Source organism: Castor canadensis, chromosome 6 (assembly GCF_047511655.1).
Source record: "Castor canadensis chromosome 6, mCasCan1.hap1v2, whole genome shotgun sequence".
Taxonomy (NCBI): domain Eukaryota; kingdom Metazoa; phylum Chordata; class Mammalia; order Rodentia; family Castoridae; genus Castor; species Castor canadensis.
Window position 1 is genome coordinate 34,935,273 of NC_133391.1, and position 72,089 is coordinate 35,007,361.

At 42.4% G+C, this 72,089-nt stretch overlaps 1 protein-coding gene across 1 annotated transcript; it reads right to left on the reverse strand.

Moving 5' to 3' along the window:
* Positions 1–21,424: 21,424 nt before the first annotated feature.
* A2ml1 (alpha-2-macroglobulin like 1) lies at positions 21,425–57,094 on the reverse strand. Its single transcript, XM_074076106.1, has 36 exons — positions 56,935–57,094; positions 56,086–56,269; positions 55,581–55,743; positions 55,010–55,062; positions 52,348–52,368; positions 51,414–51,573; positions 50,598–50,682; positions 49,912–50,038; positions 49,366–49,480; positions 48,819–48,928; positions 47,580–47,747; positions 45,835–46,062; positions 45,331–45,391; positions 44,982–45,127; positions 44,419–44,568; positions 43,585–43,779; positions 42,398–42,491; positions 41,894–42,017; positions 41,147–41,375; positions 40,826–40,952; positions 39,100–39,221; positions 38,498–38,549; positions 38,081–38,164; positions 35,902–36,078; positions 35,651–35,732; positions 34,588–34,744; positions 31,924–31,998; positions 31,583–31,745; positions 29,474–29,688; positions 26,177–26,392; positions 25,852–25,979; positions 25,632–25,722; positions 24,550–24,618; positions 22,895–22,997; positions 22,355–22,396; positions 21,425–21,802 (listed from the first exon to the last, which is right to left on the reverse strand). The coding sequence occupies exons 1-35, from the start codon at positions 56,997–56,999 to the stop codon at positions 22,356–22,358; spliced, it is 4,380 nt and encodes a 1,459-aa protein (XP_073932207.1). The 5' UTR covers positions 57,000–57,094; the 3' UTR covers positions 21,425–21,802; position 22,355.
* Positions 57,095–72,089: the final 14,995 nt, after the last annotated feature.

Consider the following 72,089-nt stretch of genomic DNA (forward strand, 5'->3'; position numbering starts at 1 on the left):
TGCTACCCTACTTAGCCTAGGGGTGGCTGGGGCAGGGACCGGCATAGCCTCCCTGGCTACTCAACATAAAGGGATGTCTTCGCTGCGCGCAGCCATAGACGAAGATATAGAGAGAATAGAAACCTCCATTAGCCACCTAGAAAAATCCCTCACTTCCCTGTCTGAGGTAGTACTTCAAAACCGACGAGGTCTGGACTTGTTGTTCCTCCAAAAAGGGGGACTATGTGTTGCTCTAGGGGAAGAATGTTGTTTTTACGCTGACCATACCGGAGTTGTTCGTGACTCCATGTCTAAACTCCGAAAGAGCCTGGAACAAAGAAAACGAGAAAAAGAGGCAGGGGAAAGCTGGTTCGAGTCTTGGTTTAACCAGTCCCCATGGTTGGCTACCCTTTTATCTGCACTGGCAGGGCCAATAATAATCATCCTACTGCTTGTTACCATAGGACCCTGGATTCTAAACCGACTTATGACTTTTGTCAAAAGTCGAATTAATACTATCCAACTTCTGGTCCTCCGCCAACAATATCAGGCTCTTCATCCTCTCGAGGATGATTCCTCAATTTAGGCCATAAGAAAGGGGGGAATGAAAGGAATATGAGGTCTCAGCGGGCCCCAACCCCCTTGTTGGAGAAACCAGTACCAAACATCCCATGTAGATAAGATAAGCAATGAGGCAGGGCTCAGTTAGGGCATATAGAATGTGAGGAATGCAAGATGTGAGATACGAGCAAGATGTGAGATACGAGCAAGATGTGAGGTACGAGCAAGATGTGAAGTACGTGCAGGATGTGCTCTGCCTGCTTGTCTAATGTTGATAACAAAAATATGCACGCCACTGCAGTCTATATAAGATTTCCCCCTAAGAGGCTCAGGGTCTTGCTTTCCTAACCGGTCCTGCGTGTCCGTGTGGGAGCTCGACCCTGGCTAGCCAGTCCAATAAACTCTGCTTTGTTGATTGCATTCACGCCTGGCTCTCTGTCTCTCGGGGGAATAGGATTCCGGTTCCTAACAGTTTCTATGCTTGGAAACTTAGCAAAATAATTAGGAGTTGCTGGACAACATGACTTCGAATCTAATGTGGATTCAAAAAGGAGTTCCTAAACCAGGCACCAGTGGCTCACACCTAGCTATTTGGGAGGCTGAGATTGATAGCATCACAGTTTGAGGCAGTCTGGGCAAATAGTTCACAAGATCCCATCTCTAAAATAACCACAGCAACCCAGATATCAATGGCTCATGTCTAGAATCCTAGCCACTTGGGAGACAGAGATCACGGGGATCACAGTTCCAAGCCAGCCCTGGGCAAATAGTTCTCAAGACCCTATCTCAAAAATACCCAACACAAAAAAGGGTTAGCAAAGAGGCTCAGGTGGTAGAGCGTCTGCCTAGCAAGCACGAGGTTCTGAGTTCAAACCTCAGTACCATCAAAAAATAGATAATAAAAAAAACAGACCAAAATGGACTGGAGGTGTGGCTCAAGTGGCAGAGTGTTTTGTAGGCATGAAGCCCTGAGTTCAAACTCCAATTTCACCAAAAAGAAAAAAAAATGAGTTCCACATATAAAAACACCCATGGTAAGATCAAGAGGTTTTGATCTCTCACCTGCTTCATGTCAAGCAGCAGGTGCTTCTTCTTTTTTCTGTTTCTCCCTACTTTATCCTGTTTTGCTAAATAAATCCTTGCTAAACTTCTACTTATTAGTTTACTCTTTTGTGAAACCCATTGAAATTCTTTGTTGTGGATCTCAAATTCCAGTGCCTTTGATGCATGGATGACACGCGCAGGAATTTCAGATGCTCAGGGTTCTTGAGCCTGCTCTGAGAATGAAAGCACAGGCAGACTCCAACAGCAGAGGTCGGAAAGATTTTATTTGCAGAGAATTTAGTTGGAGAAAAGAGAAGAGAAAGACTGCATATTGGAGAATGCAGGGGTCCCGGAAACCGGTGATTCCGTGGGCCAGGGTGGGGAGTAGGGTTTTATAGCCTATTTGCATTGCCTGATGGCAGAGATGCCTTTCAGATGCAAACAGGCATTTCCTAGGGAGGAGAAGTGTCTCCCTGACCACTTATCGCCTTTTGGGACCTCCTGCAGTCCATCCTTCAGTCCTTCACCTTCATTAGGAAAATCCTCCTTAGCCTTTTTTCTTCTGGGGCAACAGCTTGACTGTGACTGGAATATCCTCCTTCAGGTTCACTCACTCTTGTGAGTTCTTCACAAGAGTTCTTCAGGTTCACAACTCTTGGTAAGAGAATCCATTTCCTTACTGGCTGTTGACAGAGGCTCACCATGAGAGCCTCTCCATCAGGCTGCTGGAGTGTTCTTATAAGATGACAGAAACCATATGCCTATCATTTCCTGATCTCAGAGATCACATGCTATCACTTCTGCCACATTATATTCATAAAAAAGTGACTTACTAGGACAATCCACATTCAAGAGGAGAGGAATTAAGGACCACTTTTTGAAAAGACTACCCAAGAATTTTCTGATACATTTTAAATCATCACACCATATATCTAGTGCCTAAAAGCAGGAGAAAAGCCTGGCATCCTTGCCTTTATTTTTGTGTCTATCTTTGCTCTAAACCATTCACTTTGCAGTCACTTTGCAGCCACTTTGGAATCCAGGAAGAATAGGACTTATCTATAACATCTTTACAAGAGATAGAGAAAACTGTCCCAAGAAAAGGTATGGCAACTCCACCACAAGACAGACCATCTGTCAGACAATAATGACTCGCTTATACTGAGCACATTGCTCCCCTCAAGTGATGACAGGGATAACAGCTTCTCCAGAACTCTTCCCCAAAAGAGGACTAAAATAATTATGCCCTAATTCTTTCATCCCCTGCCCCTAATTCTTTGTCTATTGAAACCTAAAAGTCATGTCTGCAGCCCAGAAGATGGGCCGAAGTGCTTTCTTCCCATGGCACCATGTAATAAACCTCCTTTCTGTGTTCTTAACCGCTATTCATGTCAGGTCAAGCTGGATTTGGGCATAGACCTAAAACTCTGGTTTCAAGAGGACCTGTTTTTGTTTGTTTGTTTGTTTTGCAGTACTGGAGTTTGAATTTAGGGTGTCACACTTGTTAGGCAGGTGCTCTACCACTTGCCTCTCCACTAGCCCTTTTTTTGTTGGGTATTTTTTAGATAGGATCTCTCAAACTATTTGCCCAGGCTGACTTTGAACCATGGTCCTCTTGATCTCTGCTTGATCTCAAGCTACTGTCTTGAATAGCTATGATTACAAGTGTGAGCCACCAGCACGCAGCTGGATGGACTAGTTTTTAATGGCATTTTCTACTCTCAACCCATGCCTGCACAGTACAGCCACCACTGAGCTGCTCAGCGATGCTGGTGCCTCACTCAACAGGCATTCCATGCTGCTCTAGTAAATAGAATGTTTCCTGGGTCCTCCCATTGAACACTATGGGGCGACCACTTTTTTTTTGCATACTGGGGTTTGAACTCAGGGCCTACACCTTCAACCACTCCACCAGCCATTTTTGTGATGGTTTTTCTGAGACAGTGTCTCATGAACATTTCCCCAGGTTGGCATCAAAACACCATCCTGCCACGGGCTGGTGGCTCGCACCTGTAATCCTAGCTACTCAGGAGGCAGAGATCAGCAGGATTGTGGTTCGAAGCCAGCCCGGCAAATAGTTCCCCAGATCCTATCTCAAAAAAACCATTCATAAAAAAGGGCTGGTGGAGTGGGTTAAGGTATAGGCTCCGAGTTCAAACCCCAGTATCAAAAAAAAAAAAAAAAAAAGCCATCCTCCTGATCTCTGTGTCTTGTGTAGTTAGAATTACAAGAGTGAACCACTAACCCGAGGCTGTGACTACTTTTTGAAGACATTTGACCCCTTCCTCAACTGTCTATAATAGCAAGTTTGTCATTTCTGTTTCTTTTAGTGTAAATATCACCTCCTTCAAACTTCCTAAGGGCCATCCCGATGGCATTTTCAGGGTCATCTCCTATGACCCTTTTATAGGTATAAAATCCTGCATCTTAGGAAAATGGTCCCATATTGAGAAACTCTCCCTTATTCAACTATATGTACTGGGTCCCTTGATTTGGCATCTCAGATTCTATTTCACATACATTCTCTTGGCTCTGATGGGTATATGGTAGCTATGTACTACAGCTTCTTCTGGAAATAGGCTCAGCACTTTCCCAGTCCTAGACTTGTCCTAGATATTGGCATAGTGGCCAATGGAGAAATAGAGGGCATGTTCTTAGGGGACCACATATTCCCTTGCAAGGTAGAAGACTCTGTCCATGTTCAAGCAAGGGAGAAATGCTAGCATTTAACAGGGAGGAGCAGAGCACTTTTCAGTCCTGGATATTCATAAGAAGTTGAATATTTAAAATCTTTAGGAGGTGGGGCCTAGTAGGAGGAAGTTAGGTCACTGGGGGCATGTCCTTGAAGGAATATTGGGACCATGGCCTCTTTCTGCTCCTCTTTTTGCTTCCTGGCTCCCACAAGAAGAGCAACTTGGCTCCACCATGCACTCCCTACCATGATGTCTGCCTTACCATAGGCTCCAAAACAACACAGCCAACCAACCAATTCTGATTCCATGAGCCAAAGCAAACCTTTCCTGCCTTAAGTTGATTTTCTTGTCACAGAACTGGAATGCTGGCTAGCAGCATGCAACTGCTTACTAATCACATTCAGGATATAATTATCTTTCTCCAAAGCACCTATTACCCCTCATCAAAAGCCATCCAGGGCTGGGGATATAGTGAAGTGCTAAAGTGCTTGCCTTATCCTTATTCTGTCTCCTCTGTACTTCTCAGATGCTTAACAGAATATGCAACTTCCTCATTTACTTCCACAGATATCTAAGTCAGCTCAGTACTGGTGGAAATTTTCAACTGTTGCATTGCTAACAATTCTTGGGCTACCAATAGTCCACCCACCTGAAGTGATGAAGTCCATTTCAGCATCTGGTCAGTTGATAATTTAGAACCAAAAGCACAATTAGGTCTTCTTTCTTGAACCATGTATGACACACTGTTATAGATCAGGTTGTTCAGGAAGCAGACTGTGAGATCTAAAGTTGTGTAAAGCGAATTTATTTCCCAGATCAATACCTATTGGAGAATGAAGAAACCAGGTTTAGGCAGTAGGAGAAGTTGGGTTGCAATTTAGGCACGACAAATCTTGTGAGGAACCCCAGAGGTGAGATGTTTGTGCAGAGTCTGGAATTCAGGCAAGGAGGTAGAGCCTTCCCCCTTCTCCCTCTATTAGCCAGTTATTGCTTATGAGCTGATCCTGGCAAGTGGAGGACCATACCTGCGGCAATAGTCCAGAGGGAAGACTACTGCAAGGCATCAACACGTGCCCAGCATCTAAAGGAATAAGGGCTTCTGTTATGAGAAGTGGTAGTTCTTGGTGGTATGACACAGAGTCCACTATGTTGTCATTATTCAAGGACTACTAGATCATTTACTTAGATAATCTAAAGGAATGTAAGGAAAAATCAGGACAAGAAGTAAAATTAGCAAAATTAATGGATTTAAAGTCCAAATACAAAACAACTATAAGGTTAAATATAAATACTAATACCATTTACTGTAACCTCAAAATGATCAAATACCTAGGAATAAATTTAATATAAGATGAGAAACACTACAGCATTAAAAACTACAAAACGTTGAGGGAAATTAAGGATGGCTTTAATACTTAAGGGATGCAGCATGTTCATAAATTGGACAACTTAGATTTATAAAGATGTCAATCATCTTCAAATCTGTAGCTCTGAAGCAATCAAACCCATCAGTTTTCTTTGAAGAAATTAAACTGACTCAAACTCAAATGGAAATTCAAACTGTGAGAAGAATCACAAAACTGAAGGATTATGCCATTGGATATCAAGAACTATAATAAAATTACACTCTGTGTGTGTGTGTGTGTGTGTGTGTGTGTATTATTGTTGCAAGGATAGGCAAACCAAACAAAGAAATGAAACAGAATCTAGCCAGGTGCCAGTGGTGGCTCACGCCTATAATCATAGCTACTCAGGAGGCAGAGATCACGAGGATTGCAGTTCAAAGCCAGCCTGGGCAAATAGTTCGCAAGACCCTATCTCGAAAATACCCATCATGAAAAGGTCTGGTGAAGTAGCTCGAAGTGAAGACCCTGAGTTCAAGTTGCAGTACTGCAAAAAACAAAACAACAAACAAACAGAATCCATAAATAAATTCTCATATGCTTGCCTTAGTTATTATAAAAAGCAACACACTGTATTGCATTAGAGAGAGGATGGTTTTTTGGTATATCATGCTCAGTCAAGTCGATAGCTACATAGGAAAACAATGTATCATGACCCCTACCTCACACCATATGCAAAAGGCCACTTTCTTTTTATTTATTTATTTATTTATTTACTTTTGGTAGTGTTGGGAATTGAACTCAGGGCCTCGCAATTACTAGGCAGGTGCTCTACCACTTGAGTACTCCACCAGCCCCCCCCAAAAAATTTTAGATGCATTATATATCAAAATATGAAAATTAAAACAAAAAAAGCATTTAGATAAAAATGTAAGGAAAATATTTTTGTGAACCTGAGGCAGATAAAATTCTCTTAAATAGAAGGCACTACTTGAACTACATTAAAACTAAGAACTTTTGTTCACTAAAAGACACCATTAAAAGAGTGAGAAGTCAGCCCATAGACTCAGGGAAGAAGACATTTGCAATACATATATCTGACAGAGGTCTCTAGACTATATAAAGAATTCCAAAAGAAAGTCAGCCCACACAAAAGACTTACACAGATGCTTTAGGAAAGAGGATATACACCCACAATAAGGTACTTCACACCCACTAGGATGATTATAATCAAAAAGTCAGTCGGGCACAGACAGCTCACAGCTGTAATCCTACCTGCTTAGGAGGCAGAGATCAAGAGGATCGCATCTGAAGCCAGTCCCAGGCAAACAGTTTGCAAAATCCTATCTTGAAAAACCCCATCACACACAAAAAAAACAAACAACGACTGGTGGAGTGATGTGACTTGAGTGGTAAAAGCACCTGCCTAGCAAGTGTAAGACCCTGAGTTCAAACTCCAGTACTGCCAAAAGCCAAATCTGCCTCATGCCCACATCTAACTGCATAGTGCTGCCCAAATAAAATTGTGCTTTCTGTTAGTGATGAAGAAGAGAATAACTAACGGAGGGGCATTAAAAGCACTAGCGTAAGGTACAAGCTTTCAAAAAGGACCTTACATCTTGTGGGGGAGATGTGAGGGTTGACAGAAAATGTGAACTCGGGCTGGTAAGTCCTCAGTAGGAAGTACGAGGTGCTGACAGAAGCAGAGAACTCTTGGGGAAGACTTGGTAGAGTAGAAAATACAGCTTTTTTTTTTTTTAATATAAATTTAAATGCATTTGCATATTATTAAATAAAAACAAACACGTACATATTTTACACTAGTTACGGAACAGAAATGAACAGAACTGAAACCCGAGTGCTCTAAATACTGCCACCTGGACTGTAACTATGGCTTACATATGCACAGAAAACAAAATCCCTGAGAAGCCATTTGACTTTTTTTCTTGTCTTCAAGTAGCTCTCTCCTTGGAGGATCACAATTCTGAGGTTCAGGTGGTGAAATATTTGCTCCATGCTCTCTCCCAACCTTCCCCCACCCCTCAGCACCTCACTTTCAGTCCCCTGAAAGCACCCTGAACTTGCTTCACTCCAGGCCACAGAACGTGCTTGGGCATGGGGAGAGCTTGCTAGGTCTTGATGATGGACCAGGTGAGTTCCCATGCTCTAATTTCTCCATAGAAATTCCATGGCCATGAAATTCACTGGTTTCTGTGCTTTTCACCAACGTTCTTCTTGGAATAGGGGCTGATCACCTTCAGCGTAGGTGGGTAAACCAAGGCCATGTTCACTCTCTCACTGCCTTTCTTGGGGTAGATGATCTCTGCCACTCCTTCTGGCCTATGCTGGCTCAGCAGCTCCCCTGGGAAAGTGTGTGGATTGGGCGACCCTCTCTTAAGGCACTTAGAACAGAAGATGTGCACAATGTAGTGCAGTCCAGGCCATTCCTGAAACAGGACATTCTGTTCTTCCACCAAGAGAATGAGAAAATACCGCTTTGCAGACCATGCCTTGGAGGACTTGTGGGAAGAGCTGGAAAGGCTTTTTAAGCATAATAAAAAAGCATGTATCAAAGTTATCAGAGAGCAGGGTGGGAACTGGGAACTAAATGTTGTTTAGTGTTCCTGGAAAGGTCAATGTGAGGCTGACAGGGTGAAGGTAGGGCTAAAGAGACAGGAAGAACAGATCAGGAAAGTCTCATGTGTCATGGTAAGGAAGTAGAACTTATTCCTGGGAAAGGAACAACATAGTCAGATTTGGATTTTGAATAGATATTTCTATCAGCACATCACCTGAAACAACTAGATACTCAGATGAGTTAGCTGAATGAATGGGGACGACCATTTGTATCAAGAATATACAGTATATAATAATAGAAGAAGTGGAACATAAATAAGGAGAACAGAGAAGGGCTTTTGCACAGTATGGGTGAAATATGATAAGAATTTGAGTCAGGGCTACAGAAGAACAATAAAATGTTTTCCATGCTCCTAACGTGCCTATTGTGTATTTTGCTTATTAAGGTAGGGCTCCTTCCTGGTACTGCTTCACTTCTTCAATTCCCTTTCCTATGAAATCCTTGAAGAAGAGTGGGACCTAAGGGGGATGGAGGAAAAGGGAAAGTCTTAAAGTGACCACTGATAAGTAATGAAATGTTTGTGGGATCCTGGGTTCTGCCCTTCTCTCCCTCCTTCTCCATTTAGCAATTTTTATTCAGTACTGGGGATGGAACCAGGGCCTCACCCATGCTAGGCAAGCACTTTGCACTAAGCTACACCCCAGTTTATCCTTTGTCATTTTAATATAGACACTTCCTTTCCCTCTCTGCTCTTGCCTGTGTTCCCAGCTAATCCCACCCACACCCTAGGCTGTACCAACTCAGCACAGCTAACTCTCAGTCTTTATCTCCTACCCAGGTTCATTCTTTAGTTGTTCACATGAGCTTTAACTTTCCAGTGGTGCAGCCTCTCCACCTACAAACCTCACAAATCCTCAAGCTGAGTATACTATACAGAATATGCTGTTTTCTATCTCTCCACATGAATGGATAACACTGTCTACATAGTTGAAGAAAATCAGGACATGCCACTCCAAAATACATGCTACTTGGGCACAGGATTTATTGAACTGAAGACAATTAAGAAATAATTAAGTGGGAACTGTCTGTTCTCCCACTTTCTGCCTAAAAGCAGGGCAAAATTTACCTTTGAGAAGGAAGCTCTACTTCTCTCTTCTCCCATAACTGGAGGAGGAGAACACCCCATATCACAGGAGGCAGAAAGTCAGCACTAACCTGCAGCTGCATAAATAAACCTTCTCCAAATAACTTTATTCTCCATTTATGTTTTCCATATATTTACCTTCTGATAATTTATTACACCCAGAAGTCCTAAGCCCTTTTGCTTTGTCTTGTGCTTTCTCCATAACTTATTGCCTCATGATAAAAAGGTATATAAACCTCCCAGTCCCAGGAGTTTCTTTTGGTTTTCACTTCTTTCTCGTGAAGCTTCCACAAGCATGCAAAACAGACCTTTTCTGTGCTGGAGATGAGGCTTAGTGGTAGATCACTTGCCTAGTATGCATAAAGCGAGGGCTTCATTCCCAGCACCCAACAAACAAACAAATACTTCTTTTCTCCCATTCATCTGTCTTCTGTCAGTTTAAGTCACAGGCCTTAGTTACTAACCCTAACAGGGTGAGGAAAAGTTTGTTCTCTTCTACATAGGCCACAGACTGGAATTCTGGCAGTCTTCCCAGTATCTTCCCTGACTCTATTTTCTCACATCCAATTACTCACTGACAATGGTGAGCCACCTGGAAACTGGCCAGTTTAGAAATCCCCAATCCTTTTTTCCCCCCAAATCCCCAATCTTTTGTCCTCAAGAGAAATAGCTAACAGCAAAGAACTACCTTTCTCTTACATAGTACTTAAAAAGACCCACCTCCATGGTTTTTTTGGCAGAGCTCTGTTGAAACCTCAGGTCCTCCTCCTTTTCTTTGAAATATTATTCATTAATGAACATGTTCTCGATGGCAATAGCCCAAATAAAATCATCTCCTTAAATGTCCAGTGCACTTTGTCTTTTTTATCACTAAGGTTTTGCTATGGTTTGGATATAAAGTGCTCCCCAAAAGCTCATGTGTTGAAAGCTAGTGGCACTATTTTGGGAGGTGCTGGAAACTTTAGAAGGTGGGTCCTAGGCTGAAGAAAATAGGTCACTGCCCCCAGTGTCCTTGGGTTCTGGTACCTTTCTCTCTCTCTCTTTCTCTCTCTGTTTGTGTGTGTTAGGAAAAACAGCACTCACAAAGAAAGCTCACGAGAAAAGTCTCATGTCCATAGAGCAAAGTTTAATGGCGGGCCCAAACTGCCAGGCTGGCGGGGGAAAAGATGGCACAGCAGCGATTCTGGGCCGGGTGTGGCTTTTATAGAAGGGGGAGGTTAAGGAAGTTAGCACATGTGTAGTAGTCTCTGGTAGAGGTGGGGCTGTCTAGAGGCGTAGAAATTTGTTTAAGGGTGGGGCTGTCCTTGGAAGTTTCTCAAGTGAGGCCTGAGGATAAAATGGCCACCAACTTATAAATAGCAACATTATTGTTCTATCATTCCCCCATTTTTTCTTTAATCATGATGAGGGTAGGGGCTGAGGATTGGGAATTGGGGTGAAGCATCAGTCTCTTAGCTGCTGCCTGTTGGCTAGGGGTTCTGTGTAGGGCAAAATCCTTAGGCTCCTGTGGCATCCTGGATGGGGCCTTCACAGTAGCTTTTCCAGGTGGTTTTGGAGAGGTTGATATCCCTGGAGGTACAACTGGTTAAATTTTTGATTAGCAGTAGCAGACATGTAGTACCATACAAAGGAGGAGCTTAAGAATAGGAGAGCAAGAAACATAGGCATTAGGATGGGCATTGGCCAGGAGAACCACTGTGAAATGTTGTTCCCTAGACAATTTCAAGGGAATTCCCTTCTCCATTTTTTTTTAACTGTTCCTTGAGAGGTGTCACCACTGGGGGAACCCATTGAGCTTGACAGCAGTGAGTGTCGTGAGAATGACCAGATGAGGGCTGGTCCACTGAAGTCCCAATGGAGAGGGTAGAAGATCCTTTTAGGAGAACAAGATCCCCTGGCTTAACAGAAATTGTTATATGGTGGGGCAGGATCTGGTCTGTATGTTTTCTGAGAAGTTCCCTAGGAAGGTTAAGTTAAGGCAGGTAGTCAGCCAGAGGAGCAGGGTCTGTTGGAGGCAAGTTTTCTAAGAGAAATGGGTGGCCATACATTATTTAAGACCCAAATAGGAATATTAGGAGGACCAAGGAGCATAAAAAGGTGTCTGTTAAGGGACTGCATACCTAGGGATCTAAATTCTGCAAAATCCTGTAACTCCCAAGAAAGCTCTAAGCTGCCTTATGGTATGGGGGGAGGGAAACAGAAGATTGGGTTGATTCACTCATGACTCAGGGAGTGAGTCTGTCCCTTTAAGGCCCCATCTAGGTAGGTGACCTGTGGGAGGCTGGGGATGTCAGGATTTAGGTTAAATGTAATACTTTTGGATAAAAGAGAGCTCTAGCTCATTTTGTATATAACTTTGTAAATGTTTGTACCATATTTAGATAAAGTATAGACACAACACTGTTACAAGGTGGTCATTTAAGACACATAAGCAAATATGTAAATGAACTCTGATTTAGTATACTTAAAGCTTAACAAGATCAGCAGAAAACACAAATAATTTCTTTGATAAAATCTTTCTCTGTAATGGTTTTTTGTAGATGTTACTCAGAGCAGAACAATATTAAGATAACCTTGTTATTTTATAGACATAGAGGATTTGATTTTAGTTTGAGATGACCCTAAAAATCTTTTAGGCAACTCTTAGATTATACTCAACTTTAACTTTATTACACACCAAAGCTTTTTATTATACACTTTTAAAACTTACTTAGACCTTTATAAAACATTCTAAACCCTTTTATGGTTTGTCCTTATCCCTCCTATTTGAAACAATCTTTAGGACAAACCCTTCTTTACAAAATCCTTTCTCATCCAAAAACATTCCTTTTTTCTTTAACTTCTCAAAAAATACATTCACTACCTATCTATATCCTTTCCAGTTGTTTACTTTGTAAATTGTATTTTAAAATTAACTTTTATAAGAATTTAAAATTTATTATAGGGGCTGGGGCAACTAATTAGTAGCCCTTGGTGTTTTAAGGAATTTATGATAGGCATAAGACCTTATGTTCCTCAGAGGGGCTTGAGGGGATATTGTTTTGGTAATGGAAACTATGAGGGATTTTTGAGTTTTATTTGAATAGGGAGGGCCATCCAGGCTCACCCTACACTCATCTCATCAGTCCACATTGTGGAATCTATTTGTTTCTGAAGGAGGGGGCAGCAGAGATAGCTGCAGGTGGGGAGGAGAATTTGAGTTTTTAGTTGAGATAGTAAATCCTGTCCCAGCAGGGACATTGAAGTTTTAGGTACTATGAGGAAAGAGTGACAGAAGAGGAGGTCTCCCAAAGAGCAGGCCAGAGGCCGGGTAAAATAGCACTCTAGGGGCTGGCCAGATTTGCCCCGAATGATAACTTTTGTCATTGGACCAGGGACCTGGAGAAAAAGGTAAAACAGAGAAACAGACTCCACTGTCTAGGAGGAAAATGAACTTTTTTTTTGTCATAATGTTTACCATGAGGCTTTTCAACATCGATGCCAAGAAGTGGAGCATGGACAGGAGGCTGGGACCCATCAATCCATAGGAGGTGGCACCTCACCTTCCATCTGGAGATGAGGGCACTTAAACCTCCAGTGGTTACCTTTGCTGAGAGGGCAGGGTCCTGGTTGGGGGCAGGGCTGACTCCCGGGCTGTCCCACCTTAAGCATTCTCTGCAGAAGTGCCCCTCCTGTCCACCATGTTAGCAAACTCGAGATGTAGGCCCCAGTTGGGTGGGAGCAGCAACGATGTCTTACCTTTCTCTCTGTTAGTAATGTCCTGGTTATAGTGTACAGACATAGCTAGTTGTATTAGTTGATCCAATGACTTTTCTCCTTAAGCCACAGACTGAGTTTTTTATGACTGTTAGAAATTTATCTTTGAGGAGAACCTCTCTCACCTGTGACTCTGGGTCCACTGTGGTATGCTTTCTGATAGCATCCTTAAGATGCTGCAGAAAGATAAGGGGATTTTCTTTAGGATATGGCTGTAAAGTAAAGTTGTTATTTTACATTGACACCTGACACTCTGGAGAACAGGTCTCTGAACCATTCTGGGCTTCAGTTTCCTCACTTGAGGAATGAGGGATTTGGTCTAGGTTAAACTACTTTCTTCCACTATGAGATGGCTGAAGTGACATTAATGCCACTTATCCTCCTCACCATTTTTTTTTTTTTTTGATTTAGCAATGCTGGGGAATTGAACCCAGGGCTTTGCACATGCTGGGCAGACATTCTCCCACTGAGCTGCTTCCTCAGCCCCAAATATCTTTTTTTGTCTTTGGCTGTACTGGATTTGAACTCAGGGCTTTATGTCTGCAAACTGGCGCTCTAGTGCTTGAGCCATATCACCAGTCCCTTTTGGTGTGGATCTGGCAAGGAGACTGCCTGTGCCCCTGTAGGTAGGCACATTTATTCCCTCATTTCCAGGTGCCACTAGTATTGGGGCTCATTGTAAATGTTAACCATTTCCAACCTGAGTGGCCTGGGCCAGAACCCATTGCATTTCTAATGAGGAAAGAGTCTGGTCTAGTAGAAGCATAATATCCTTTCATGCCTTTCAAAGGTTTGGATTACAGAGATAAAGGCTTGAATGTATTTGTCTGGACATCAGTACAGCTGTTTAGATGTTTTTTAATTTCCCTTAGAGCTGATAGCTGGAAGGGGACATAGACTCACCCTCTTCCTACCATTACCTGTTGAAGGGGGAAGCACTCATTAGGAGGTTCTGAGTATTGGGGTGTCTTAGAAGGTAGAAATTTGTATAGGGGATCTCAGTTCACTTTTTTTTACTTTTATAGAAAAGGTCTAATTGGATTATGGTATTGTAATTTAAGAAACCTTGTGAAGGCCACTTCTCTTGGTCACCCAAGGCATATTGAGGCCAGGCCTCAGTACAAAGCTTTTAACATCTACAAGCCAGAAGACTGGAGGGTGCAGATCCCATCTAGAAAGAACAAAGCATTAGGATCCTGTCTTTTAGCTAACAGCAGGCAGCCTCTTTAATAAAGTCTACTTTTTAACAAAGGAATAAGTTGCCTGTAAAGTTAGAGAAGGGCATTCAGAGGGCATCCTGGGCCAATAACAGTACCATATGGGACAATTAGTGCTAATATTTGGAGGGAAAAATTTATGTTGAGGCCAAAAGTATAGAAAGTTTTAAATGAGAAGTTTAGAGACCACAGTAATGTGCTATTTCTGGGACTATAACCTTGAGCTAACAATTGGCTTACAAGGGCTGGGTCTGGTGCCCCGAGGTGTGAGGTGAGGCTAGGAGCAGGGCTTGTGTAAGGCACCACTCCCTCCACATACACCTGGAACAAGAGAGCCTGTCTAGACCTGATCCTGTGGCTTATTGCCCCTCCCCCCTCCTGTGTACTCTATGCGCGTTTATTCTAGGGGAAGTGGCTGGGGGCTGCAGCCACCACTATGTGCAGCTGGCAGCCTAGGATGTCTGCTGGGTTGGCCTATGGATTCTCTTAGCTATGGCAGGCGTTTCCACTGTGCACGAGCACCTATTTGCTTTCCCTCCTCCCCTTGTGGGGCAGAGTTAGGGTGTTAGCGTGGTAGCTGTAGATTTTTTGTAAAGCTGCTAATTTAAAGTTACCTTAGACTGAGAGGCCTGGCAAACTAGTTGGGGATAACTTAAGTCATAAGGTACTGTGCTACATGTTTTTCATGGGAGGCAGGGTCCCAGTAAGCCCAGGGAGGGGAAGGCAGACAGAGACAAAGGACATGTGGTGAGACCATGGAGGAAGCAGAAAAGGTGTCCTGACATCTTAGGTAAGGGAGAAGGCAGAGCCTGGAGGCAGGACACAGGCTTAAGGGATTATCCATCACTTGTGCCTCTAGGTCACTCCCATTGACTGGTACTGGAACACTTTCAGCAACATGAAACCTCCATTCTCTGGTCACATTGGTTTGGTAATAGGGTGGAAGGAGGGGCGGGGGCGACGGTTGAACAATGGAAGCTCGTCTCTTATAAGTCGGAGGTTCATTAGCAGAGTCGAAAGAAGGGAAAGTTTCAGAGTCAGGAGGGGGTTCGGAAGAGGATTTGGTTGATTAACAAACTGGTTTAGAGACTAATAAAATCTGCGCAGGGGAACAGGAAGTACAGAGGGAGGGTTTAGTGCAGAAATAGGAAAAAGATTGGGCATAGGGTATTTCCTTCCATTTACCAGCACACCCACAGAAATTGTATAAATCCCTTAAAATATTGGGATTGAAAGTACCATTAAGTGACCATTTGGAGGCATTGTCTAATGGATATTGGGGCCAGGCCTGATTACAGAGAAAAATGAGCTTTTGTGGCTTAAGATCAGGTGTTAGGCAGAGGGGCCCAAGATTGGCCAGAAGACATCCCAATGGGGAGTCTGAGGGAATTTGGGACGGTCCAACCCCCATGGTGAGGCCTGACCTGAGGAAAGATATGGCAGATGTCCCCAAAATATCAGGTCCTCAGGAGAGAGAGAGTAGATGTGGAGCACCCAGAAGGAATGTCTTCACCACGGGGGTCCACAGTCCCTAGTGGGGAACCTGGTTCCCAGGGATGGGAGTGAGCCGAGACCTAGTGCTAGGATTTCGAGGACATGAGAGAGATCACAGCTCTGCATGTGAGGAGGACTCACCAAGAGAGAGGACCTTGAGGGAAGATTGGTTGGTGGTGGATGGCAATTGGAAGCACGCTGGGGTGGAGGAAATTTCCTGTGAGCTAATGAGGGAGCGGCATTTTCTAGGATCGGGGATCCCAGTAAAGCAGCTCAGATCCCAGAGGAAGGGAATGGAAGTTGAGAGAAAGAGTGGGATGGGGTGGGGGAGGCCGGGAGAGCAAGGTCAGTGCTGGGAGTGCACCCCGATCCGAGTCACGGCACCAAATGTTAGGAAAAACGCTGCTCATAAAGAAAGCTCACAAGAAAAGTCTCACATCCATAGAGCAAAGTTTAATGGCAGGCCCAAACTGCCAGGCTGGCCAGGGAAAAGATGCGCAGCAGCGATTCTGGGCCAGGTGTGGCTTTTATAGAAGGGGGAGGTTAAGGAAGTTAGTGCATGTGTAGTAGTCTCTGGTAGGGGTGGGGCTGTCTTAGAGCATGGGAATTTGCTTAAGGGTGGGGCTGTACTTGGAAGTTTCTCAAGTGAGGCCTGAGGATAAAATGGCCACCAATTTATAAATGGAGACATTGTTGTTCTATCAGTGTGTGTGTGCATGCACATGTGTGTATGTGTTTCCTGTTCAGCATAACATGAGCAACCCCTAAGTGGGCACATGCTCCCACTGCCCAGAACCAGTGTAGTCAAGGACTACGAGCTAAAAGCAATTAAGAAACGCCAGACACCATAAGCCAAAAGATATAATTCCTCCTTTAGGTTGCTTGTGTCAGTTATTTTGCCACAACAATGAAAAGACTAACATGGGTTTCCCGATTCTACCTCCTAAGCTGAGTAACTGCTGCATGTCTCCCCTCATCATCTCCACTGCCAGTTTATCAGGCTTTTACCAGTTACTGTAAAATGACTTTAAGGGTTCAGCTGTCCTCTTTTCTACCCCATTCTTCACACTGTAGCTAGAATGATAATCTCTCTACTCCCCCAACCTAACTTGTGAGACACAAAACACACTGTCCATGAGCACACTGAACTGTCTGGATGAGATACCATTCTTTTTCCCACTCTTGTCCTTCACCAAGTCTGCACAAACATGCTTTTTTCATTTTCTGACTACTGTTCACCCAGCAAAGGTATCAACCCATAGGTATCAAACCCAAAGACTTTGCTGACCTCCCTTCCCCCTGCATCTGGAAAGATGTCTCTACCTTATATTTCCCTAGCTCTTTGTATTTTCTTCTGTCATTAGATTTTGTTATTGTGTGTTGTGACTTAATTTGATTGTTTCATCTTTGCACACCTTGAGAATAGAAACTTCATTTTCTTTGTCTTTGTATTTCCAAGCCTGGTACACTACCTGCCACATAGTAATGTATGTATTGAGTACTTATTACAAGTGCTACTATACTAATGTCATTTTAATGCTAAATGTCACTGAACCTTTACAACCACCTCACTTCTTGCTTCTCAAATACACACAAAAGTTTCTTTCTTTCATGTGCTGAACAATGCATATTTTCTCACTAACATCTCTCAATTCAGGGAATTTGATAATTGAAACTGTAAGAATACTCTTTTCTACAGCAATGGTGGGGGTATCACAATATCTGACTTCAAGCTGTTCTATAAAGTCATAGGAATAAAAACAGCATGATATAAAAACAGACATGTAGACCAATGGAGTAGAATAGAAGATCCCAAAATAAGCCCATGCAGCTACAGCCTTCTGATTCTTGACAAAGGTGTCAAAACCATACATTGGAAAAAAAGCAATCTCTAACAAGTGGTGCTGAGAAAACTAGATATCCATGTGTAGAAGACTGAAACTAGATCCTTATCTCTCACCTGTATAAAAAACAACTTAAAATGGATCAAAGACTTTGATGAAGACTTGAAACTTTGGGACTACTAGAGGAAAACATGGGAGAAACACTTCAAGATGTAGACAGAGGCAAGGACTTTCTGAACAGAACTCCAGTAGCTCAGAAAATAAAAGCAAGAATTGACAAATGGCATTGCATCAAATTGACAAGCTTTTGCACAGCAAAGAAACAATCAACAGAGTAAAAGACAGTGCACAGAATCTTTGCTATGTATTCATCTAACAGAGGATTAATATCCAGAGTATACATTAAGAACTCAAAAGATTAAATATCAAAAGAACAAGTACTTCAATCAATAAGTTGGCAAATTTTTTGAATAGTTTTCTCTCCAAAGAGGAAATACAAATGGCCAATAAACACATGAAAAATTGTTCAACATCTTCAGCTATCAGGGAAATGTAAATCAAAACTACATTGAGATTCCACCTCACATCAGTCTGAATAGTTGTCACCAAGAAAAAAAGTAATAAATGCTGGTGAGGATGTGGTATGGGGAAGATCCTTTAAACTCTATTGATAGGAATGTAAATTAGGGTAGCCACTATGGAAATCAGTGTGGAGAGCCCTAAAAAATTATAACTACTATATTATCTAGCTATACCACTTCTGGATAAGAAGAATTAAGTCAGCATATAATAGAGTCAGCATATAAACACATTCATGTTTATTGCTGAACTATTCACAATGGCCAAGATATGGAACCAGGCTTGGTGTTCATCAACAGATGAATGGATAAAGAAAATGTGGCTTATATACATGATGAAGCTTTATTCAGCCATAAAAGAGAATGAAATTATGTCACTTGCTGGGAAGTGGGTGGAACTGGAGGTCATCATGTTAAGTGAAATAAGCCCGTGGGGGCAAAAAAGACAAGAAAGTAAAAGGAGCACTAGTAGGTGTGTGGAGAGTAAAAATGGAAAGGGTGGGGGAGAAGAAAGTGATAGAGGGGATGAATATGATCAAGGTACATTATACACATGTATGGAAATGTCATAAGGAAACCCCTTAGTTTATACAATTAATATACACTAATAAAAATAAAAAATCTGAGGGCTCTCAGTTTAATTTTGTAATACCCTTATTTTGAAGATTAAACTGGCTTGTTTCTAATCACCTTCTTGGTATATGCATTTTATTTATTATTAGATTTTTTTTTGGAGATGTTTTTTAACTTGGTTCAAAATACCATACCATGATCAACTGCATGAAAATTTATAATCTGTTGCAACCTGATGTGTCTCTATATTTTTTAAATACTGGAGATTGAACCCAGGGCCTCCTACCACATGAGCCATGCCTCAGACACTATATTGGAAAACCCAAGGATACAAGAATGAAGAGTTTTTCTAACCATTTAAAATGTATTCTTTTTTAAAATTTTATTTTATTGTTTTTATATTTACTTACATGTACATACATTGTTTGGGCCACCTCTGCCCCCAACACCCACCCACACCCTCCCCCCACACCCACCCACCCACTCTCTCCACTTCCCCCCTCAGGGAGAACCTGTTCCACCCTCTTGTTCTCTGATTTTGTTAAAAGGAGAACATATAAGATAAAAAGAAAAACATAGCGTTTTTGCTAGTTTGAGATGAAGATAGCTAAACAAAGAGATTCCCTGTGGTTTTTTCCATGCATACATGTATTGCAACCCACATTGGTTCACCTCTACCAGGCCTCTTCACTACTTCCTAGTTCCCTTCCCATAGTGGCCTCTGCCAGTTTAAGATTACCATATTTGCTCCCATACAGTGTGCACATCAACCATATTCAAGTTTTAGGTTTCCTTCCCTTTCCCTATTCCTCCTGTGCACAGTCTCCTCTTAGTGTGTGACCCGTGTCCAATAATATTACTGCAAAAAAAAATTTTTTGTTTTTTCCAGTGCTGGAGTTTGAGCTTAGGGCCTACACCTTGAGCCACTCCACCAGCTCAGTTGTTTTGTTTTGTTTTGCTTTGCTTGTTTTGTGCTGGACCTTGTGCATGCTGTGCAAGTGCTCTACATCTGAGCTACATCTCAGCAGTCATTTAACTTAAGTTTTGAGGCTTACTACCTGACCTTAAAAAAAACATATGGGGGTGGAGCTTCCAGTGAATGGGAGGAGTTTTCAGGACCTCCCTTTTCTTTTCTTTTCTTTTCTTTTTTTTTAGCACTCCCTCTGTTCTCTGCCCTATATACCTAAAGGGTAATGCAGGTTTGAAGTTGACCTGTTGGGTGCTGCCCATCTTCCCACAACCTGGAAATCCCTAGACAGACTGGAGAGGAAGGGACACAGAACGGTTCCTGTGAATGTGGTCCTGGGCTTAGGGAAATGTTCTCTTCAGTATGCAGTTACTTTCCCCTGACTCTTTTAGTCAGTTTCCAATCAAGGAGCATGCATCCTATATAGTGAATATTCAAATAAGGGGTGTAATTGCCTGGAGAATTTTCTCTGTTTGTGCATCACTGTCTTGTTCCCCTTATCACTTTGCCTCCAAATCTATTCCCCCAGCAAAGAGCTTACACAATGATACTCCAGTGGGAAAAGGCTGGGAGAACCATGGAAGAGAAAAATGTCTATGGAGAAGGAATCCTGGCCGGCCACTGTTCCTGTAGCTCACCGCTGTTTGTCTAGCAGTAGTGGGCTTGCAGAACACAGCCCTTGTGGCCTGTTTGTTTTATTTTAGATGATGGCATGGAACCCAAGGCCTTGGGCAGGCTGGGCAAGCACTCTAGCGCTGAGCTACACCCCATCCAGAACACAGCCCCTTAATTACAGTTCTGTACTCTGATGCCTCTTGGCATCGTTCCCATGATGCTTTGAGAAGTTTTGGTCAAAAGGTTTAAGGAAGAAGCCAAACTCTGAGATTTTGTTTTTGTTTTTGTTTTGGTACTGGGGTTTGAACTCAGGGCCTCATGTTTGCTAAACAGGTGTTCTACCACTTCAGCCACTCTGCCAGCCCTTTTCTATGTTGGGTATTTTCAAGATAGGGTCTTGTGAACTATTTGCCAGGGGTGGCTTGGAACCATAATCTTCCTGATCTCTGTCTCCTGAGTAGCTAGGATTACAGGCATGAGCCACGAGTGCCTGGCTCAAATTCTGAGTTTATGTTGAAGAATGATCACTACCTTGAAAAGAAACTTTGGGGTTAGGGGAGAGGCTCAAGTGGTATAGCACCTATCTAGCATGTGCAAGACCCTGAGTTCAAATACTAGTACTGCCAAAAAAGAAAAAAAGAAACTTTGGGGGCATGGTAAGCATGGTGGTTCAGACCTGTAATCCCAGCTACTTGGGAGGCAGATATTGGGAGAATCATGGTTTGAGGTCAGCCCAGGCAAAACATTAGTGACTCCTCTCAGTCAGTAAGCTGAGCATGGTGTAGTATGCCTGGGATCCAAGGTAGGCTGTAGGTGGGAGGACCAAGATCTGAGGACAACCCTGGTGCAAAAATGCAACTGTACCTGAAAATAGCTAAAGCAAAAAAAAAAAGAAAGAAAGAAAGAAAAATGTGTGGTGGGCCATGACTCATGTGGTAGAGCACCTACATACCAAGCACAAGGCTTTGAATTCAAACCCCAGTACAACCAAAAAAGAAAGAAAAAAACTTTGGTATTCAAAGAAATATGCACCAGAACTAGATACACAGTATGCTTTTCAAAGTTTATTTTTTTATCCTATTCTCAAAGTCCTAAATCCTATCTTCCCTAGATTTATCCTCCCAGAAGACATTCTTCTCTTTCCTGCAACACTGCCCCCACCACCCCTCTCTTCAGCGTTCCCCGAATGGCTAAACCACTTCTCTTGCACTACAGTCCTCCCCATGTGAGGCCACCTGTGTGAGATTATTCCTATCCCACCTCCCTGTGAAAGTAGTAGACTTCATGTCACCCATCCACCAGTCAATCGAGAATCAAGCGATGTGATTGATTAAATTCTGCTTCAAGAGACAGAAAAATGGTCTACTCGCCAGCAGTGTCATAGAGGATCAGTTTAGTCTCTTTCCAGATTCTTCCCTGAAAACCAAGCCAACAAACAAAAAGAAGGAAAACAGCATGAGACTCAGAAGGTCTTTACATCAACAGAGGAACTTTCTCCTATGACAGATGTCAGGATACCTAATATACCTCTCTCTCTCCCCCCCCATATATATAGATAATGTTTTTAAAAATCACACACACACAAAAAAAGAAACCATCACACAAATGCCACTATTAGTTTTTTCTAATATGAACTAAGGAGATATTTTTCTCTCTTCAAGACTTCAGGACAATGCCAGGCATGGTAGTTCATACCTTCAATCCCAGCACTCCAGAGGCTGAGAAAGAAGAATCCTGAGTTTGAGACCAGCCTGAGTCACATAGTAAATCCCTGTTTCAACCATCCAGCTTCTTCCCCAAAGAAGAGTTTACACCAAAAATAAATTTCCAAAACACAGTAACAGTAACTCAAAAGAGGGTTCTTTTCTCAGCACCACACACACACACACAGAGGGTGAACAGAATGTCTTCTTATGTTCTGAATGCTACCACCCTACCCCCAAAGTCTACTCTTCCCTGCTGACCTACCTCATTCACAGGGATCAGAATACTGAATTGTTGCTTGCTCATCTGTGAAACAAGACACATTGTTACATAAAGGGTGATATATGTCCAGAGAGAAAACACTCACAAAAGCTATTGTTTTTTATCTTTTGCAGAAGTCCTGAGCATATTCAGAGGAACAAGAAGGCTTCAAGCACTAATATTTGCATTGTGTAGTAAATTCTTAATCACAGCAGAAAAAAAAAAAAAGGAGTATCCAGGTCCTTGAGAACAGCCTAGCGCATATTCTCTAAAAGACTAATTAAAAATGTTTTAGGAGTTCAGGTAATAAAATTACATGCTACTTATCTTTGGAAGGAATGTTTATAAAATTAAGAGGCAGACCATGAAGAATGAGGCAGAAATATGTTGGGAGAAACCTGCTATGGAAGTGTCTACCTATAATTCCAGCATTCAAGAAGCTGAGGCAGGAGGATTGAGAGTGTAAAGCCAGTCTGGAATACATAATGAGACTTCAAAAACAACAACAAAAGAAATAGGTGCAGATAGGTTCTCAGCACTCACCTAGCAGGTAGTAGTCATAGACTTTGATGGTTGCTGGCTTCAGGTTAGTGACCAACACACTTTGGATGATGGTAAAAGTATATGTCTGAGTCTTGTTACTGAGCTATAGGGAAGACAAGTGAAACAGCACATGAGAACTAAGGCAAAGCTAGACACAGTGACTAATGCCTAAAATCCTAGCTACTTGGGAGGTAGAAATTAAGAGGACCGAGGTTTGAGGCCAGCTGGCCAAAAAGTTTACAAAACTCCATCTCAACCAATAAAAAGCTGAACATGGTGGGGTTCACCTATCATCCCAACTACTTGGGAAGCATAAGTAGCAGAACCACAGTACAGGCTAGCCTGGGCATTAAACAAGATCCTGTGTGAAAAAGAACTAACACAAAGGACCAGGGCATAGCTCCAGCGACAGAGCATCGGGCAAGCCTGGCAAGCACATGGCCCTGAGTTTAAACTCCAGTACCACCAATAAATAAATAAATAAATAAAGTGAAAGCAGGGCTGGGTGTATGGCTCAGTGGAAGAGCACTTGCCTAGCTTGTGGGAGGCCCTGGATTTCATGCCCAAACTGCAAAACAAAACAAAAAACACTCTGTCTCCCTGGAAGATAAGAAATCACAGTTAGATGGAAGGGTTGGTGTGTGGGCAGGGGACTGGCAGTGGATGTTACAACAAATTTCATTCGGGATAAATTTTAATTTGGGATATTCTTATCTACTGGTTATGTCATAAGGATGTCTTTGTTCCCTTGTGGAGCAGAATATGATGAAAATGTGCATTATATCAATTTTAAAACATAACAGGTGTTTGAGAACATCTACCTTTGTTGAAATGAAAGGATATATACAAGTCTGATTAATATTAATTAGTCTTAATATTGCATTAAGATAATATCAATAGCACAGTTCTAAATATTTTTGCATGCTTTATGTCATTTAATTCTTTCAGTAGATCTATGGGCTGAGGTGTAGCTTAGTGGTAGGACACTTGCCTAGCATGCACGAAGCCCTGGGTGCAATTCCCAACACTTTGAAAAAAATTTTTGAGTAAAAAAAACTCTATGACATAGATAACTTTTTTTTCTTTTATCAGTAACTCATGTTCCAGCTGAGAGAACAGAGACACTCAACTTGTACAGTCACACAGCCAATGCTGAGCTCAAGACTTTAGCCCAGGCATTCTGTTTCAGTTTCTGCTATTCACTCCTAGTTTATGCTCTGGAATTGTCATCATGTATGTGGCCACTGAGCACTTGAAATTGTCTGGAAAGAACTGAGATGTGCTGACTGTGTAAAATATACACTGGCTTTCAAAAATGTAGCACAAGAATATGTAGATATGTCATTAATGCTTTTATGTATTCATCACATGGCAAAAATGAAATATTTGGGAAACATATAATTGAGTAAAATATATTATTAACATTAATTTCATCTGTTTCTTTATTTCTTTATGTCAATTGACATAAATGGCTCACATTATGCTCCTCTAGAGGAGCAGTAAGTGTTCCACAGAGACAGAACCCATTCCATGGCTGTGGACACCCTCGCTCAGGTCCCTTGTCTCTGTGTGTGACACTAGTGTGTGTCGATTTGAAGGGAAGTCACAAAGGTATCTAAGCAATTGAGCTCCTCAGTCCAGCTCTGAATACAAACCTCTTCCAAGTAAATGTTAAGTACGTCAGCTCCAGAGTCAACCCTCTTCACCAGTGGCTGCTGGAGAAGCTGAAGAGAAAGGGAAAAGAAAAGGAGGGTAGGGGACAAGAGAGGGCAGTGGGAGCATGGTTATGACCAAAGTACATCAGATACACATGTGAACTGTGGTCAAGGTACATCATATGCAGGCATGAAAAAGTCACAGTGAAACCCGTTATTTTGTACAATTAATCTACACTAATAAAAAGTGTTTAAAAAAAAAAAGAAAAGAAAACCAAAAGGGAGAAAGATGAAAGACTAAGAGGCAGAGCCAGGGCTTTCCTTATTCCATAGGGTAATCTTTCAAAGTTCTGGCATGATCAAGGAAACAATATGTATTGCAAAAAATAAAAAAGGAAAGAAAGAGGCAACAAGACTATTACAGGTCTATTTCATATCATTAATATACCTTCATAGCCCATTTAGCTAACCCAATTATGAGTTGTATATGTTGGTGTGCGTATGCATATATACATGTGTGTATGTATGTATTAATATATTTATATATACATATACATACACACATGTACATACAAGTGATGCCTTTTTCACCAGCTTTTTAAAAAATTATTGTACTGGGGGTACATTGTGACATTTACAGAAATTCTTACAACATATCATAGTTGAATTCATCCCTTCCATCATTACTCTTTATTCCCCTTCCTCCCATTTCTGGAATAGTTTCAACAGGTATCATTTTTCCATTTACATACATGTGTACACAATATTGGCACAATAGTCACCCTCCTACACCCTCTCCCCACATCCTCCCCACTCCCACTGGTACCAACCCCGCAGTTCTGCTCTCCTGCTCTCCATTTTTTTGTAAAAAAAAAAAAAAAAAAGACATTTCTGTTTGTTTAAGATAGCTATAGAGTTTCCTTGTGACATATATATATATATATATATGTATATATTCTGAATTGGTTCATCTCCTCTATTTTTCTCCTTTCTACCTTAGTCCCCTTCTTATGTCCACAAATTTTTTGAAAGACAATGATGTGAGGTCCCCTAGTTAAATGAAGAAAACAGAAGCCACTTACCAACTGTTTGGTGTTCTCCTTGGGACTGAACCCAGACAGCATCTTCACTTCCACAATAGCCATATTGGAAGAGCTACGACTTCCCACATAGCTGAGGACAGGAAGAAGCAGCTGTGTGAGCCTCCTCTGTCTCTGCATTCCTAGCACGCACACCCACAGACACAGACACACACACACACCAGCGCAGCAGCTATGGCCCAGGTGCCCCAGGTTTTCTCACCTGGTGTGGATAGTGAGAGTTAAGGACCGGGGTGAAGCAGGTTGCTCACATCTAGCTTCTCCCACTTCCACGTGAAGACTAAAGGCCTCCATGTTTTTAGGAGGGAAAACATTGTACCTCAACACCGTCTGGTAGGAAGAGATGGTAATCAATCAAGTCAGAGCTGGAAAGAACTTTAGAGACTCTTTACAGTTCAAACTACTTTTCTTACAAAGGAGGAGAGAAAGAAAGAGAGAGGAGAGAAGGATTGATTCTATCGGGGCAAAGGCAAATATGTGTGAACTCTCCTTTCCCATGCACTCTGTTCTCATGGCTTGCTGCTGACCTGCACATAGACACAGCCCTGGCCTGAGGCCTCCAAGGTGTACAATCCAGGGATGTCAGGCAGAGTCTTCTGCTGCAGTACCAGTCGGTTGGAAGACTGCACGGTGAAAGTATGCAGGAAGTTCCCAGCAGATTTCACAGACAGGCGGACTTCCTCAGATGGCACATAGGCAATAGTGGCATATTTGGCAAGAGCTTGGAGAGCAACTACAGTGTCCTGAGGAAAACAATGAGGCAACCGCTTACCGTTTTGTGAACCATGGGAATTAGCCTTAGGAAACCATAGAACCCACAGGTCTGGGTGTTGTTCACTGGCTTGGAAGATACCTCTTCCAGTACCAAAAGAACCACATTTACCTCTTCTGGGGAAGCTGACACAGAAATCAGAGCATCTTACTTGTATTGGAAATCACCATTAACTAGTTATTATTGAACAACCATAGGTTACTTGTGTAATCAAATAAATTTGTACTCAGAAATCAAACCTAGCTCCAGAAGGGTTACTATTATTATTATTACTATTGTGAATTTGATGGGACTAGTATTTGAACTCAGGCCTTCATGCTTGCAAAGCAGGCACTCTACCATTTGAGGCACACCTCCACTCCATTTTACTCTTGTTAATTTGGAGATGGGGTCTTGCAAAATATTTGCCTGGTTGGCCTCGAACCACAATCCTCCTGATCTCAAACCTCCCAAGTAGCTAGGAACACAGGCATGAGAAACCGGTGTTCCAATCACAAAGGTTACTTTTAGAAGGAAGTGGTTACTGTTCAGTACATATTTTACAGCTTTCATATTTGAGCAGTAACTTGATAGCCTCAGAAAGTTCACACCTTCTGAAATTTTTTAACAGTGTGATGATCTTCTGTGTCAAAAATAGAGAAGGGATCAGGGTTTCTTAGCCATTGTGGCATGTGACAATCTTTTCTCATCTTTGAAGAAGACAAACTACCCCAAGAGATCATGATATTGTGTAGCTTGAAATTTTTCATACTGAAAACATGATTTGTATAAATTATAACTAAGAGAAAGAAAATGAGGATTAAGCGAAATTGTTATATCTTGTCTATGTTATGAGACTTTTCTACATGCTTGACACTTTGGAAAATATCTACTACAGAATAAAAGAACCCTACTTTGATCCCACATTAAAAAAAAAAGAACGTTCATATTTAGACATCACATTGTCCTATAAATGAGGAAGACAGGTCACTCAATGTAAAAAAGTCATGAACAAGTTTTATCTGTGCAGCTTCACAGCCTACAATACTTTGCCTGCCCTCTAGAGTTGGAGATCTTTAGTGTTTGAACATATTAAACAACTCAAGAAAAGAGACCTCATCATTGACTGAAAACCTGAAGTGGGTGATGTGAAATATGTGACTTCCTGTAATAGCCAAGGATTTCATAGAAAAACAAATTTGAACGTTCTAAACATTTCACTCACTGCTTGTGAGAAATATTTTTATCAATTATAATTGCTTAGGGCCGAGTAACAAGGGACTCTTTCCTAATCAATAATCTCCTTGACAGACTAGTGAGTAGCTCATTGGCAAATCATGTGCTCAGCACACAAGGCCCTGGCTTTGGTCTCCAGCATCCTCACCGCCCCCGCTCCCCAACGTTTTTTTTTTTTGGCAGAACTGGGGTTTGTACTGAGGGCCTCACCATTGCTAGACAGGTGCTCTACCACTTGAGCCAATTAGCCAGCACCGCCTCCCCACAAATTTTTAATTAAAAAAAATTTTCCCCTGAAATAGGAAGGCATAGTACCTTATCATGTTTAAAAATCCAGTGTCTTTCTCGTATTTAAATTCAGTGCTCTTAACAACTTTATCAAACAGTCCACTTACTAAAGGCTGTTCATGCTTTCAGATCTAGTTTGCATGCTATATCTTCAGCAAAACTGTCTTTGATTTCAACAGTCAAGTTATAATTTCCATGAGGATAAGAATTGTTTTCTTATATACTTCTATTTTCTCACTGAAATCATTTGAACATGTTAGATATTCAATAATATTTTCAGAACAAATGTACTCATGAGTAGTTTTTTATAATAATCTGAAATAATTGAGCTGGGCACCAGTGGCTCACGCTTGTAATTCTAGCTACTCAGGAGGCAGAGATCAGGAGGATTACAGTTCAAAGCCAGCCCGGGCAAATAGTTCCGAGACACCCTATCTTGAAAAAACTCCTTCACAAAAAAAAAAAAGGGCTGGTGGAGTGGCTCAAGATGTGGGCTCTGAGTTCAACCTCCAGAACTGCAGTAAATAAATAAATAAATAAAATAATTGTGTGTGTGTGTGTGTATTGAATCCAAGGCCCCGCCCATGCTCAGCAAGCACTCTACCACTGAGCTACACCCTCAGCCCTACGGTGCCATTTGAACTTGTCCTCTATCTGGAGGTGTGGCTCAAGCAGTACGGCGCCTGCCTATCAAGCACAAGACTCTGGGTTTGATCACTAACACTGCAAAAAAAGAAAAAAGCATGAACTTGTCATATAACCTTACCTTCCTTTTTGTTTCTGCTGCTATCCCACTAATTCAGTTTCTCCTGACCTAGACGAAAGAAAGTCTCCTGACTTCTTCAAGTCCTGGGACTCGCTCTTCTAAATTAGTAGGTCCTTGGGATTAGGTACAAACTCCAGGCTGATGTATAAGATCCTCTATAATATGAATGAACTTACCCCATATTTCCAGTTTTTCCAGGTTATTTAATACTACTATAAATTGACATCTCTGGTCACACCATTTCCTCCTCCTCTTAATAACTGCCTACCAAAATTTTACATGTCTTTTTAGATCTCCCTCAAATACTACTCCCTTGTGACGACTTTTCTTTTTTCCTTTTTTTGGTGATACTGGGGTTTGAACTCAGGGCCTTGTGCTTGCCAGGCAAGGTGCTCTACCACTTGAGCCACACCCCCAGCCCTTGTGAAGACTTTTCTTATTGCTGGACTGGAGGTGCAGTTCAGTGGTAGAGCACTTGTCTAGCATGTTCAAAACCCTGGGTCTGATCCCCAGCACTGAAAAAAAAAAAAGAGAGAGGGAGGGAGAGAGAGCTCTTAGCCCTCAAGCTGATGTGAGCTCTTTTTCCTTCTTGAAATGCAATTCAATATATTTTACTCTTTTATGACCCAATTTTATTAGTAATTCTCTACAATTTTCATATGATTTTTCTCCTTTTTCATAGACTTGTACGGGCCTAGAGGGAAAGGAAGGTATTTCTTTCCCTACCTCTGCACAGGATCTAAGCTTACTTGATGAGTGGCAGTAGGAGAGCAAACTCCTTACCTGAGTGGAAGAGAAACCTCCATAGGCATTGCGCTGCTTAGCCAACCAGGCCACTATGGCAGTGGCCTTGGCTACCTCCTTTTGAGTGAACCTGTCCTTGGTAAGCTGAGCCAACAACACATATGCTGTAAGTTCCACATCCAGAGCCTCAGGCTGAGACCACGGACTAGCATTCGGTGACTGCGTAGGTTTCTGGCTCCAGTGAATGGATTCTCCTATGGAGAAGGAGGTATCAGTGGTAAGGTTTGGGAAGGAACTGATTTTTCCCAGTTTCACTTTGTAAATGCTGTAACTTAGAGTAGAGAATAAAAATATTTCTCAGAGCCAGCTGATCAATTGGCAAATGCAGTTGTGTGTGTATGTGTATGTGTATGTGTGTGTGTGTGTGTGTGTGTGTGTGTGTGTGTGTGTGTGAACAATCACACAAAACTCTCTAAGGTAAAGCTACAGCATCTATAAATGTTCTTGACTCCGGAAATGAAATGAAAACCACCTTTGTTAATTTACAGATTCTGATGTTAATGGAAATAAGTAAGAAAAATCTTCTTGTTTTTGGCAGCATTTTTTTGTGTGTGTGTCATACAGAATTTTCTTAATTTTTCACCATTTACTTCACTTAATCATTTTAAGAAAAAAATGGCAAAACATACATAAGAACACTAAGAAATCAAGAGGATATGCTAATGAGAGTAATCAGAGAAAATATACTGAGAAGGCAATCAGATGGAACATGAGACCAAAACAAATCTCAGTGACAGCTGGGTGACAGATGGCTTGAAGAAACAGAAGAACAAATGGAAACAAGAGGAGTGAAAGTCAGAAGTGTAATTTAGAAGCATTCAGGGGCTGGAGGCGTGGCTCAAGGAGTAGAGTGCCTGCTTTGCAAGCATGAAGTCCTTAGTTCAAACCCCAGTCCCACCAAAAAAAAAGAAGAAGAAAGAAGAAGAAGCATTCAGCAGAAATAGACAGCTTACAGGAGGAACTCTAGTTGGAAGAAAATAGTGGAAAACATGTGAGCCAACAATGCAAGACAACAGACAAGAAAAAGATCATCACAGTAAGTCAACACACAGCAGGACAGGTGTATACCAGCCTCTGTGTAGGACCCTTCCCGTGACTACATTGCTTACACACAACACAAAATCTTCCCTGAGCAGTGAGAGGGTAACTCAGCAATGACATTCATGCAGATGGAAGCTGAGATTGAATTTCTGCCTGGAAGTCTTATTTTACATATACAGTTAGATAAATAAAATACACTAATATTTTACTTATAAGATCTGTTATAACTTCAAATAGTACTATAAATACATCCAAAGTAATCTCACACTGAAGAACCTTCAAAGATAATCAACAAAGCCAATGAATCTTCCTGGCCAGTTTCTATCACCTAGTTCTCTTCCTGTTAAAATATAACAATATAGCCAGGTATAGTGGTTCAGGCCTGTAATCCTAGCTACTCAAAAGGTAGAGATCAGGAGAATCAAGGTTTGAGATCATCCCATGCTAGAAAGTTCACGAGACCCCATCTCAACCAATAAAAAGTAGGGTATGTTGGTGCATGCCTGTCATCCCAGCTACATGGGAAGTGTAAGTAGAAGGATCATAGATCAGGCTGGCCTGGGCATAAACATGAGACCCTATGTTAAGAATAACTAAAGCAGCCAGGCGCTGGTGGCTCATGCCTTTAATCCTAGCTACTCGGGAAGTAGAGATCAGGAGGATCACAGTTTAAAGCTAGCCTTAAGACCTTATCTCAAAAAAAAAAAAACCCATCCCCAAAATGGGCTGGCGGGGTGACTCAAGCAGTAAGAGCATCTGCCTTGCAAGTGTGAGGCCCTGAGTTCAAACCCGGTTGCCAAACACATATGATATATAATAAAAAGATCATACATATTTATGCATATATATGATAAAACAATGTCCTTTGAGGACTTAAATGGGCTTTGTCACAAATCTCCCAACAATGACTTTTGTAACTTAACAGTTTCTACCAAAATGACTACTAGAACTGAGTACATGTGGGACAAAGGACACCAAGGAAAATGACTGATAACTCACAGCATATTTTCACAATTCCAAAGAACTGCTATAACGTGACCGATGTACCTGAGGTGATGGCCTTTTCATCTAACTTGTTGAGAAGCATGTTTCTGACGTCCATTTCTCCAGCCAGGGAGAAAGTGTAAGCTAACAAGGCCTGTGTGTAGAGGTTGCTGGTGGAAGTAACAGAATTCTTGAGACACTGCAGACCCTGACTCACCATTGGGTCCTAAAAGGTGAAGGTGAAGAAATGAATTCATAGGTAATCCTTATGAAATGGGAAGCAATGAGGAAATCGTCAGGTCCTCTTTGTCCTTAAAAGGTTGGATAAGGACACAAATGGGTGCAGGCCTGTAGGCAGAGGCCTGATAAGAAGAGAGTAAAGAGGAGAAGCTGGAAAAACTCACACGACTGGTCTTTCCCATCTCCAGCAATGCTGCTGTGATATATGCAGTCAAGGAGACCTCGTCATCAACACCACCCTAGGGAGAAAGAGGCAGACAGTAGGTTAGAGCAGCAGCCAGCACCTGAAAGAATTACGTGAAGACTGCAAAATGTATAAATATTGCTTTAGAATGTGTCCCTTTTTGCAGGCTTTCTGCAACCCTAACCCTGCAGGACACACAGTGAGGGATAAGAGGGTGAACTTCAGCAGAGGCTATAAGAGGCGGCATGAGGTTTTCAGCTTGTGCATTTAGGAAATCCAAGAGGAGGAGTTGGAAGGATTAGAGATGCCAGCTGATGACTGTAATCCTACCTACTCAGTAGGCAGAGATCAGGAGGGTGGTGGTTTGAAGTCAGCCCAGGCAAATAGTTCACAAGACCCTATCTCGAAAATGCCCAACACAAGGAAGAGCTGGTGGAGTGACTCAACTTGTAGAGTGCCTGCATAGCAAGCATGAGGCCCTGAGTTCAAACCCCAGCACCATGGTGGGAAAAAAAAAGGATTAGAGGTTTTAAAAAGAGAGGAATAAGGAGAGAATCTCTGCCATGTTGCTGACTGAGCCTCTTCGCACGAATCTCTCCTCAGGGAGCACAAAGCCCAGCCCCCTTCTCCAAGGGAGATTAAGTAAGACCTTCCCTGTTTAGTACCGTTCCCAGGAAGATATTAGCAAGTTTGAAAAACTAAGCTGAATTATACTTATTTATATATATGTATGAAAATAAACACTTAAAAAAGGATTAAATAGGTCATTCAATTTTGCAGAGCTGATATGCAGCAGGACAAGGATTTGAAGCCAGGGAATTTAATTGTGGCTCCTGTGCCAAATCACTAAACCTGATGACACAGTGATGGATTTCTTAATGAACTGGCTGGTTGTGGTAAGAAAGGAGGAGGAAAAACCTCTGTCATCTTGTTCTAGTCAAGCAGTAGGCTAGAGCATTCCCTAAAGGCTTGGCCACTAGCCTGTGGCACTACTGGGAGATGGTGGAACCCTTAGGAGGTGGAGCCTAGTGGGAAAAAGTTACACCATTGGAGGTAATGCCCTAGAAAGTGACACTGGGATCCCAGCTCTTTTCTGTCTCTCTGTTTACTTTCTGACCACCATGAGGTGAACAGTCCTCCTCCGCCATGCACTCCTACCCTGATGTACTGGGCTGTCACAGGCCCAGTGACAATGGACTGAACCTTCTGAAACTATGAGCCAAAATAAACCTTTCTTCCTTATCAGGAAAGGGTTATCTCAGATATTCCATCACAGTGGCAGAAATCTTATAACCACACAGTATATAAAAGAAGAAGACTGGTAAGATCTACACGCAGATTTTATTTCATTGCTCACCTTTTTGGTGTGTGCATGTGGTACTGGGGTTTGAACTCAGGGCTTCATACTTGCTAGGCAGGCGCTCTACCACTTGAGCCACTCCATCAGCCCTGTTTTACATTGGGTATTTTTGAGACATGGTCTCACAAAACTATTTGCCCTGGCTGGCCTTGAGCTGTGATCCTCCTGATCTCTGCCTCTTGAATAGCTAGGATTATAGGCATGAGCCACAGGTACCCAGACTGAACTATTTTTGTTTTTGTGGGACTGGGGTTTGAACTCAGCGCTTCATGCTTGCAAAACAGGCAGTTTACCACGTGAGCCACACCTCCAGTCCAACTAGGTATTTTCTGAAATGAGCACATTATCCTGCAGCATCCACGCCTCCCCCTGTGTTGGGGAGGGTAGAGGCAAAGCACTAAGTGGGCAACAGCAGTGCCTCTGGAGCCTACCAGACATGGTTCAAATCTCAGTCTTGCCATTTATTACTATGAGCCTTGGACAGTTTACTGAGTCTCTGTGCCCTAGCTTCTTCCACTGTAAATTGAGATTAATAATGTTATATTAACACCTAGCTCACTGATTTGTTGTAAACATTAAATAATGTCAAATAACCAAATACACTGCCTGCTAGTCTCTACCACAGGAGATGGTTTTGCTTTGGGCTTGGGGAGATAGTGACAGGCCCAGAGATTTTCTAGGCCAGTGGTCTGAAATCAGAATCATCTGGAGGCCTGGTTAAAACAAATTGGTTGAGTGCCTGTGACTTACACCTGTAATCCTAGCTACTTGGGAGGATGAGATCAGGAGGATTGTGGTTCAAGGCTGACATGGGCAAATAGTTCTCAAGACCCCATCTCCAAAATAACCAGAGCAAAATAGACTGGAGGTGTGGCTCAAGCAGTGAAGTGCCTGCTTTGCAGGCTTGAAGTCCTGAGTTCAAACTCCAGCAACCCAACCCCCCCCCCAAAAAGAGAAAGAAAAACACACATTTCTCACTCTCCTAGAGTTCCATTCACTGGGTCTGGGGTAGGAGCCAGAATTTGCATTTTAAATGAATTCCTAGGTGATACTGATGCCTTTGACTTTAACCTGATGATCACACTTTGAGAACCATTCTTATTCTACAGACATGAAAGCCAGGAGACACAGACTGGTAAATACATTGACCAAGGTCACCCCCAGCCAGGGCTGAGAACTGAAGAAAACTGACTCCCATGCCAGTGCTTTTTTGATTCTGCTCAGTGAGAGGTATGGGTTGTTTCCAGACACAGTGGGGCTCCAAGTCCCTGGATGGATTCTCACCTTCATAGCTGTATGGAGGAGCTTTCCCACGTTGGCATAGCAGCCACTGGGGAGCTGGTTTCCGGCCATCCACTTGAGAGCATCCTGGATGTTCTTGTCATCAATCAAAATGAGTCTCCGAGCTTGACCAAAACATTTTGTGACAAAAGCTGTCAGCCTACATGGGTAAAGAGGAAAATGCGGCAGGAAGGGGGATCTCCAGCTGAGGGAGCATAATTCCACAGCTTATTCTGGATTTAGTTCTGGAAAAGAAGTCGAGGACCCAGTGCCATAGGAGCCTCGGGAAGGGAGAAATGGGGAGACACAAGGTGTTGGAGACGAGGCACGAACCTTGGACTGGGATATAATGAAGCCTGCACAGCCTCTCTATGGTAGAAGTTTGCACAGCCTCTTCTACCATACTTTTCCCAGTACCTGGTGTCTTGACCTTCGTTCTTATACCTCCTTGAAGAATACAACCTGCTGTGTCCACATACCATCCCCCTGATGCAAACCTAGATAAAGTACCAGAACTCTTAGGAGACTCCCTGATGCCAGATTCATCAATACCTTAGACAAGGTGTCCTGAGTGCTGTGATGATTCCAGAACTGATGTGCTGTAATTAAGCTTCTATAGCCTTAGGAAAATTAGCCCACCAGACCTCATTCCTTTCACCTTGCATCAAGAATTGTTAAAGCTTGATTTTTACCTGAGTCTTTTCCTTGTACTGACTTAATAAAATAAACACACTGGCTCAGGTAGGCGCTCACGTTTCCCATCAGGAGCGTGCAGCCCTCCTGATCCCAGCTTTTCTGTTGTATGTCTGTATGTCTGTGTGTGTCTTATTTCTCATTCCCCGCCACTCTTAGGTTCATGCAGTATACCCACATAGGTCGTGGGCAACAAATTCCGGTAAAACAATGACATACTTGACCACATAGGAGGCGAAACTAAATAGTATTGAAGAGGTAGAAGTCTGAGTGCGAGAAAGAACAAGGTCATGCGGAGAGGTAGAGGATAGTTCCGAGGGTCAGGAATGATGGTCTGGAGTATAGAACTCATTAAGAAAGAGGGAAATCTTACCACGTGTTGCCATTTCCATCCTGTTCCCCAAAGGCACTGTATGAGCCATTGCTGTGTTTGTACATCAGCTCCTTCTGGTATCCTGAGAAACCACATATGGTTTTAGATTTCAGTGACAACTTCAAAAAACATCCCCAAGCCTTTCAAAAACATGGGACACTTCAGGGACTGTGACTCCCTGGTATCTTATCAGCCTATCAAAGGCCCTAGAGGAAAAGTGGATCCAAGAAAGAAAGATTGAGCCAACTTACCTATCTCCAGAAAGCCCACTGCCCGAGACATGATCTCCTTAGTGAGCAGCCCTGTCTCTTCCAGGTATTGCAAGACATAGATGATGGGGGCGAAAAAGACCATATTCTGCTCCCCACATCCACTGGGCATCTGCACCAAGCTGTCTAGGTTCTGCAGAGCTGTGCCCATGATGTCTCCTGGGATCCAAAAGGAGAAAGAAAGTAGGGGATGGTTGAGAGAAGAAGGAATCCTTAGTGTTATTAATTATCATTCATTTATAGCCATATATTAGCTATCATTTAGTGAGCACCTAATCTGTTCCTAGGAAGACAACAATAAGTCAAACATACTTCATACCTTTCAAGGGCTCACATTCAGAGGGGCAAACAACAATACAGTCATATTTATTACAAATAATTTTGATATAATATGATAGTACTGGGTATGTAGGAAGTACTGGATATACTCCACTTAGAGTTCAGGTCTTTTAAATGTGGTATCTATACACAATGGAATTTTATGCAGCCATGAAGAAGAATGAAATGTTATCATTCGCTGGTAAATGGATGGAATTGGAGAACATCATTCTGAGTGAGGTTAGCCTGGCCCAAAAGACCAAAAATCATATGTTCTCCCTCATATGCGGACATTAGATCAAGGGCAAACACAACAAGGGGATTGGGCTTTGATCAGAAGATAAAAGCGAGTGCACACAAGGGAGATATGAGGATAGGTAAGACACCTAAAAAATTAGCTAGCATTTGTTGCCCTCAACGCAGAGAAACTAAAGCAGATACCTTAAAAGCAACTGAGGCCAATAGGAGAAGGGGACCAGGAACTAGAGAAAAGGTTAGTTCAAGAAGAATTAACTTAGAAGGTAACACACATGTACAGGAAATCAATGCAAGTCAACTCCCTGTATAGCTATCCTTATCTCAACTAGCAAAAACCCTTGTTCCTCCCTATTATTGCTTATATTCTCTCTTCAACAAAATTAGAGATAAGGGCAAAATAGTTTCTGCTGGGTATTGAGGGGGTGGGGGGGAGAGGGAGGGGGCGGAGTGGGTGGTAAGGGAGGGGGTGGGGGCAGGGGGGAGAAATGACCCAAGCATTGTATGCACATATGAATAATAAAAAATAAAAATTAAAAAAAGAAAGAGTTCAGGTCTTTTAAGAGGACAGACCATTGGAGCTGATAAATGATGTAATAAAACCTGTCATGCTTAGATTTGGTATCTGAGTTCCTCCCCTATATATAATATCATCATCCCCCAAACCCCTTCATCCCTTTGAGACACACGCATTTCTGATACTCTTCTCCAAGTTATGTCTACCGATCCCTCCATATAGTCTGTAAACCAGTAAACCTGACATGGTGACTCATTAATATATGCTTTTTTAGACACTGAGTTCAATTCAAATCTACAAAATATGTATTGAACATGTGAACCTTGTTCTCAAGGGGTTTACAACCCAGTGTGGAAGACAGAAATAGTGAGCTATGCCACAATAAGATGAGTATGATATCAGAGTTACAAATAAAATACAGTCAAAATAGAGAAACTTACATGCAGGGGATCTTGGTATGGGGTGAAAACAAAAAAAAAATAAAAAAAGAACTGAACATTCAATGGGTTCCTGAAAGTGCTAGCTATTGTTCTGGCAACGTTGTATTGCATTTAATCTTTATGCCAGTCCTAAGAGATAGATTGCTATCACTGTTTCACAGAAGGTGAAAGAAGAATGGGAATTGTTTACTAACTTGTTCAGGGTTGCACAGCAATTCAGTAGCAGATTAAATGTGACCTTCAAGTTCATGCTTGTCTACTCCCTTCTTCTCCTTGCCCAAAGGGGTGAAGTGTTGCTGACTTTGTGAATATGGTTACACTGCACTCAAACTTCTAATTTTTTTAAATAGCTGTTGCAACCATTTCATCTCCTCTCCACCCACTTTATACACAATCTAAATCTAAATGCATTTCAGGCTTCCGTGACTTTGAGCTTCCTCCTGCCTACATTTCTGTCTGTTTTTGACTAGACATGGAATCTCACTTGCACAGTTAACTATGTACTGTATTTGCTTCCTCCTTTCTCATCAGGTACACTTTCCTTTCCACAGGTCTGTAAGTCCTCCCCACTCCACCTTTGCTGTCTCCATTCCTTGTTTTCCTTTTTGAGCAAGAATAATTATCTGCTTACCCAGAGCAGTAACATAAGCCTTGGCAGAATCAGGAACAACACCCACAGGAAGCTCCAGGGAGATGGATTCTAAAGCCACCTTTCCTGTGCCCATCAGAGAAAAGATGATGTAATACAAGGTGGAAATCATGGGGGCTCTCAAGCCACCAAAACCTATTCTATAGTCTCGGGTTTTCTGTACGCAGGGCTTTCTGCAGGATGGAGGCAGATTTTCTTTAGCCAATTCATAGTGATCTTTACTGAAAACAAATTCCAAGGAGTCATAGTGTCTTTCTTGGAATTTCTTCATCCTGCCCCTCTGTTCCTTGGCCCTAGGAAGGATGGCATCCTCAACTCCCTTTGTCCTGCACATTCCACCTTTTACCTATAACAATCCCCCATTGCCTAAGGGTACCCACACCCTTTGAATCCACTCACCTTTTGGGCACAGCAATGAACTGTGAGTCTTCTCCACTAGGACTCCCTCAGGCTGGCACGAAAGGCAATAGGGCAGGATAAACAATGGAGATGAATGTCAGGGAGGATGGCACAGAAGGAATAGGAGGGGGGAAAAGAAGTTCCCTTTCTATGCCCCCAGAACTTCCTTCAGAACTCAGGATAGGGAGAATTTCTTTGAAGATCAGAAGGACTTTTTCCACCCAGGCATAGACCCTTTCTGTGAGATTCTTTCTGGGCAAAACATAGAGCTTAGGAAATGTGTGAGAGGAAAGATTAACAATGGGGTTTATGATGGGTTAAAAAAAAAAAAGCAGCTTATGATGAAGTCATATTCTAATAAGGGAAACTAACAGTTATGGAGTGTCTATAAGGTGCCAGGCAATGCATTACTACTTTCAGAGGCTATGGGTACAGGTTAAGCAAATGATTAAGGACAGAAGGGGTCAGGAAAGGAGAAAGCTGGAGTTACCTGATTGGAGGTGAAGTAAGAGGGCTATGAGACCAACTAGCAAGGTGAGACCCTGGGCGTCCCAGCATCAGTTGTTGTCTCTGTCTCTGACATTAGCCTGGAGGACACTCACCTTGACAAGAACTGGTTTGATAAGTGTGTCGCTCCGACCCTTTTCTGGGACAAACCCTTTCTTTCCCCCACAGAGTTCATTGCTGTCCAGAATCTTAGTACTAATGGTGAAGTTAACATGTCCTAAAGAGAAAGAACAGAAGGCATTAGCCCCAGTGACACAGGAACCAATGAAGTCTTTGTCCCTTTAGTGTTTCTTAAACTTTCATGGCATGCATGTCATGTGGAGATCTTGCCACATGCAAATGCTAATCCAAGAGGCCTGGCATGGGACCTGTATTCTGCATTTCTAACAAGCTCTCAAGTGATACAGATAACACCGGTTCAGTGTGGTAGGTGAACACCAAAGATTCCTGCTTCCTAATACTTAACATCCTGTACAATGCCTTCCTGTTGAATGTAGGCTGAATTGAGTGAGACAGTTTTTGTTTTCTGATGGGGAGAACAGTTTTCTGGGAGTTTTGTTTTGTTGCTGGCATTACTGGGGTTTGAACGCAGGACCTCATGCTTTCTAAGCAGGTGCTCTACCACTTGAGGCATGGCCCCAGCTCCACTGGGAGAGTTTTTGCTTTTGTTTTGCTTTTGGTGATGGATATAAAACCCAGGGCCTCACATATGCTGAGCAAGTGCCCTACCACTGAGCTACGCCCCCAGTCCAAGTAAGCAGAAGTAATGAGCTCTCTCCTCTGTGTGTGTGTGTGTGTGTGTGTGTGTGTCTGTGTGTCTGTCTCTCTCTCTCTGTCTCTTTCTCTCATTAAAATTGGGATTTGAACTCAGGGCTTCATACTTCCAAAACAGGCACTCTACCACTTAAGCTACACCTCTACTCCATTTTGCTCAGGTTATTTTGGAGATGGGGTCTTGTGATATGTTTGCCTGGGCTGGCTTCAAATGATGATCCTTCTGATCTCAACCTCCCAGGTAGCTAGGATAACAGGCGTAAGCCACAGGTGCCCAGTTCAAGAAGTGTCTTTTGATGCTGGGCTATAAAAAGACCAAAGATTCTGTATTGTGGTGCACTCTTTCAAACCATTTGCTTGGGGAAAAGATAGCTGTGATGTGATGAGGCAGCCCATTAGAGGGACTCGCATGATGAGATAGAGTGAGGACTCCAGCTAACAGCTGAGGCCAAGAACTGTAGTCCTCAGTCTAACAGCCTGTGAGAACCAGAGGCTCTGAAATGAACTCCTACTTGAGTCTTCAAATGAGACCACAGCCCTGGCTGGCAGGCAAGTTTACGGAAGACCTTGACTACAGGTGTCCAGCTAAGCTGCACATAGATGACCAACAGACAGAAACTATGCTAATAAATGTTCATTCTTGCAGTCCACCAAGTTTTACTCATTATGTAACAGTAGAGAACTAATACTTCAAAGATGTACTTTGAGTTGCAGGCATTGTCTCCATGAGTGTCTGCCGTTTTATGGGGCTGGTGTGATGATTAAATGACTTAATTAAAGCATTTAGAATAGCGCCTGCCCTGTGATAAGTTACATGACCACATATTCCCTTGTCCTACCTTTCATACTCAAAATATTCTACTTTGGGTAAATTTATCTGGACACCTATCAGAGTCTTTGCTTATTTACTTAGGAGGGAAAGAGTAGAGACAAATGAAAGGAAGAGGAAGGTGGAAACAAGCACACACAGAAGAGGAAAGGACAGATTTCTGATGCTCAGCTTTCGTTCTAGGTCTTCCTTGTTCATCTGCCACTCCCCACTCATACCCAGTTTGGTAGCTGTGATATTCCAGTAACAGGTTTGGGCTTCGTCTGCACAGACGCAGGTGGAGGCCTGGCAGCCTGCCAGCGATTCCACCTGGTATTCATCTGATTCAGCCAGGTTAGTCTGAACCTGGAAAAGATGTTTGAGAGATAAAGAGACTGAGTGGAGGAGAGAGCTTCCAGAAGTCTCCAGAAACTTGGGAACTGGTGCACCAACATCACATCTCTCCCCCATGGAAACTGTTATGCTACCAATTTAGGGACAGACTTAGGGGGGTGGTATGGTTCCAGGGCTGCATCTACTTCCTATATCCCGGCTCTCACCCGGATACAGTCCTTTAGATAATTGAAGATGGTAGCAGTAAGGCGAAAGGACTCTCCACGAACTACTGAGTAAGGGAGTGTCAGATCAACAAAGAACGGCTTGAAAGTAGTTAGTCCAACAGTGGGGGAAAGACCGAAGCCTCTGGACTGAGAGGTGCAGAACATCATAGCCTTCCACTCGGTGATGGTATCAGGAACTGTGATGTGGACTGCCTCCTTCCCTGAGTTGCTATGAAAACACAAGAACCCACGTGAGGCAAGGCAGCACAGGAGAAAGAGAGCCTTTGTGAATTCATCTGTAGAAGAGCATCTTTGTGGTCATATGGGGAGAAGGAGAGGCAACTCCATGAATCTCAGTGCAAGTACTCAGCTGAGTGAGAGAAGGAGGTGACAGTGGAGGGGTGTTTATGGGTGGACATGTGAAAGGGAGGTTGACACTCCCCTGAATCTGTGAGGATGTATGTGCTTGGACCCGGTCAAAATGGACACATAAGCAGTGGGCAAGAGCTAAAGTCAAGATGTGCCTTGAATTTGTGTGGATCTGGAGTGAGAAAACAGTCAGCATTGTGTAGATGTGAAGAGGCGTGAGTTTTTCTGAGTAATTGTATATTACTGTATGAGAAATCAGAAGAGATACGCTCCCATGCCCCATCATACTTTCTTGGCTTGTGATTTAGGTTCATTAGAAAGAGTTTTCTGTGGACTCCTTACTGTATTATCCCACTGCAATCTTGATTCATCACTTACCCAATAGGAGACAGATCCCAGAGCCAGGTTTCTGGAAAGTACTGGCGGACCTGAGATCCCTCTGACTGGAGTGATGGAGATGAAAACTTAGCATTTGGAGAAATACCGCCACCTGCTGATGAGGCTAAGAATAAAAGAATTTTGGAAAACAGAAGACTCATTCTGAGATAAACTACTAGAAATAAGTTCAGAGGAAAGCAGGGAACATTCAACCAGAGACAAGGAAGAAGGACCACTGAGGAGATGACTGGTCACAAATGCCATCAGGGGATAATGACCTTTGGCCAGAAAATGAACAGATAATGGCTTTGGGTTTCAAAAGCCCTTCCTAGAGAGAGAGAGAGAGAGAGAGAGACTTAAGAAACTTCCTCCATCTATGACTCATGACCCATTTACAATCTAAGGCAAGAGGGTCAAGGAAAGAACAAGAGGCATAAAGGAAGTTTGCAGAGTTTCATGGCTGTGAGCATCTCAGAGGATCCACAGACCACAGAGGTAGCTTACCTCCATCCATGGCAGTGCTGTATTCTGGAGATCTGTGACTACAATCTAGGGGCTTCTTGATTTTGGCATTCGACATTATTTTCAAGCCCATGTCCTGAGAGCACCAAAGAGACAAGAGTAGGGCAGTCCTTCCCCTACTATAGGACCTACTGCCACAGAATTCCATCCTCAAAGGTTTGAACCAAAATACTCCTTTCTTGTTGATAGTAAGACTAGTGGTCTCATTTACCTCATTCACCAGGATCAGTTCACTTCTGGGTTAGGGGTGTAGCTCAGTGATAAAGACTATATCATACACAAGGCCTTGGAATTGACCCCTAGCACCACAAAGTAAAATCAAGTTGTGTAGGATTTGAATGCGGCTAGTGAGAACTAACTAGCCCATTCCTGAGTTTGTAAAAAATATGTTTAATGCTTCTTCCAAATTTTAGTCACTTATAGTGTTCTTACTATTTGACTTAGGTTCTGAATTTTCTTTTATTATTATTATTATTATTTTTGCATTGTTGAGGCTTGAACTCAGGGCCACTCCACCAGCACTTTTTTGTGATTTTTTTTTTTTCAGGATAAAAAAACCTGAAAAATAGGGTCTCACAAACCATTTGTCTGGGCTGGCTTTGAACTGTGATCATCCTGATCTCTGCCTCCTGAATAGCAAGGATTAAAGGTGTGAATCACTGGCACCTGACTAGGTTCTGAATTTTCTGAGGGCAGGGACCATATCAACTTGATCAGTTCAACAAAAATATAACAGTCATCATGAACAGCCAAGCATTAAGAGAGAATACAAAGATGACGAAGATGTGATCAGATATTTCCTGGTCAGATCGGATCACAATGTCTCAAGTCCCTGCTCATAAAGTGATGGAATATTTTTTATAATAAGATAACAGATAGTTGGTTTACCTTCCTAGTGTCCTTTTCTGCCTGATCCCATGGAAGTCAATGTTTGGGGACACAGAAAGAGCACTAGGTATATAGCCTCTCACAGGGGTTCTCATCCAACACAACTAGTCAACGTCTTCAAGAAGAAAAGCCAACAGAGTCTCCCTCACGCATCAGACACTGCTTCCGATATTTTCTCCCAATCAGTGCCTACAAGTCTGTCTGCCTTCTGTGATACGGATTTTCCTTTCCTCCTTCCCTCCACCATCGTTTGCATAAGAACAAGTGGTAAGAGCATCTACCTGGAAAAAACTGAAAAGGTCTGTGCTTTTTGAGAACCAGGGTCTCCAGATGATAGAAGGCTTGCTCACACGCCCTCCAGGTGCCCGCTCAGTGAGGGGTTGAGGAAAGTCCCATAGGCCAAAGTCAGGACACTCATCATATTCAGCCACTTGGTAGGGATAGTGACCATACCAGAAAGGAAACATCCCATAGACCTGAAATAAGAAAAAACCCAAGGACTAACACAATGAAGCCAACTGAGAAACTTCTCTTGATTCTGGTGCCTCAGCACACTACTTCATTATTTCTCTTCAGTATTCCAGAATTATTCTTATATTTATTCCATTACAATAACATTACATACATTTTAAATTTTAACTTCTATCACACCTTTTTCATCATCCTACCTCCTATTTCATCCTCTTTCCTTATCAATATCTATGTTAACTATGCCTTCACAAACCGTCACTTCTACTTTCATTTCCAAACCTGTTTTTCCTTTCTTTTCTTTTCTTTTTTTTTGGTGTGGTATTGGGATTTGAACTCAGGGCTTCACACTTGCTAGGCAGACGCTCTACGACCTGAGCCACTTGACCAGCCCTCTTTTGTATTAGGTATTTTTGAGATAGTGTCTCATGAACAATTTGCCCGGGCTGGCTTCGAATTGTGATCCTCCTGATCTCTGCCTCCTGAGTAGCTGGGATTGCAGGCATGAGTTACCAACTTGTCTACTACTTTATGGTGGAGTGTTATTTCCCTAAGACATTCTTTCCCACAGAGGCTTTTTGCTCTATGCAAGTCAAATCGTTCTCTCTATCACCTCCCTCACCCCGCCCCAGCTGCAGACCACGCACAGAGCTGTTGCTCAGCTCTCTCTCTGGTCTGAGTAGCAAGACACTCTCGTCCACGGCCCGGATTGCACACAGGGACCCAGGAGCTGCCTGCAGCTGTAGCTCCACGTCTCCTCCTGGCAGCTGTTGGGAAGGTGAGAAGCCAATGGAGACCTGGGGAAGAGAAAGGTGTGCCTTGGGTGTGACAGCCTGATGACTTGGCTCATCAAGCTCAAATGCCTCAGCCATGGGAGCCAACTCATTCTTTCACTTATCTGTCTTTGCAATATCTAACTCTTTAGGCCTAGTACATTATGACAGGTGTGAAAAGAGTGAGCAGCCCAGTAGAGTGAAACAGAAAGTTTAGAAGAAAAAAAGTTGAAAGAAAATGAGTATGTAGAATAACTTATAGAACACGACTTTAAAAAGAAGAAACAGGAAAGATTTCAACATAAATCTAAAACATTAAAGACGTAAATACAATGTAGCAATCAACTTCCTGAACCTGTCTGTCTGCAACCCCAGCACACACAAGCTCCTTCTCTGAGCCCAGCTCTTTTCTTCACCCTCCTCACTCGCCATTTTACCTGATTGTCAAAGCACATCTCTACAGAGAACTGAATTTTGTCAGCTACAACACCTCCACTGGGAAAAATGGCATAGACCACAAGGGACGGGGCAGGAGCTACTCTGGAAGTGAAGGTCAGTGACAGAGAAAAGGAGCCTTTTGAACCTGAAAGAGAAGAATATACAGGGAATGGGGCTGCACATCCAATCCACCCACCCACGCCATCTGAACGTGAACTTGTACTTCTTGGAGGGCCTGTCACAGACCACATGGCGCAAGTTACTTCTCATTGTATTGTTAGTGTTCTGATCTCATTGCTTCTATGCATATAAACTGTGTTCTGGAACGTCATAGAAGAGGATTCTTACCTTTCTTCTTAGGATTCAGGTGTTTCTGCCCCTCCATTGCCAAACTCCCTTTCCCGATTACCTAAGGAAGAAAAGAAAATAATGAGCAGCACAGCAGTTGTGGGAGTTATACATGGGCCCAGGAGGTGCACCTAGACCCTTGACAGTCTCACAAACTATTTGCCTGTGCTGACTTCGAGTTGTGATCCTCTTGATCTCGGCCTCCCGAGTTGCTAGGATTATAGGCACGAGCCACTGGCACCGGGCATAGTTTGGGTTTTTTGAGATAGGGCCTCACTATGTAGCCAAGATTCACCTCGAACTCACTATGTAGCTCAGGCTGGCCTTGAAACTGTGATCCTCCTGCTTCTACTTCCTAAGTGTCTTTTAATTTTTTAAATGCAGCTTCTAAAATTTCGAAATTATCATCAATCATCTAGACAATGCATCCATCTTCTCTGGCTGATTCTCCTCCTTCCCTTTCCTCCCCAAATCCTTTTACCCATCCCCAGTTCATAGTCTCACATAGTACGAAAAGACAACTTCTTGGTCAGGGCTGGCATCAGCTGGGTCAATGTAATAATCCACCAGCACTTCCTGAGGCTGGCCACATCCCAACAGGCCATTGAGTCGCTGGATGCCAAGGAAGCTGCGGGTTGTGTTGTAGAAGGGCTGCAGGTGCAGGTAGGCATTTTGGTAGTAATGGGGTACTTTTTCTGGATTATAAACTAGATCTTCCAATTGAAACTTTCCCTGAAAGGAAAGAAGTTCTTTTAGCATGCACTCCAACCATACTGATGCCATGGATGTGTTGTGATTTCCAAATAGAGTACTTTCAAATCTTCACTGCCTAACAATGGCTTGTGGCTATCTCATTTGAGGTCCAGCCCAGGATGGATAAGGAGGAATCAATACACAAAGTGGTTATATGTGGCAACATTTTGATATACAGGAGAATGACAGGAGGGCTGAATTTTAGCTGTCAAGAAATGGGAAATTGTGGGTGATATACTTCTCAGATTAATAGACATGACCAAGATTAAATAGAAATCCAAGATTATGTTTCAGGGATAGGAAAACTTGACATAGAAGATAATAAGATTGAACAATAGTTATTTCTGAGTAAAGTCATTGAGTGATGCTTAGAATAAAGAAATAGCCAAATTAGCCACAAGACAAACTGTGTGTGTGTGCTTAAGTAGTATGATTAAAATGACTACCATAATGGTTCCAATTCTTCACACTCCCTGCATCAATATTCTTTACCAGGTAATTGTATATACCCTCTTAGCCTGACTGTGGGCCCACCACATGACTTGGCAAGGCACATGGAGCACCAGCTTACAGCTGGCCAACCCACAGACATAGTAGTCCACCAAGTACAGAGTGTACCAAATGCCTGAGCACCATGGATGAATGAACAATGAATGCTTTCTGTTGTATGATACTGACAGGTGACTGTTTGGTAAGCAGCTACTGTTTGTGGAGGTTTATAATGGATATAAGTTACCTTCTGTATAGGTTATCTAAAATCTAGAGTTCTCTGGGTGGCCATTGCTATGGTTTGGGTCTTCAATGTCCTCCAAAGGCCCTTGTGTTGAAGGCTTGTTTCCCAATCTGTAGTTCTACTTGGAAGTGGGTGGAACCTTTAAGAGGTGGGGCCTCTTGGGAGAAAGTTAGGTCACTGGAGGGCATGCCATGGAAGGAAATATTGGAACCCTGGTTCCTTCCTGTCTCTCTTTTTGCTTCCTGTCCACCATTAGGTGAACAGCCCTACTCTCTTATGCACTTTTGCCATGATGTACTGGGTTGCCACAGGACCAAAGCAACAGAGCTAAGCAACCATGAACTGAGAACTCTGAAACTATGACCCAAAATAAACCTTTCTTCCTTTAATGTTGATTATTTCAGGTATTTTTTCACAGTGATGGAAAACTGACCAACACAGTCATTTTTATAAGTAATGGTGGGGGTGGAACAGGAAGAAGACTTGATCCTGAACCATTTTTCCTCCTGATTTCATGTACAGACTGACAGAGGTGGGGATCAGTTTTAAAATGAAGAAGTAGACATAATCATTTTGATTTGAAGAATTATTTGATTAATATTAAAAAAAGAGTCTAAGAAAAAACTTTTGTCAGCTGGGGAGGAGGACTAGAGAATGAAGGAGATGGAATTACAAGTCAAGGGGCAGCTTAAAACTATAGCATGTTGAAGTTTTCCTTCAATGATGCCTTCCTGTCCAAGAAGCTTGCCTCCCTAGTGCTTACCTCCAGAGAAATGTCTGTCCCATTCCAACCGACTGTATCCAGTGTGAAGGAAGCAAGGCCATCATTGTCAGTAATCAGCGTCTGGTTGATCCTTCCATTTATGCCATGAGTCACCAAGAACACTGGATGATTCTGGAGGAGGGACTCATCGTGGCCCCTAACTCTTATCTGAGGGGTGAAGGTCATTGGGGCTTTAGAACAAGGTTAGGTGTCGGCTTGAGTATAAGGTAAAGTGAAGAAATAATGGAAATTCCAAAAATACATTTCAGGAATGAGTTCAGAAAATGGTAAATATGAGTTAAACATGGAAAATAGAATCTCTGAGGAACAAAAAAAACACCCAGAAGTAACAGCCTAACATAGAACTAGGTTTGCCATGTTGATAATGAGGCTTTTGAGCCCTTCACTATATAGCCCAGATGGGCCTTGAACTCATAATCCTCCTCCCTCTGTCTCTCGAGTGCTGGGATTACAGGTGTGCACAGCATGTCCAGTTTGCTCTCATTTACTAAAGAGAGTTCTCTTCACCTGCCACACTATATAATTTTTAGGCTCTAAAAAAAAATCCTAGATCCACCCTTGACCTAGAGAAAAGATGACTAAGAAACAAATGATCTAAATATGTACAAAGTAATTATGCTGACCATTCATTAGATAAGTAAAGAAAGAAAAGCTGAAGGGAGGGGGAATTTCAGTTGGCTATAAGGAAGAAGACACTAACAAAGGAGATTTAGAAGTCACTGCAGATTCCTGTAACTGGCTCTCCGTCAAGAAAAGTTTGATAGTGACCTTGCCTAGACCTAGATTCAGAAGCTCATATAAGATTTCTTCAGAAATATTGCAGTTCTTAAATTCAAAGAATTGGACAGTAGAAGATGGGCACTGACATTGGGAAAGGCCAGAATATCACATTGACGTTCAAGGCACTTGTTCTCTGGGATTAAAGGAAGCATAAGGAGTTAAGACTATTTACTCAGGATGCAGGTTCTCTAGGTTTGGTCATGCTTGCCACTTACTACCTGAATAATCTTGGAGGGAAAAGAGAGGTTAAGCGTAACCTCTCTTGCCTCAGTTTTGCAAAATGAGGCTATTTATAAATACCTCATAAAATTATTGTAAAGATTAAGTAAGTGAATATGTACAAAGCGCTTAGAACAAGGCTAAATTAAGCCATTACTGTACATCTATAGAAAGGAGGCAGAAATGAATGCTTAAGCACTTCTTGAAATCTCAACATACCTTCCCACTGAAGGGGAAATTGGGGTAATAAAAGTTATTGGTATCTTCAAAGGTCATTGATCCCAATTTTGAAGAAATGTAGACTTCCTGAGTGGTATTGGCCTCTACTCCTGCAGAAGGAAACCAGACATGTAATGATCTAAGTCCTGACATCCTCGCCTTCATGTTGAACCTAAAATCCCAGAGAGGATGATGCCTCTGAAAGTATGAAACTAAATATATTGTTGGCCAAAGACCCAAACCAACTCAAACTCTCCAAACCTTTGGAGCAACAGATAGTAGGGGGCAGGAGAGGGGGTTCCCTGGGATTTCCCAGGGAAATTAAGAATATGGTACCTTCAAATGAGGTAGATCCTGGATCCTCTGAGTAGGTCTGTTCTTGGGACAACCCTTTTCCTTTCTCTTTTTCTTTTTTTTTTTTTTCCCTTATGTTATTGAGGTTTGAACTCAGGGCTTTGTGCTTGCCTAGACAGGCACTCTACCACTTGGGCCATGCTGCCAGTCCCCCATTCTCTTTTCTTAGTGAGCCAAGGAGCACCTCTTTTACCTGTCCCTTCCTCCACCACTGAAGCCACAATATTGATGTTGTGACTGTACATATATCCAGTGAGGTTGAAGGTGGCCATGTCCACAGATGAAGAGAAGCATCCTGATTTGTCAGTCTAGTGATGCAATGAGAGAGACAGAGAGAGAAATGAATAATCTAATTCTTAGTTCCATTTCATAGTGCATTATAGAAGGAAGACTTTACCTTCATATTTTAGATTCTGTATCTTTGACATAGAAAAGCTGCCCTACTGTACATCCATAACCATTAAACAACCCTGAAGCTCCAAAATACAGGAAGAGGAGAAAGAATCAACTACAGAACTAGAAAACTGGATATGACAAGGGTTTAGGCTGATTTCCCTATTCCAGGGCAGAATGAGACGCTATCTGTTAAGGATCAAGAACACTGTTTTGTTCTTTGGAACTGGAGTATTAATCCTGTGAAGTGCTCTTCACTTTGGCTTGACCACTCTTTTGTATTGGTGCTCTTGTCTTCTTTGCAATACATATGGAGAAGGCACTTTGCTACAGTCCAGTTGCTCACCTGACCAGAGAGATTCCTGCACTTGTCAGATGGCTTCTCCTCTTCCACCTCTCGGAACCAGTAAGTGTATGCCTTCTGACACACCGATACCTGCACTGTCCCTCGCATGGGCTTTCCATAGGTGTACCTGACAAGAAAAGTACCAGGGGTCAAAATTGGGAAGCTTCACTTGAGATCCTGCCCTGCTGCCCACACACCACACTTCCTCTCTCCCAAACTCTAGCCTCAGAAAGTGCTCTGACTGTCCTACTTTGTTCCGACTTTCTTTCCCCTTCCTGTTCCATTCAGTCTAGAGTATTTCCACTACACAAGGTCACCAGCCTTAGGAATGAAATGGTGTTTTTCTTCCTCCCTTAGTATTTTCCCATAATATTCAACATTATATCCAAATAAAGATTCATTCAATAATACTGGCCAACTGAGCAATGGAAAGGAAGAGCAGAAACATAATTATAAAATTGTCCTTGGATGAGTCATGACTCCAAACCACACAAAATATCCCAGGGTCTAGCCTGCTCCATAATCCCCCTCTCCCTCATCACCTTAAATCTTTTTTTCTTTTTTGGCAGTACTGCGGTTTGAACTCAGGCCCTTGAGCTTGCTAAGAAAGCACTGTACCACATGAGACACACCTCCAGCCCTCATTACAGCTTTAATCTCCACAGATCCAGAACGTCTTCTATTACCTGCAACATATTTTTACAGGGAAAGATTCCTCCATTGTCGATAACTGCTTTGGTTCCAATACTTCCACCTTAAACTTGGGTAACACTGAGGAGAGTAGAAAGAGGCATGGAAAAGGGACAAAAGGAGGACTTGGTGAGCTAGGGAGTGAATAGAGGAGTATAAAAGCAATGCAATTGATACACTAATAAAAAGAATTGAATAAATAATAAAAATGACAAACTGATGATCAAATTAATATAATTAATGAAGTATTATTCAAATAAAATGGTCTTGAAGTTATTAACTGGTTTAACTCTTATTTGAAAAATGAATAAATGAGGGGGAGGGGATAAAGGAGGATGATGGAGGGGGTGGATTTAACTAAGATGTATTGAAAGCACTTTTGTAAATGTCACAATGTATCCCAGTACACCAGCAATATGATAATAAAAAAATGAATAAGTAAGTTGGGTACAATGGCTCACACCTTGAGGCCAGCCCAGGCAAAAAGTTCCCAAGACCCCGTTGCAATCAACAAAAAGAACAAGGGGGAAAAAAAGGCTGTCATCCCAGCCACATGAGAAAGCCTAAGTAGGAGAATCATGATCCAGGTCAGCCAGGGCACAAACCACGAGACCATATTCAAAATAATACCAAAAAGCAAAAAGGGCTTGGGGCGTGGCTCAAATAGTACAGACCTACCAAGCAAGTTCAAGGTCTGAGTTCAAACCCCAATAAGAATAAATAATCCCTTCCCAGAGTAGATTTTATGTTACCTTTGCTAACTTTAAGACAAGATTATGCCCAACACTTTGACCTGCTAATTCCCCACCTACCATATTCCTCCACACTGAAAGTGCCAAAGGTCTTGTCCTTAGCCACTGTCACTGTATAGGTGCCCAGTGTTGCCTCCGGGGCCAGTTGGAAGGACAGGTCTACAATGCCTTGCTTAGGGACCACTTCCAGCCACTGAGCAATCCTGTTGCTATTGGGATCCTGCATCAATAAAAAGAAGCTGCATGATGTAACTACCTGCTTGTTTCTCACTCTGCACTGCAAAAAAGTAGATAGAAAGTCCTACCCATTGTTCATGAGCCGTGTGTCCAGGAAACTAGCTCCCTATCAAATTTATGCTTTTCTTTATTACCAAATAAGATAAATGTTCCTCTAGATCCAGCCCCCATTGGGAAGAAAGAGTCCTTGGGAATTCAGACTGAGTTCTTGTAGGTGTTATTACTAGTTTCAGAGAGCAGGATTTAGAATCTCGCTTATTAGGACTACTTACTCTATTTTTGGTCCCTATTAAGGAACAAGGCTGAGGGAATTGATTGTAAGAAATGAAAGATAGGTAATGTAAGGGAAATATGGAGAGAAAACTGTTGGGAATTCACTCTCCTCATCCCATTCCTCTGAGTTACATCTTACAGGTGTTCATTCACGTGGCCATTTAACTGTTGAGTGTCTATGACAAGAACTATTATTACCAAGACCAAGAGAGCAGAAAACTGCATCTGGTTAAATTGGCACAGCACAGAGAAGTCACAGGAATTAGGGACTGGTGTCCTTGTTTACGGAGGTTTAGGTCTGAGAGGATGCAGGGGCCAGAGACAGAAATGGCTTGGGTGGAACTATAGGTTCTTGGTGCTGGGACAGAGGCTTGGCATTGCCGGACAACATCTCAGAGTTGTTTCTACCTTCAAGGTTTAGCACCAGATTCTTATTCTTCCTTCTCTACAACTGACAGGAGACAAAAAAGAAGTTTCAACTTACCTGTAGTTCCACCACGGAGTACTGAAAAAGAAGGCCAGATAAGGTCAGTTATAGAAGGATATACAATAAAACTTAGTTCATTAAAAGCAAAAATCCCCAAAGCACTCTTCCTTTCTCTCCTGCCATTCCTTCCCTTCTACCTGGCTCTTTTGTGCCCCAAGAAGAGTAAGACTTATCATGTAGGGGAAGAGATAAAGTGGCTCAAAGGGATGGCCAGTCTATACAAGATTTGAAGAAATGAAGCCTCAGACCCTCCAGCATCCCTAAGTGCCCTAGGACTGTGCTCTTCTACAGCAGATAACCCTATGGAAAATGTGAGCACCCCAGGCTCCCAGTTTTTAAACCTCTTCTGGGGAGCCAACCATTTCCTGGCCTTTCGTTTGCTGCCTAAGAGCTTGTGAACAGGGACCTTACTTTCACTCACTGCAAAATAATTTTGGAAAAAGATTGTTTTAAAAACCCTCCACTGAAGGATCATGTATAGTTTCTTCCAAAATATGGTTGCTAAATGAATGACAAAACCCTAAGTTGGTGGGGAACAGATCATTATGCTTATAACTAGATGAGGTAGAAAGCTAGAATTAAGTTGTGGGGGTGGGGGGAAGCTCAGAGAAGGTACAAGCTATTCAAAAAAGACCAGCTTGGGTCTAACTTGAAAGGCGGAAGAATAAAACCCACATGGTGCTTGCTGCTGGAGTGGCTCAAGTGGTAGAGCATCTGCCTAGGAAGCTCAAAGCCCTGAGTTCATCAAACCCCAGTAACACCAAAAAAAAAGAATTCACAAAGACATCAGTTAACCAGAATTAGTCTCTGGCAGGAAATAATGTTCACCTAACTAGGTAGCATTCCCAACTAGAAGTGCCTGAGGTGTCTGAATAACTGGGCAGTCAAAGTAGACAGGATCAGCTCATCTTGGATATTTTTTTAGTTGTCTGAGGATTTAACTGTTATGTTCTGCAAATTCATAATTTGAGATATCTGAGATAATCTCTCAGATTCTTGGTAAAACTCCTTTTGTTCATCTCAGCATGCCAACTGAACTTGGATGGAGGGGCTGGATATATAAATGGAATGAGGAGGAGAAATAATTTTACAATAGAAATAGAGCCGGATTACAAACATCATAGCCCCTCTGTGCAATCCAACATAATTTGAGCAGAGAAGGGGTAGTTAAGAGGCTCAACCTTCAGGGGGCAGTAGAGTCTAAGCGCTGGCTGGGTGTTTCCTGTGCAGCTCTAGGATCCATGAATAATCTGTTATGAAATAAATGCTCGATATTATATCAAACTCCTGCTAAAGAAGGGATACGGGATGGAAAATAGAGACCAAAAAGAATTCTAAATTGGGAAATGAAGTAGGGATGGAGGAGGCCACCCATCAATATCGAGCTCTTAGCTTCCCTGCATACAGGGAAAGGGAACAGCAGAAACATGAAAACACTGCTCTTCCTGAGTTTAAGTTTCCCTTGGATTCACAGGCTGTGGCTGAAAGAGAAAGACTGCAGTAGGGATGTGTGAGAGGCAAGCTTGCAGAAATGACACTAGCCTGTCATTCTGAGATCCTAACTATTAAGACTTGTGATACCTGGGGATGTGGCTCAGAGGTAGAGCAAGTGGGCGAGGCCCTGGGTTCCATCCCTAACACCACTGAAAATAAAGAAAGAAGACTGAAGAAAAGACATGATTTTCAGGATCTAATCGCTGTTCAAGGAAAAGCTGGGGTGAATTTGATCAAAATACATTATATGCATGTATGGAAATATGACATTGAAACCCCTTTGTGCAATTAATTTATGCTAATAAAAACTTTTTTAAAAATAGAACTGATTAAAAGTGGAAAAGTTAAGGGTACTTGCTAAGTGTTATTATATTTTTACCTTTCACATAATACACTTAACGTTGCCTTAAGAGAATTATCTACTTTATAAATTACCTATTACCTTGACTCGTGGTAATAAAAAGACAGTGGGAGTGGATATATTTTTCATTTTGTTAAATGTATTTCTATTTCCTTTCTTTCCTACTTCTCTCTCACTCTTTCTCTATCTCAATCTGTCTGTGTGTGTGCATGTACGTGTGTGTGTGTGTGTGTTGGGGACAGTGCTAAACACATGCTCTGCACTGAGCCACCACCCAGCCCCTATTTCTTAATATTTGAACTGCAAAGCCACTTGGTATCTCTTCTGGAGAGAAGTTTGCAAAAACTTTTTTTGTGTGTGTTTGAACTTGTGAGGCAAGTGCTCTACCACTAGAGCCACTCCATCAGCCCTTTTCTGTGAAGGGTTTTTTTGAGATAGGGTCTCTTGAACTATTTGCCGGGCCAGTTTTGAACTGCAAAGCTCCTGATCTCTGCCTCCTGAGTAGCTAGGATTCCAAGCATGAGCCACCAGCGCCCAGCTGCAAAAAGTTTTTAAATGAAAGCAAATGGAACCATCACTCAGAACTCTAGCCTACTTGACATGCAGATTGATCTCAAGGCTGACAAGTGACCTACACAGAAGGGCAGCAGGGCTTTGGCTGGCCCCTGATGCTGCTATAGCCCTTCTGTTCCCTGTGTGTTCACCCATCGGCCTAAGCATTTCCCCTGGAATAGAAACTCTTCTCTTCTGTTTTCTCTCAGTCATCCCTACTTTCCCTTTCCCTCCTCCCAACTAAATTCTCACCTTGTCATTCACTGGAACAAAGTTGCTGTTCAGGGTGACAATTCGGAAAAGCACTAGACAGGAAGAAGCATGGTTACCAAGAGGATTTCTCCTCTCTGGATCTTTCTTACAACCATTCTGTCTCACACATACTTCTGAGTTAGCAAAAACCCATCAGATTTTGGTTTAAAAACAAACAGAATAAGGCCTCACATAGGGGTAAAGGTGAAAGCCAAGCATGTTCCATTCATGGCCTGACTGTGAGACCTCAGGATGTAAAGGAGAAACCAGCGCTCAAGCCAAGGCCTTGATAGTTTCTTACCCACAAGGAAGGAGCTTACTGTAAGACCCATGACCCAAGTACACTTGCACACCGTGCTTCAGAGATATGTGTGCTTCTGGTTTAGATGCACACAGCAGGAGAAACTCCATCCCCTCCTCTTGCACGTGTGACAGGACACACGTGCAATGCCAGAACCTGACTCTCCTGCTTCTGCCCTCTTTGTTCCCCAAGACTACCACCAAACCACCCCCATCCCCGCTATGTGCAGCTGTTCTCAGTCTCATCTGTCCTGGAAGGTGTGTGTCTTACCTCGCTGCCCTGGAGTGTAGACAGGCTTGTCAGTCTGTATAAACACACCACTCCTTTGCCTCTGAATTAGAACCTTTTTCTTCTCCTCGAAGTTGAGGTTATTTCCAACTCCCGACACTCGGACTGTAGCCACTTCTTCTGTGCCACCAGCAGGAGGTGGAACCTGGACAAGAGAGGGGACCTCTGTGGTGTTACAGTAGGAAACTGAGGGACCCAAATGGACTGGTCTCAACCAGTCCATTGGTTCTCTGCGTTGGGAGAGTCAACGGAGAGAACTGAGTCAGATGGAGGTACTGAGGGAAGATAAAAGAGGGTGAGAGGTGAAGGTCAGGAACTGAAAGAAATCCAAGGTCAAGCAAAGTGTGGGTGAGTTAAGATCATGAACTGAAGTGTTTAGGGGAGACAGGCCTAGAAGCCATGGCAAAAGTCAGACAACAGAAGTCATTTATCTTGGGATGAGAGCAGGAAAGTAAGAGACAAGTGTTAGGGCCAAGAGTACACTTACTGAAAAGGACATGCAGTGTAAGTGCCTCTTCTTCAATCCAGAATGTTCTAGCAACTTCTGGGTCTTGTCCTTGGTCTCCAGAGTAACAGTGAATTTTACATCATTGTACCCAGGGCTCAGATCCAAGCAAACCTTCTGAGTGGAGGGGAAGCTCAGCTGGGCTGGTAAAGTCACCAGGTAGTTTCTATCAAGGGAACAAAAGAATTTTAGAGTCAGGATTCCTTCATTCGGTGAAGAGCTAAGCACTTTCCTCAGAAGCATTCAACATTCAGCAGTAAATGAAATAGACCAAGCTCCCGCCTTTGTGAACCTTATTTTCTACAGGGGAGAAGCAAAACAGGTAACAAATAACTCAGTGCACAGCCCTACCTCCTCCCTCACCCCTCCCCATACGAGGTCACCACTGAGAACCTATGCCTGAGTAAATTAAGAGGAAAACGGAGCTGGGCACCAGTGGTTCATGTCTGTAATCCAAGCTACTCAGGAGGATTTTGGTTTGAAGCCAGCCCAGACAAATAGTTTGCAAGACCCTATCTATAAAAAAACCTATCACAAAAAAGGGCTGGAGGAGTGTAGGCCCTAAGTTCAAATCCCAGTACAGCAAAAAAAAGAGGAAGAAAATGGGTCTGTCACAGAGAATGGGGTGCACGGAGTACACTACATTTTAATATTGATCCTTTTTGTTACACTGATTTTTGATGCCTTGACTTTTCCCTCTAGGTAAAAGATCAATGGAAACAAAGGAAAAAATGAGAAAGAAATTAAACTAAACCAAAGGTTTATTTATGCTTCAGAAAGATGGGCTAAGAACCCACCCACCCTAAATCAAATCTAACACCCAGCACTCACCGGTGTTGTCCTTCAGTATTGCCTGGCAACAGGGCCAATATTCCTAGAAGAAACTGAACCCACATCTTTGTCCTCAGGATCGGGAACCAGATGTCTGTTCCCCTGTTGCCCCTTGCTTATATCCTAACACCCAGGTAAGGTGTGCAGCCCTGGCCAATCAGCTACAGGGCCTCAGGCTGTGATGGAACTGGGTAGGGCTACCACTCACTTCCTCAAATGGAACACTCATAGTGGTTCTGCCAGTCCATAATGCCAGTTTGGGAAAAGCCAGAGCTGAGTATTCATAGAAGTAAAGGCTCCTCCTTTTTTTTTTTTGTTTTTTTCTGGTGTCATTCCAAATTCCCATTCTCCTTGATTATTCTATCAAGGAACACAGATTTAGGGGCGGAATCAGCAGGAGAGCAGAAGACTTCTAATTTGGGAATTTTTAAAAGTCAACACTATTCAGTGTTGTTGTGATTGTATGGATACAGACGGACATATCCAGGCCTAGAAAATAAATAAGTTGGACAGCCTTTCTCAGGGTGATTTTGCAAGACACATCAAGAGCCTTTAAGATATGCATACTCAGCAACTGCTGAGTATGTATCATCAGGAAGAACAGGAGCAGGGGCTGTGGCTACATTGTTTTCTCCAGTGTTCTTGTAACAGGTACTTCCTAGCTGCTTTTGCTGAAAATTACTGATACCTCCACTGGTCCTGCAAGTGTCCAAACACAACTAAAAGCAGAATAAAAACTTGACATCCCTACCTCCATCTTGTACTTGTGTCCTTTGCTCTGAGATATTCTCTCTGCAGTCCCTTTGTGGCCACCTTGGAATCAGGAAGGACAGGACTGATGAACAAACATTCTGTAACTAAGTTGCCCCTGCCAGGCAAGAATGACTTTCTTATACCAAGGCTCAGCCTGACAAATCCTGAGATGATGAGCAAGTGGACCACCTCTGACCTCCAGACCACACCTGTGACCTGGGCTGCTTAATACTTAGGCACACCTCTCTGCCCACCCCCACTTATTCCAGTATTTAAACCTAAAGCCCATGTCTATCTTGGGAAGATGTGTTTACCTTGCCTCTTCTTCTTCACACAGGGCCCATGCCACATTAATAAATCTCCTTTCATTCCTTTCACCACTACTTGTCTCTTTATTTGGCACACTGGTACACGTGGCCAGACCTGACATGTGCAGCCCTGGAGGGTTGGACTTGTGGCTAGAATTCCGGTTACCTTTTTGCAATGCAAAACCTTAAAGTCACCTAGAATATAAATTAGCGAGGATGCTTTCCTGGACCAGTGACCAACTCATATCAAAACAAAAGAGAGTTTCTGGTAATTAGGGTGACTGAATGAAAAAAGAACTGAAGGAACCAGAGGAACTCCAAAGATTTTATTCCTGGATTACAGTCTCATTGCTGTTAGGACTCACTTGCTGGTCTCTGGTTGGCCTTATTTTCTCCTACTGCACACAGGCTGCCCTGAAAGTGATGGGGAAGATGGCAGCTGTGAGTCCTCAATCCATATTCTTCAGATCTATAGCCTCAATTGACAAAATTTTTCACATTTTTTTTCTTTTGGTGGGACTGGGATTTTAACAGAGCTTCACACTTGCAAAGCAGGTGCTCTAAAACTTGAATCACAACTTCAGTCCATTTTGCTCTGGTTATTTTGCAGATGGGATCTCGAGAATTATTTGCCAAGGCTGGTCTCAAATCACAATCCTCCTGATCTCAGCCTCTCAAGTAGCTAGGATTACAGGTATGAGCCAGTGCCGGGCTCACCTATGTTTTTGAAGAAAATTTTTGCTCCTTTTCTCATGTGCTCACTACTGAATCAATCATTGCAGCCAGGATATTATGATAGGCAAGATCTGAGCCATCCTCTCATCAACAGGCCAGGCTGATGACGTTCTGTGGCTGGCAACTCCACTAGAACCACAATGGAGTTAGCAAGCGAAAATTCTCCAAAGAAAGAAGAGTCCAGTAGTATAGGAGGTGGGTTGGGGTAAATAAATGTTCTATTTTTGGAAAAATAAAACATTAAGCCTATTACAATGCCTGATAATATGAGTTCTGTCAAACACACTCTCATGTTATTAAGGAATATTATGCAACCATTAAAGTAACATTTTCCAGGTCAAGAATGACAGTTTCAGGCCTGCAACTGTCATTGGTAGAATGAGGCAGGAAATTGTGAGTTCGGGGCCAGCCTGAGCTACATAGCGAGACCCTGACTCAAAAAACAAACAAAAAAAATGTTTCCCAAGCCAGGTTCTATAGCTCACACCTGTACTTGTAAATCCCATTTCTTTCAAGGCTGAGATAGGAGAATTGCTTGAGCCCAGGAGTTCAAGGACAGCCTAGGCAACCTAACAAGACCTGTGTAACACACACACACACACACAGTTTCCTGCTGGGGTCTTAGTGAGTGTACCTCAGTGGTAGAGTATGTGCTTTACATACATGTGACTCAGCACCAAAAGCAGTAATATTTCCATCACAGGGGGAATTGTTTGCAACTCAGTTAGAGTGGAATTATAATACTAATATACAAAACAAAAGGTAGGAAATCTGCTTTTACTTGGAATCCAAAACTCTGGAAAGAGCATTGCTCCCTCACTGACAATGAGAAAAAAGTCAAACAAACAGCAAACTCACTTTTCTTGAACCAAAAAGCTGGATCTAAGAACTGAGCTGATGTTGGAAGTCAAATAAGTAGCCTAAAACCCAAGGAGGTACAATTCCTCATGAGCAGAAACTGGATGTGTGGACTACCACATCAACCATGGCAGAGTATTCAAGCCTGAATGCAGAAAGCAGCAAAGATTTAACTGGGTCATGAAGGGTCTGGTGTGGGCTACAGGAAGTGTAAGAACCTCTGGTGTCACAGAAGCCAGGGGAGCTTGGGCTTGCTCAGTCTCTCTCTATGGCCACTGGCAAGTGTTCAGGAGAAAGATTGGAACTGAAAAGTGCACCACCCCCCCTTAGAACTCTAGGCACAGAGAACAGTATCAGCAGCCATGGGGGGAAGGCCTCAACTCTTTTCTAAAAGCCAGACACTGGAGAGGAAGAACGAATACTGTTGCTCCCAGAGCAAAAGGTAAAGACACACTGTTACTAGGAGAATAAGAGGGGAGCCCTACCCTTGGGCGAGGGACACGAGACCACACTGAGCCCAGGATTCCTTCCCAACCCTTTTACAGGTCTCTTAAAGCTGAAGGAGGACTGGCTGCTGATGGCGCAAGCCTGGAACCCTACCTACTCAGGAGGCAGAGATCAGAAGTATCACAGCCCTAGGCAAATAGTTTGCAAGATCCTATCTTAAAAATACCCAACACAAAAAAAGGACTGATGGAGTGGCTCAAGTGGTAGACCACCTGTCTAGCAAGCATGAGGCCCTGAGTTTAAACCCCAGTGCTGCCAAAAAAAAAAGCAGAAGGAGGAGGTCAGGGAATTCTTTCTCATACACACCATGCCACACATGCAGAGAGAATAGGGCAAGGTTACTGAGAAAATCTCATCCCCTAGGGTTCAGGTATTAAAAAAAAAAAAAAAAACTAGCTAAAACTGAAGATAAAGAGGACTAGCAAAAACACCAAGCAACAAGTAAGAGCTGTCAGCTGCTCACTGGCAGAGGGGCAAAAGCATGGACAGAGATGGCCTGTGAGGTGCCTGCCTGGCATACAGGGAAGATAGAGAACTGAGGGTGGAGCACAAGCATTGGGAAACCCTCCAGTGTTCCAGACTCCACCCCAACCATAAAGAAATGTGAAGCTTGTGGTGCAATCAATGCAATCTTAGTCACAGCCAACACCAGCCTACCTTTTAACTCCATTATCTCCATCCACAGTTGACTGGGAGAGGATGTGTTCCTTTTCAGGCATGAATACTGTTTTCTTACTGTACCACATGAACTGTTAGTTATTCAATACAAAATTACAAGAAATACCAAAGAAGAAGAAAATAGCAACCACCTCCTGCCAAGTTACAGAGAAATCAACAAACAAACTTAGAGATGACCTAATGTTAGAACTATCAGAGAGAGACTTTAAAAATGGCTGGGAGTATGATGTTAAAGAAGCAAATGAGAAAGATGGGCAGTATGCATGGACAGATGGGAAATTTCAAAGAAAGATGGAAGTTGTAAAGTCAGAGAAATGCTAGGAAAAAAAAAAAAAAAAAAAGACAGGAGCACATGCTTAGCATCCACAAGGCCAGGGGTTGAATCTCCAGCACCAAACATAAATTTAAAAAAAGCAGTATAAAAAATGAACAACTCCATCTACAAGTCCATTAATAAAACCGGCACCTCTGAGGAAACAATCAATTACCTCCAAGATAGGATCAATAGAAATTAGCCAATTTGAAACACAAGGAGAAAAAAGAATAGAAAAAAAATATTCAAATACTACAGTACAAAATCAAATGGCTTAACATGCTTATTATTGGAATCTTGGAAGAACAGAGAAAGAATAAGCAAAAGAAATGTTGTAAGAGATAAGAGGTGAGAATCTTCCAAACATAATGAAAGACATCAAACAATAATATTCAAGAGTCATAGAGAATCCCAAAGATAAATACCCAAATAAAATGTACCTAAATGCAATATATTCAAACTTCTACAAAACCAGAGATAAAAATCTTGGAGGTGACCAGGGAAAAAAGACACATTGTATGTAGAAGAATAATGATAAGAATTACAGCACACTTCTTAGGAGAAACAGTGCAAGCCAGAGGTGATGGATGGATGCTGAAATTTAAAAAACAGAAATTCAGAATTCTGTGCACAACAGAATTATCTTGCTGGACACTGGTGTCTCATGCCTGTAATCCTAGCCAGTCAAGAGGCAGAAGTCAGGAGGTTCTCTGTTCAAAGCCAGCCCCAGGCAAATGGTTTGTGAGACCCTTTCTTGAAAAGACCCTTCACAAAAAAAGGCTGGCCAAGTGGCTCAAGGTGAAGGTCCCGAGTTCAAGCCCCAGTACCACAAAAAAAATTATCTTTTAACTATGAAAGAAAAGACTTTTCAGATGAATAAAAGGTGAGGAAGTTTGTTGGCAGAAGACCTATGCTGCAGTAATATTAAAGGAAGTTCTTAAGGCAGAAGATATAAGACAGGGCTTAACCAACTATGACTTATATGTCAACTCCAGTCAGCTGTCTGTTTTGTAAATAAAGTTTTATTAGAACACAGCAATACTTATTCATTTATAATTATATATGGCTATTTTTATGCTACCATGGTAAATTTAAGGGATTACAAGAGACTGTGTGGCATGCAAATGCTACCATATCTACTACCCAGTCCTTTACAATGCTCACTGACCTCTGGAATAAAGTTCCAGACAGCAGGACTGGGGATACAGCTCAGCATTAGCACACTTGCCTAGGGGGCCTGAGGCCCTGGGTTCCATCCCTAGCACCATAAAAACTAACAAATAAATGAAGATTTTTGAATTGATATAAAAAATTTAAATATTTAGAACAATTTTAATCACTCTAAGAATAAATGCCTAAAGCAAAGATAGCTCATTCTGTATAAGATTGGGGTATTTTTTATTTATCAAGGCAAAGGGGATGAAAAATGGAAACCACTGTATGTATGGCCTTCTCAGCATAATTCCTTTGGTAGCTTTTCCTTCTCTCCTATTCTGGATTTTTCTCCATCTAAATTCTTTCTTTTTTTTTTTTCCTCTGGCACTGGGGTTTGAACTCAGACACTCAGACCTGCTAGACAGGAGCTCTTACCAGTTGCTCTTACTGCTTGAACCACTCCACCAGCCGCTCCCCCCCCCCCTTTTTTTTTTTTGTGATGGGTTTTTTCAAGCTAAGGTCTCCTGAACCATTTGCCCAGGGATGGCAGGCAAATGGTTCAAGATCCTCCTGATCTCTGCCTCCTGAGTAGCTAGGATCACAGGCGTGAGCCACAGGAGCCAGATCAATCTACATTTTTAAGGACAGCTCTTTACTCCAGTCAAGATTCTTTTTCATTTCTAGTAGATAAGATTTGTTAACTTTGAGATCCTGCTGAGCATTTCCAATGCTGTAGATCTAAGGGAGGAACTAGAATGGAGGCAGGGGTGGTTCTAGCTACAAGGGGTCCTTGCATCCCATGATGCACCAGCCACACAGCAGAGACATAGTAACTCTTAACTAGGAAGGATGCCTCTCTACTTTGAATGTGCTTCTCTTGGACTCCTAGCAAGTTAATTTCACAGTTAAGGGAGGGATTCAAAACAACTACTACTGTCTCAGCAACCAGAAAACAACCCCAATCTTGCAAAAGGAAACGGTGCAAAGAATCTGTAGAAGGGATGCTGTTAAGTAACTGTGTGACTCATGACAAGTTTTTTACTTCTCTGTGCCTCACTTTTCTCATCTATAAAATTAGGACAATAATAGCACACATGTCACAGAGCTGGTGTAAGAACCAAATGGCTGGATTCTTGGAAAATGTCTAGAATGATGCCAGACACATAGTGAGTTTCTTGCAAATGCTAACCTTAATATTGGAGTGAGGGTTGTTTGTTTTGTTTTTGGGTTTTTTTAGGGCTTTTGTTTGTTTGGTGGGTTGGTTTGGGTTTATTTATTTATTTTGGGGTTTTGAACTCAGGGCCTCCAGCTTGCTAGGCAGGCATTCTTACTGTTTGAGCTACTCCACCAGCTAAAGGAAATAGGAGTATTCAGATGTACATTTTGGTTCTGTTTTTGGTGGTACTGAGGTTTGAACTCAAGGCCTTGTACTTGCCAAGCAGGTAATGTACCACTTGAGCCAAACATCCAGCCCTTGATTTTGTTTTTGAGATAGGGTCTCACTATGTTGTCCAGATTGGCCTGGAACTGGCAATCTTCCTGCCTCAGCCTCCTGAGTAGCTGAGATTACAGCCATTTGCTACCTGTCAGCTAATGTTTTTTAAATAATATGATGGAGAAGCCTTTATCGGGGTTAGCAACATTCAGGTAATTAGAATTTTGAAAGGTTAAGGCAAGATCTGTGGGTTTGTTATGCAACAATGTGAATATGGTTAACACTACTGAACTGTACAGTCAAAAGTGTAATTGTTATATTAGGTGGGGGTTTTGTTTACCACAACTCAAATTAAAATAATAATAAAGATAAAGAGATTGAAAGGAACAGGACAAAGTAAATTTTTATAGTATTTATTAAATAAAACACACTTTTTTTGACAGTGCTGGGGTTTGAACTCAGGGCTTCACGCTAGCTAGGCAGGCACTCTACCACTTGAGCCACTCCACCAGTTCAAAATTCGCCTTCATTACAAGATCTGGGGGCACAGGTTTACTTATGTTCAGGTGCACCGAGGGGTCCACAGGCTCAGCAGAAGCACACAAAGAGCCACGAAGCAAAGCAGGTGGGAAGAAAATGCAAAAGGCAGCTCCATAGACTAATGCACCTGCCCCTGCCCTTCCCTCAGCCTGCATCACCCTTCTCCTTCCCTGCCTGGAGAATTCCCCGTGTCCTCCAGATTCAGTGAACAACTCCACGAAGGCATTTCTAACCCACTGCTCCTCCTTGTCTGTACCCCAGACGCCAGCACCTCCTGGACTTGGCCACAGTGCTAACCAGGTGTCTTGTCTCTCTTGACTCCCCATCCCTACCTTGAAGCTCCTCACAGAGGGAGAATCAAAGCGCATCCATCTTTGCTCCTATAGCTTAGGGACTCAATGCCATGCCTAAGTGAGGGGCAGAGGGCAATGTCCGTCTGTCTCGCCTCCTGTCCACCTCCTCACCGTGTCCAAAATACTTCCTTCAGCTCCTGCTCTTGCTCCCCAAGCCTGTCAACATTCTCTATTTGGAGCTCTAGTTTGGTAAAGATTTTATAACTTGTGGCATGAATTATTAACTATTCATCCTTACAGCTAACTTCATGTACTTTACATACTGAGGAGAGGGAGAGACATGACACAATGCCTGGTAAACACATTTTTATTGTATCTGTATTTTTATTTTATCTTGTAATTTATTACTTAACCATTTATTTGCTTTTTGGTTTTGTTCTTTGTTGCATTTGTCTATTTTGTTTTGCTTTGCTTTGGTTTTTGGTGGGATTGGGGTGTGAACTCTGAACTTTGTGTTTGCAAAGCAGGCACTCTACCACTTGAGCCACACCTGTACTTCATTTTGCTATGATATTTTGGAGATTGGTCTTGGGAACTATTTGCCTGGGCTGGCCTTGTTCCTGGATCCTCTCAATCTCAGCCTCCCAAGTAGCTAGAATTACAGGCATGAGCCACCAGTGTCCCGTTTGTTTTGTTTGATTTTTGAGACAGCGTCTCACTATGCAGCTGAGGCTGACCTTGAACTTGAAATCCTCCTGCATCAGCCCCCCAAGTGCTGGGATTACAGGCATGAGCTGCCACACCTGGCCTGGTAAAGCACATTTAGTTGGATCACAGTCTACTAGGTTCTGATCCATTGGTCTGTGGTCGGGCCTGAGCATTTGGACTTCAAACAGATCCTCAGGTGACACTGATGCTGCTGGTTTGAGGAATGCACTTTGAGAACCACTGCTATAATGTGGGATCTAAGAGCCATCAGTCAGAAAGTGTTCCTGGAAATTAGAAAAAAGTTCTCTGCACTTCCCTCACCAGCATCCCAGAGAAAGAGGCTGTGTAACTGTCTACCTTTCTTTCGTGATTCTCTTTCAGTCTGTTCCTCCCAGGTTTCTCTGGGTTTATTGTCTTTATTATCAGCAATTCTAGTTTGGGACTGTGCTCCCCAGAGTAAAAGGAAAATAGTAACCACGTGGAGTAGAAGGAACAGGTGCCACACTAATGAACTCTCAGTGGAATGAATCCAGATGTGTTTTTCCTTCATGAGAAGGAGAGTTGCTTTAAAAACACAAGGGATTGCCTTGATGTTTCATTGTTTGTAATTTTCTTTAAAATACATCCTTAAATGAAAACAATGAATGTTAAATTTAACCTATACCTTGGAGAATTTGGTTAGCCTTTGAAAGCCTAGAATATGAAAGATGCATCCAGACTCACCTGAAAAGCCCTCCTCTGCACACAGGGTTTGGAGCCCAGACTATAACAGCAGCAAGGGCAGGAACTCTATTTTGCTAATTCATTTCCCAAATATTGTATGTACCTGGCACATAGGAGGCTTTCAGTCATGTACATTTATACCTGTACACCTGTGTGTGTGTGTGTGTGTGTGTGTGTGTGTGTGTGTGAGATTGGATCTGACCTAAACATCCCTTCAGATCCTTGTTAGGAAGATTCCTATTTCTACAGTTTGAAATAATCCCTCCGTGTTTCCCCTCATTCCCTGTCAACCGCACACAACAGGCAGGTGCACAGGTGCACACTCGAATCAATGCTTTTTGTAAGTATGGAGTGCTTGTGATCCTCTCTGGAGGCTCTGATTGATTTGGACCTGAGGGAAAACCAGCATGTCCAATTAGGGAAATCTCCATCCTCACAAGGTCCACACCCAATTAATAATCACTTATTACAAATAATGCTTATTGTAAACTTATATGAAAATGGATTCCAATTTAAAGAAAATGAAATCCAGACTTTCAAGATATCCTAGAACATGTTCCACAGACTCTTTCTTGTCTTTGTCTCCCCACCCCCCAACTGTAGTGCTAGGGATCAAACCCAGTGCATGGTAGCTAAGTGCTACACCACTAAGCTATACTCACAGCACCCCTTCCTTCCTTCCCTCCCTTCCTCCTCCTCCTCCTTCTTCTTCTCCTTCTCCTTCTCCTTTCTTCTCTCTCTCTCTCCTCTCTCTCCTCTCTCTCCTCTCTCTTCTCTCTCTCCTCTCTCCTCTCTCATTCTTCTTGTAGCACTGGGTTTTTTTTTTTAACTCAAGGTCTTGTGCTTGCTAGGCAAGTGTTGTTCACTTAATCCACACTCCCAGCCCTTTTTGTTTTAGTTTATTTTTCAGGTAAGGCCTCATGCTTTTTGTCCAGGACCACAATCCTGTCCACCTCCTGAGTAGCTAGGATTATAGATGGGTACCACCATGCATGGCCCTCAGCCCTCCTTTCTTGTTTTTGAATATATTTACCATCCTATACTGTTATGGTTTAGACCTTAAATGTTCCCCAAAGGCCAATGTGTTAAAAGCTTGATCCTAAGCTGATGGCACTATTGGGAGGTGGAGGAACCTTTAGGAGGTGGGGACTAGTGGAAGGAAGTTAGGTCATTGGGGTGGTCCACCATGAGGTGAGCCAGCTTTGTTCCACCACAGGCTCCCACTATGATGATCTGCCTCACCACAGGCCCCAAAATAACAAAGTCAACCAACCATGAACAGAAATCTCTGAAACCATGAGTCAAACTAAACTTTTCCTCCTCATACTTTTCCTTGGGTATTTTGTCACAACAGAAAGCTAACTGACACATAGACCAACCTTCCATGAGGGGTGGGCATGCAGATGGCTTTTTATGGTCACTAGGGCCAATCTCACCTCTTAGACTCTTCGAACACACTTCCGCAGGTTAAGGCTATATTTCACTAATTAAGTCCAAACTCTTTCCAGTTGATTACACTTATTGATCTCACCAGTGGCATTTTGAATTAGAATCAGGGAATCCGTCCAGGTCAGTTCTCCATCAGTTTGAATAAAAGAGCAATGGAAATGAACTTCAGGGCGTAAGCACTCACAGAGGGTGGACAAGTGTGGTTTGGCCATAACACTAGCATGTGATAGAAACATGCAGCAGAAGAATGGTGTTGGAAGTCTTGCTTTTCTTTGTCCCTCCACTCTGCCTCTGCCCCTGCATTAGGGGAATCACCCACATTCATGAATACCTGCTTCTCTGCAGGAAGCCAAGTGGCCCTCCAGAGGGAGCTGTTTAGCTATTCTATAGTTTCTTCAGTCAAATTGGCACACTGATTATTGTTACCTCTTCTGATTAACTTTCAAATTTATTTAAATGCTGTTAGCCTGGGATTTAATCTGTGTGGGATTGGGTGGGGGGGAAATGCCAGGGTTTAACAATCTCCCTATTCCTGGCATTTCATGTGGCACATGTAGACTCAACTGAGCCACCCTTGCACACTATCGATAAAAATGTAAGTCAGTACAGCCATTATGGAAAACAGCAGGAAGTTCCTCAAAAAATTAAAAATGGAAGTACCACATGATCCAGCAAATCCCCTGCTGGGTATATAGCCAAGGGAAATGAAACCACTATGTCAAAGTGATGTGTGCACTCCTGTGTTCATTGCTCCATTATTAATAATAGCTAAGAAAGAGAAACAACGTAAGGGGCCATCAACTGATGAACAGATAAAGAATATGCAGCACATATGCACAATGGAATACTATTTGGCAATTAAAAAGAATGGAATCCCGCCATTTGCAGCAATGTGGATGGAACTGGAGATTGTTAAGTTGATCAAAAGAAGTCAGGCACAGAAGTCAGGCACGTGCCATATGATCTCACTCATAAGTGGAATCTAAAGAGTTGATGTCTTAGAAGTTGAAAGTAGAATGTGGACTAGCAGGTGGCTCAAGTGGTAGGGTACCTACCTGTTAAACATGAAGCCCTGAGTGCAACCCTGGTACAACTCTCCCCCCATTAAAAAAAAAAGAAAAGAAAATAGAATGGTGGTTCACAGAGGCTGAGGAGAATGGCAGGGGGAGGGATGGAGAAAGGTTGACCAACAGGTGATCAACAGGGTGATTACAGATAACATAATGTACTGTAGGCTTCCAAAGCCTAGAAGAAGCTGGCTGCCAGTGGCTCACGCCTATCATCCTAGCTACTCAGGAGGCAGAGATCAGGAGGATCATGGTTCGAAGCCAGCCCAGGCAAATAGTTCACGAGACCCCATCTTGAAAAAACCCATCACAAAACAGGGCTGGTGAAGTGACTCAAGGTGAAGGCCCTGAGTTCAAATCCCAGTACAGAAAAAAAAACCCTAAAAGGAAGGATTTTGAAAGTTTTCACAGATACAAATAATAAATGTTTGAAGAGATAGATAATGTTTGATCTAATTTAAGCATTACACAGTATTTTTGGGTATTGAAACATCACATGAATGCTACAGCATAGCTCAAGTGGTAGAATTCCTGCCTAGCAAGTGTAAGACACTGAGTTCAAACGCTATTCATAGCTACAATTTTTAGGTATCAGTTAAATTAAAAATTTTTTTTAAACCTGAGCAGTATTAAGGGCTATTCTATAAAGGAATTAGCTTACTTGGCTTGTTCTGGGTATCAGAATCAGTTTTAGCATGCATAGACAGTTCATGCACATGGACCTTTTATAAACAATAAATGCATTTCTGGAATCAGAATTTTATCTTAATAGCTTATGACCCCATACTAACTATGCCATGGTTTAAATAAGTTCCCCAAATGTCCCCTTGTAAAGGCTCAGTCCCCAAAGTGGCTCTATTGGGAGGTGGTGGGCTTAGTGAGGAGTCCTTAGAGCATTGGGGGTCTGGCCTGGAAGACATGTGTAGAAACCTGCCCCTTCTTCCTCTTCATAACTTCCAGGCATTGAGGTGAGCAGTTCTGCCATTCTGCAGGCCCGTCAGAGGCAACAGGATTGGAACCCCAAAAACTGTGAGCCAAAATAACCCTTTTCTCTTTATCTCAAGTGTTTGGTTACAGCAACAGAAAACTAACTCTTGCTGCATATTATCTTAGACACAACTATTATATAATGTGCATATGTGTCTACACACATATATGTTGTTATTCAGATGTACTAATATAAATTCCCAGCTCATCCTCACCAAAAAAATTCATGCTGTTCATTTTGTCTTTCTCTTCTTCCTTCTTCCCTTCCTTTATCCCTTCCCACTGTCCCTCCCTCCTTCCTGCCTTTCTTTATTTCCCTTTCTTGCTCTTTCTTTTTCTCTCACTCCTTTTCCTTCCTCTCTCTTTTTCTTTCTCTTTCCCTCTCCTTTTTCTTTCTCTTCTTTCTCTCTGTCTCCTTTCTTTCTCTCTCCTTCCTTCCTTCCTTCCTTCCTTCCTTTCTTTTCTTTCTTTCTTTCTTTCAATTCTGGGGGACCCAAGGTTTCCTGCATGCCAGGTAAGCATTCTCTCACCCTGCTACACCCCTGGCCCAGCATGGGTAATCTTTACCAATCAGTACAGATAGGAAAGTGATTCTGTTCTGATGAGTTTGGAATTCTATTGTCTTTACATTATCCCAGCTTTCCTGACTCTTTCCATATATTTTATACTCTGTCCATGCCATTCTGCTCAAGAATATTATTTTCTCATTCTCAGCTTATTTCCCCTTTTTCACCCATGTCTTTGGTCTTACATCTGCTAGTATTTTCTTTGACTCCTTACTTTCCTGTGATATCCTTTCCAAATTTTGCTTCTTGACTTGCCATCCGGTAGGAGATAGCGTGGTACCTCCTGCAGGGATGGAATTCTTAGCAAGCCCCTTTACCATGCTCCTCATTCCAGAGAAGGCCAGAATAGGGCGCCCGTGTCCGCCTCGCCAAAGGACTGCAGTTTTGAGGTCCCACTTCTGAGGAGGTAGGTGGTAATCAAACAAAGTCACGACATTAAGAAAAAGAAAAGGAGAAACTGGCTGAAACTTGAACCACTCCTTGCTTACTTCTGTTCCCCTCAACTCCTCTAATTACAGGCTTCGCTCTGTTCCTTTTCAAGTCCATTTGAGTCAACTACGCAATGTGCCAGAGATCATGCATCCTGGCAAATGAGGTGGCCACCCAACCCATGCCTAGACAGTACACGAGCCACCATTTAGTGTCCTAGCAAGAAATTAACTGGAGCCCGGTGCCTGTATCTCACGCCTGTAATGCTACTCAGGAGGCAGAGATCAGGAGGATCACTGTTCAGAAGCCAGCTGGAAATAGTTCATGAGACCCCTATCTCGAAAAAAAACCTATCACAAGAAACAGCTGGTAGAGTGGCTCAAATAATAAGAGGGACTGTCTACCAAGTTGAGTCCTTGAGCTCAAACCCCAGTGCCACTAAAAAAAAAAAAAAGAACTGAAAAATGGAAGTTTTTGTTCAAGGAGGGAAAGGTGAAACATGGAGACCACATGCTCAGTAAATAGTCATTGAACAGTGCTATGGGTTGAACTGTGTCCCCTCCCCCAAGCTCACATGTTGAAGTCTTTCCTAACCCCGACTTATCTCAGAATGTGACCTATTCAAGATGGGAGTTCAGCCTGAGAACCTGCCCTGCAGATGTTAGGTCAGCCATCCTCCACACTCATGTGAGCCACCTGTAAATCAGAATATGTATAAATATATTCTGTTTTTCTGATGAACCCTGATTAACACAAACACTTTCAGCATGGCAGACACTGTAGGGAACATATTTGCTAACTTTTTTTTTATTCTAAGGAAAATGTTTTAGCACATAATATATTCACACATGAGAAATCCAAAAACAAGAAAAACACTGAGGGAATATCATTGAACAGCATATGACTTACATCCTGCAATGTGCTACTGATGATAAATATTACACATTTAGTCATGATGGGTTTTTTTTGGGGGGGGGACAGGGATTTGAACTCAGAGCTTCATGTTTGCAAAGCAGAATGATTTCTTAAAAAAAAAAGTTCTGGGGAATCAAACCTATGACCCCTTCCATGCTGGGTGAGTGCTCTTCCACAGAGCCCAATATTTCCTAGAAAATGGTGGGCTGAGTTAAAGTTGTCAGAAGTTTAATGGGTGTATGCTGAACCTGAACAGTTTCAGAGCCTCTGCAATCAGTTGTTATCCTTTTTACTCTTCCAACTTTAATCTCTTCAAGCAACAACAACAAAAACTTTTTCCTTCTTTAAGACAAGACCCTCCTTCAGTGCTAACCATATCATTTCTGCTAGGAGACACTGGCTTGTCCATACTAAATCCCCTTCCTCTGTTTTTTATTTGTTTGTTTGTTTGTTTTGTTATTGTTATTTTGTGTTTCATTTTTTTCAGCAGGGGGAGAAACAGATGAAAGTACATCTTGGAAAGAATAACTTTTTCAAGACAATGACTATATAAAGAATTGATTGATAAGAGAGAAAAATTAAGGATGTCCTTAAAATTCAGCAACCCCTAGTACATGGTAAGAATCCAATATATTTTTGTTGAATGCCTTAAGAGAAATAAATTCTCCAAAGCTAGGCATCCAGATAAGATTACATTTTAGCTCCAACCACTATTATATAACTGTGGTTACATAAC

Excerpts from the sequence above, each read along its gene's own strand:
- A2ml1 (XM_074076106.1), bottom strand. The coding sequence starts at position 56,999 with ATGTGGGTTCAGTTTCTTCTAGGAATATTGGCCCTGTTGCCAGGCAAT. Across the intron at positions 50,683-51,413 it reads TTTCAGTGTGGAGGAATATG|TGTTACCCAAGTTTAAGGTG; the intron begins GTAGGTGGGGAA and ends TACTCTCCTCAG. Across the intron at positions 25,980-26,176 it reads AGGGCTGTGTCTATGTGCAG|ACGGTGTTGAGGTACAATGT; the intron begins GTCAGCAGCAAG and ends TCTTCCTACCAG.